The following is a 71,753-nucleotide window of genomic DNA, read 5'->3' as shown; positions in this document are numbered from 1 at the left end:
GCCACTGCAGATAATGTCCGTTCTTGTGCTGCCACCTCTTGAGGAGGCACATGAAGAAGGGTCTCAGAAGATGATCTCAGGGTCTGGGTAGGTTCATATGGAAAGAGGCAGTCCTTCAGGCATTGTGGTCCTGAGCTGTGCATGAAAGTACATGGTGTCGCCACTTGGCCGAAGCTAAGCCGGTCTGGGTTTGGTCAGTCCCTCGATTGGGGGGAAGGCCACTTGAGAACCCAAATCTAGTTCCAGAGTGGAATCCCTTGAGTTCCATAATGAAACCCTTTGAGTTCCCAAACAGAATCACCAGAGTTCCACGATGGGAGAAAGGTGGGATATTCATGAAATTCAAAGATACATTTCTACAAGTTGGTCTGAATGTCTTCTCTGTCTTACCGCAGAATCTCCTGTGCCAAAGCACCACAAACAGATGCCGTTGAGCCTTGCCTTCTCAATCTACCAGGAACCAGATCCTGCAACCTCTCAATAAGCAGAGCTGAACTAGTTTTCAGGCTAGGAGATGTAGCCCACCCTCAGCCTGCAAGTTTAAATTAGACTGTACCACCAACACTGTATGGGAAGGAGTCCAAAGAAAGAGGAGGAGACAGGCAAAGAAGACCTTAAGCCTGCTCCAGGTGGACTGTCCCCTCCTGCCTCCAGGCCATCTTCCATTAACTGCCCTGTAGAAAAAGATGTTGAGAATTCAAGGGAGGCAGGGAAAGCTAACACCAGGTGCCTACACCTGCTCCATTTGGACTGTCCTGACCTCATCATAGGGCCATTTAGCACCACCTGCCCTGAGAGAAGTATTCCAGGAGAAACATAAAGCAAAGAAGGCATCACTCAAGCCCTTGAGAGACTGATGTGTTTGAGTCTAGATGTATCAATGTTTGCCTTCCGCTGGAGTGATGTCATGATGTCTAACTATTACTTTAAAGTAATGATTGAGGTTTCGGAAATTTTAATTAAAAAAATAATGAATGTATTGCTCTTTAATTGCACTCTTTAATTGTACCACCCGGGGACATTAAGTAGTGAAGCATGGTTTTCAAATTGAACAGATAAATAACTAAAGATGGGGGAATGCATGCAAAGAAGACTCCAGAAGCTGCCCCAGTTGGACTGGCAGGGCTACCTGCCATTAACTTCCCTGTGGGAAGGATCCCAGGGGAAAGAGTGTCAGGGGCTGGACTGAGGAGGAATGGTTGGGACCGCCCCCTTCTTCCTGCACATTCCCAAAAAGAGGAGGACAGTATAGATTTAGAACAGTGGTTTGCAGAAGGTCATAGTTCAGAGGCTGCAGAGAGGAGAAGCTGGGAAATACTGAGGGAGCAGCAGGAACAAGAAGCACCGGGGGGGGGGGGAGAGACAGGTAACAGACTCAGTGTCTTTTAAAGCATTCCTGACCCGCCCCCCCCCAGGACCAGGCGTGCCTTGAGAGTAGTAGAACAGAAAGCTCAGAGGCAGAAAGCACTGATCAGCCAGCACAGGGGTGACGTAAAATAGGAGGGACTGAGGGTGTGGGACTTTCCTTGGAGCAATGCCATTATCTACGAGAGACCGCATTCCTTCGTCTCTTTCTGTGAATATTGAAGAAACTACAGTCGTACCTTGGAAGTCGAACAGAATTTCTTCCAGAAGTCCATTTGACTTCCAAAACATTCAGAAACCAAGGTGCGGCTTCTGATTGGCTGCAGGAAGCCCCACTGGATATTTGGCTTCCCAAAAAAAAGTTTAAAAAACGGAATACTCACTTCCAGGTTTCAACCGCTTGGGAGCCAAAATGTACGAGTACCAAGGTGTTTGACAACCAAGGTACAACTGTACTGGGTAAGAACTCTTCTGGTTTTTCTGCTTCTTGGCAACCCCTGGGAGAGAGATAGAATCCCCTGAAGCCTTGACAAAGAGGTTGGTACAGGAGGATGACATCAGGTGCTCCTACCTTCCAACTGGATTGTCCTGCCACCTGCCACCAGCTGCCATATGGGAAGGATCCTGATGACAAGTTAGCTTTGGATACTGCCTAGCATGATTTTATGAATGTATTTTAAAGTTACTTGTAAGCCTCTTTAAAGGAATTTGCACCCTGAAAGGTGGGATTCGATATGATATAATACGATACGATACGATATGATATGATATTGTTGGTGCTGACCTTTAAAGCCCTAAACGGCCTTGGTCCAGTATACCTGAAGGAGCGTCTCCACCGCCATCATTCTGCCCGGACACTGAGGTCCAGCGCCGAGGGCCTTCTGGCGGTTCCCTCACTGCGAGAAGCCAAGTTACAGGGAACCAGGCAGAGGGCCTTCTCGGTAGTGGCACACGCCCTCCCACCAGATGTCAAAGAGAAAAATAACTACCAAACTTTTAGAAGACATCTGAAGGCAGCCCTATTTAGGGACGCTTTTAATGTTTAATAGGTTATTGTATTTTAGTGTTTTGTTGGAAGCCGCCCAGAGTTGCTGGGGAAACCCAGCCAGATTGGCGGGGTATAAATAAATTATTATTATTATTATTATTATTATTATTATTATTATTATTATTAGATATGATAGACAAACAAAATAACACGGAAGCAACTTGCTCCAATGCCAGTTGCCAGGTTTATTTAAAGCCCGCCCCAAACTGGGCTATAATTCGGTGATTCGGGTTCATTTGCAGGCTTCCTTCCAGGTGCCACAATCAGCACATGGTGCCTAATGTGTGTGAGCTGGGGAAACATTAAGACAGCGGCCTTTATGTGCTTGTGAAATGCTGTGATCTAGACAGGACAATGTAAGTGCTATCTGATAACATCGGCACAAACGTTTGAGGAGTTGAGAAACCCATGGCATCCATGGCGGTTCTGGGATTCATAAGACCAGTTCAGATCATCATTGCAAACACAGACAAAGCTGAGTTTTTAGAACCTTTGAAAAACTGGTTGTATGTATCCACCTTTAATCTTCAACTGCTTTGAGTCCTTATTTGTCAGCTGGAGAAGAGAACAGAAATCTGTTTACTCCATGTATTTGCTGCATGACTTCATTCCTCCTGTTCATGTCAACGTTCCCATATCCTGGTCCCGTTGTCATTTTAATCTCGCCTTGGCTCCTGGTTGTGGGGAATTAAAAGGCTTGGATTTTCTGAATGAGTTCTAATATTTTTTTAAAAAAAGAGATTAGAACAGAATGGTTTCCAGGAGTGTTCTCTGATGGATTACAGTAGGAACTGGGTCAGGACCTGCTGAGGATCAGGAAATGTAAGACAGGATCATGGACCATTTGCTGACTTCGACACAAATGTTCAGTGAGTTTGAGGAAATGAGATCAGAATCACAAACGGCACACAGCATGCTCACTTCATAGATTAGCGCATCACACGAAAATAGTTTTTCTTACTTATGTAAGATGAGGAAAAACATAAATACCCAAACAATTTCCAGGGAAGCTGAGAAGATGAAACTGCATATTTATAGTAGGATTAATTTTTGCATTTCAAAACGTGGTGTTTCACCATACAGATCCTCACCAAATTTAGCAAATGAACAGCGCAGTGATTTTAGTGGTGGTGATGGCAAGGGATCGTTCTGGGTTTCCAGAAAATTGAGAATTTTTATTCCGGCTGATTTTCACCTCGTATCGTGCTTCTGGACTGCAGAATCAAAACTTGTGAGAGGCTTGTTTTTAATCTTTCCAAAAGATTTAATCTTTCCCTCTTTTTCAAAGCAGGGAAGCAAGATTACTGGTTACAGGGGAGGGAGGGGAAACCTGGAAATGCCCTCTTATGAACTGCAGCGATCAAGCAATTTGTATCTGCCAGTCATAGGACCAAAGGGGGCTGCTTCATACTGTATTTACTTGAATCTAATGCTCACCTTTTTTTGGCCGAATTACGTTGCAAAAATTAAGGTATGCATTAGATTCGTTGGCACATTTACATTCGCCGGCAAATACTTTTGGGGTTTCAAGGTTCTGAAAAGTGAGGTGCACGTTAGATTTGAAGGTGCATTGGACCTGAGTTAATGCGGTATTTGTTCATCTAGCCTAATACTGTCTGCCCCAACCCTCCAGCCTGGTGCCTAGCAGATGTTTTAAATTATAACTCCCAACATCCCTGACCATTGCCCGTGCTGCATCCAAAGCATCTGAAGGGCACCAGCTTGCAGAAGGTTGGTGTAACTGAAAAGCAGCAGCTCTCCACGTCTCAGGCAGCAATAGAGTCTCAGGCACCTCTGTGGTGTAAGGTGCCCATTCTGGGAGCCCGACAGTAGGTGGCGCTAGAGCTAATGGGGACAAAATTAGAATTTGTTGGCTCTGCCTGCTTCCTGCTGAATTCTACAAGGGCTCACAGTGAGACTAAGGAGGAGGAAGCTGACAGGCTGGACCACCATAGGACTGGTTGTCCACAAAGAGGCAGGTTAAGCTGGCTGAGGACAGTGTTCCCTTCACCCAAATGGGCCAGCTATCTTCTTCTTCTTCTTCTTCTTCTTCTTCTTCTTCTTCTTCTTCTTCTTCTTCTTCTTCTTCTTCTTCTTCTTCTTCTTCTTCTATGGGAGAAGCCAGTAATTGAACCTGGCTTCTTATGCATGCCAATAAGATGATCCGCCCGTGAGCTACAGTTCACCCCATACTGCATATTTCTGACCAGGAGAGCTTGCTTGAACAAAAAAAATGTTTTAGAAGAGTTGTTGTATCTTCCAAGATGTTCGTTTTCCTCTTCAAATGGTTGGAGACTGTAGCTTTTGCAGAGAGTTGCAGGCAGTATTGTAATGCGATACACTTTCTTTGTCCTTGTTGGCCGTGACCTCTGTTCAAACTAGTTTTGCAAGTTTCCCCAGAGTGTGTCAAAATCTCGCCCCCAGGAATGTGGCCGGTGCTGTTTGCAACAGAAGTGTCTACAGTTTGCTGCGACCTCGAGCAGAAACCCCACCGCCACTCTGCATCCTGTAAGCTCCCGCTGTTAGGAGAGGGTTAGATTTCTCTTGCTAAAGGTCTGAACTGAACACTCACAGAGAACTGTTGAAAGTACTCCAAGGGCCACAGGCTGTCCACCAGTGAAAGCCAGTGTGGTGTAGTGGTTAAGAGTGGTAGTCTCGTAATCTGGTGAACCGGGTTTGCGTCTCCGCTCCTCCCCATGCAGTTGCTGGGTGACCTTGGGCTAGTCACACTTCTCTGAAGTCTCTCAGCCCCACTCACCTCACAGAGTGTTTGTTGTGGGGGAGGAAGGGAAAGGAGAATGTTAGCCGCTTTGAGACTCCTTCAGGTAGTGATAAAGCGGGATATCAAATCCAAACTCTTCTTCTTCTTCTTCCACCTGTACTATTTTGAAATAATTGTCAGGATACAGCTGGTGAAACAAGGGTTCACCACCCACCTATAATTTCAGGCCAGATTTCCTGATGCAAATCAGACCAAGTTCAATAGCACACACCGTCTTTTCGCACCAATTCTGTGTCCGGTTGTCTTTTCAACATTCAACTTTTGAATGCTTCTTTAGCATGTCTGAGAGATGAGCTCTTCTCTGTAATCCACCTCCTCCTCCCCCCACTTTCCCCCCTCCTTTGCTCTTTTCTGTTTGAGCATTTTCACCATGATGCATGCACCAGCGGCATGAAAATGTATTTCCTATGCATTGACCCAGTTGCATAGCAAATCAAAGCCTTAATTTACGGGGCGGGAAGAGAGAAAGTGTTCTGACTGATACTCTCTGATCATTTGGTTTTTTGACATTTTGGGTCAGGGGACTAGAGTTTGCTTGCAAAAGACTGACTGAATATATTTGACGTCAGGTAATAAAATCCTAATTTCTGCCAGCAACTCGTTGAAAAGTTTTGATGAAAGAAAGACTTTGGAAGTAGTCACACACAAAACTGTCACACACAAACATCGTGTTAGTCTTTAAAGTGTGACAAATCTCTTAATGTTTGCAGTAACTAATTAACATGGGTACCCTTCTAGCGCGGGTGGCGCTGTGGTCTAAACCACTGAGCCTCTTGGGCTTGCTGATCAAAAGGCCGGTGGTTTGAATCCACATTACGGGGTGAGCGCCCGTCGCTCCTGCCAACCTAGCAGTTTGAAAGCACACCAGTGCAAGTAGTTAAATAGGTACCGCTGTGGTGGGAAGGTAAATGGGGTTTCCATGCGCTCTAGCTTCCATCACGGTATCCCATTGTGGCAGAAGCAGTTCAGTCCTGCTGGCCACATGACCCAGAAAGCTTTCTGTGAACAAGTGCTGGCTCCCTCGGCCTGAAAGCAAGATGAGCGTCACAACCCCATAGTTGCTTTTGACTGGACTTAACCACCCAGGGATCCTTTACCTTTTTACCTTGCCTTCTAGCATATAATGCCTTATTCCAAGTCAGAAAAGCCACAGAGTCAATGGGCCCTTCACCACTTTCTAATTTTGATGTATTTAGGAACTGGTTCCTGCACCAACACTTGCATGGAACAATAAATCTAATTTGGGGTAGTTCTGCTGTTAAATTACATTGGATGATTTACATCAAGATATATATCTATATATATTTTTAAATGAACACTTCAGGGGCCAGAGGGTTATTTTCACCTGCCAGCCAGGAGCTGGTTTCGATGAAGCAATGAAACGAGATACAATCCAGAGATTTTGTCGACAACTCCACAATACATTAACAGCTCCTCTATACAGTCTTCTCAGCTTCACAAGGAAATTAGCATTTTCGGTCTATTAAGTATTTTTTTGGTTACCTCCCAAGTCTATTATAGATCTGTGAAAGGTAAACTGCAGTTTTCATGATTCTTTTATTTTGGGGAGGTCTTTAATGCATCATGTGAATGCAGCCAGTGATGTAAGTGAAATAGGACAGTGTTCTTGAAGCTACCAGCATGAGTTTGACCAAGCTGCAGGAGGCAGTGGAAGACAGAAGTGCCTGGCGTGCTCTGGTCCATGGGGTCATGAAGAGTCGGACACGACTAAATGACTAAACAACAACAACGTGTAGGGATTCCGGAACTGATCCAAGATGGGACGTGGCTCCTGCCATTTTCATAGTTGGGTCAATGCATCTTCTCTTGCCCCTGGAAGGACAGATTGTGAAGCTGAGGCTCCAGTACTTTGGCCACCTCATGAGAAGAGAAGACTCCCTGGAGAAGACCCTGATGTTGGGAAAGATGGAGGGCACAAGGAGAAGGGGACGACAGAGGACAAGATGGTTGGATAGTGTTTTCGAGGTTACCACCATGAGTCTGACCAAACTGCGGGAGGCAGTGGAGGACAGAGGTGCCTGGCGTTCTCTGGTCCATGGGGTCACGAAGAGTCGGACACGACTGAACGACTAAACAACAACAACAACAACATCTTCTCTTGCCACAGCAGCACCAAATGACAAACAGGCACAAGAATCCTGCCCTCTGCTGACTCGGGCAACCTTATCAAGGCATCTCTTAAAAATGGAAAGCGTAATGCTGGTGGTCAACAAAAGAGGTTTAAAGACTGTATCAAGGCAAATCTAAAAAAAAATGTAGCATAAACACTGGCAACTGGGAAACACTGGCCTGCAAGCGCTCCAGTTGGAGAACAGCTTTGACCAAAGGTGTCATGGGTTTTGAAGACACTCGAACTCAGGACGCAAGGGAGAAACATACTAAGAGGAAGGCATGCTTGACAAATCCACACTGTGACCAACTCCTGTCTGGAAACCAATGTCCCCACTGTGGAAGGATGTGTGGATCCAGAATTGGCCTCCACAGTCACTTACGGACTCATTGTTAAAACAGTGTTTATGGAAGACAATCTTACTCGGCTACGAGTGATTGCCAAAGAAGAAGAAGAATCCACTCTTAGAGTCCCCAGCTCACTTCCCCTCTTCTATGTGCATTTGGTAGTATCAGAAGGGTAGCGTACTTTTATATTTGTAAATAGCCATTTCCAGGACTGGACTTGGGGGTCAGCATCATTTGGTACCTGTTGAGGCTGGTGCCCTAGTAGAAGGTACCCACTGCCAATCCCTGGAGTCTCCTGCCCCTGATGCTCCCCTTCTTTTCTGTGGCTGCCTGTTCACTTGTCCCATGAATACCGAACCTTGTGCCCACCAGATGCTATGGGACTCTTACTCCCATCATCCCTGGCCATTGGCCACACTGGGATTTGTAGTCCAACAAAATCTTCAGGATGCTACATTGGCTTTCCCTTACCTACCTTCTCTGAGTGAGGAAGCAGGGAAAAGAGAAGTCCTTTTCACACCCCTTGCCTCTCTGTGTCTTACTCTAGGAGGTGGTCCAGAGTGGCCACAGCTGCAGAGGCCAATGAACACATGGTGGCAACAGAAAAGAAGAGGAAGAGAATGCATTCCTTATGGGTTGGAGTTCTTCCCAAAACCTAGAACTGCTCTGCTGCTTCTACATGCCATTATCCCTCTTGCTCACTCTTCTAGGCCTAAATACCTAGAGTGCTGTTTTTTTGCTCCAGTTCCTCTGAAGTCACCCATTCTGGAAAAAGTCACCTCTCAGTCTCAAGTATTCCTACTTCATGATAGCTTACTTCAGGGATGGGGAACCTGATGCCTCCAACTCCCATCAGCCCTAGCAAGCACAGCCAATGATGGGACTTGTAGTCAAGGAATACCTTGAGGTCCATGGTTTTCCCCACCCCTGGTGCACATCCCTAATTCAGGAGTCGTTCCTCCAACCACCACTCACTCAATCCTTCTGAATGAGACTCAACGAGACTGTCTGGACTTTAAGATCAGCTTCTAATGCCCCGCTCTTTGATCTGTTGATACCAGTTGGCAGCTTGACAGATACCAAGAGACAGGATTTTTTTCTGGGGTGGCTCTGAATTTCCTCCCATGCCTGGCTCCATCACTGTTGCTTTTTGCAAAAGAAACCTTAAGGCCTTTTTTTTTTTTTTGCTGAATCCGCCTTTTGTAAATTGCTGTCTCATGTGATAACAGTTATGCTGCTCATTTTTAAGGGGAGTATAACGCAGGTTTAATTTTATGGTTTTATATTGCATGTTGTTGCTTCTCTAGGGCATTTTGCTTGCGAGGGCAGCAGTTTAGAAATCTTTTATGAAATAAAGTCTCGGTTGCCATCCTGCCTGGAAGCCAGATATGAAAGAGACCTAGTTGCAAAAGCATCCCTTCCAACAGGTGTGGGAGAGCTATTCTCTATATCTAAAATCTGGGATGCAGCTTTTGTCACACCTAACACGTCAGCTAACAGAAGCTGGGGGAGGGGGAACATAGCAACCGAGATGTGACTGCTTTGTCTCTGTGCACTTAAGACAATTACAAACGCTGCTCAAATAGTGTGGATTTTTTAATTGCAGCCTGATGCTCCAACCCAGCTTTTAATTATAAACCTCTGCCCTAGAACCGGTTATTAATTGCAGTGCTCAGTCTAAGAAGATGTGAAGTTGCTGCACTAGTATTGTTGCCTCAAAAGCACAGGCCCTCCCAGCAACTTTTTAGAAACCCAAACTTCTATAGCAGAGTTGGGGAACACGTGGCTCTCATATCTTGTCAGTCTCCAAGCGCTCTTCAGGCCCAGCCAGTGTGTTGGCAAGCAGAGATGATGGGAATTACAGCTCAGCGACATCTAGAGAACCACATTTTACCATACCCTGCCCTATTGAAACAGAAGCATTTATTGAAGGCAACCATTTTACCATACCCTGCCCTATTGAAACAGAAGCATTTATTGAAGGCAGCATTCATATGTCTCAAAATAGGCAGTGAAGTGGTTTTTAAGTGGTTCATTTCAGAAAAGGTTTGCTAGTGTGAAGTCCGGGCTACCGCTTTAGAAGTTCACGGGAGACCCTGAAAACTGTTTTATTCTAAAGTTATGCAGGTATTTCTTCTAAGAAAGAACTCAAGGAAGGGAGTCCCAGGTCAGTCTCCCATTCATGTACCAACCAGAACCAAACCAGCTCAGCTTCAGCAAGGTTCCCACATTGTGTGTTGCCAGACCATCCTTAGGCTCATGGATTCGCTGCAACTGATAGGAGGTTTCCGTGGGCCCAGACAGTAAAAAGGGAATGCCCTTCTTTCACGATGGTCAGCTCCCGTCTGTTTGGGGACCTGGCATTTTTTTTCCTTTATTTTTTCCCCCAAAGTTTTTATTCATTTTATAACACAAATAAAGAACACAAACAGAAAAACAAAGAATACAAACAAATTCTTGTCTTATCCTTATTTTTCTAAACATTGTTAGGTGGGCTTCCCCAAGTCCCACCTATCTGATTTTCATTTTACTTCATCTTTAGCAGTTTACATATATCATAATTTCTAACCATTTTTTTATCACACTTACTTTAACCATAAAAAATCACATTTTATCACTTACAAACAATACTATTTTAAAATACATTACCTTCTACTTCTAACCCTACAGCCTATATCCACTTCCAAAGCTATTCTAAGATTTAATTCTTAACATATTTTTTTTCAAATATTCCTTAAACTTCTTCCAATCTTCTTCTACCATCTCTTCTCTCTGGTCTCGGAGTCTCCCGGTCAGTTCGGCAAGTTCCATCATCTGCCATTCTTTGATAGTTGGTAAATCTTGTTTCTTCCAATTCTTCACTAGCAATGGGACCTGGCATTTTCAGCACACATTGACTCATCCTTTGGGCCTTTATGCTGAACTTGGAAACTATAAAGGTCTGAACTAGACCCAGTGCATGTGAGAAGATGCGCGTTCCTATTCTTCATCGCTAGAATGTGTGGACATCCCATGAATCTGAATGTTGGGAGACTCAGAACACATAGAGTGAAACTTGTTCCTGCAAGACTCTACAATTCTATGATTCTGTGATCTAGTAGACTATTCAAAAAAAAATTAAAAATGTTTTTCAGCTAACACTTGTTAACCCTGAATGGGGCTTATGCCATACCGGGTATTTATGGGATGCAGGTGACGTTATGGTCGAAACCACTGAGCATCTTGAGCTTGCCAATCAGAAGGTTGGTGGTTTGAATCCACGCAATGGGATGAGCTCCAGTTGCCCTGTCCCAGCTTCTGCCAACCTAGCAGTTCGAAAGCACACCAGTTCAAGTAGATAAATAGGTACCACTGTGGCATGAAAGTAAACAGCGTTTCTGTCACAGTGTCCTGATGCGCCAGAAGTGGTTTAGTCATGCTGGCCACATGACCCGGAAAGCTGTCTGTGGACAAACGCGGCTCCCTTGGCCTGAAGCGAGATGAGCGCTGCAACCCCATAGTCACTTTTGACTGGACTTAACTGTCCAGGGGTCCTTCACCTCTACCTTTATGCTTGGCTGGGGCTAGTGGGAGCTGTGTTCAAAACATCTGGAGGGCACCAGGTTGGTGAAGGCTGATATAAAATGTCTCACCAGAGGAAGATTTTAGTTCCAGGTACATGAACCCAAAGCACTGATCTCGGAGCTTAATTCCTAAGCTTATTTTTCCCACCGCCACTTGAAAGGCTCAAGACAATTTCTATAGCAGAGGTGTTTAAACTGTTTACCAAACCACCGAAAGCATTTTGTACTGTTTGCCATACACCAGGTTGATAAATGAACACTTATACCTACAACCCCATGAATGCTCACCTGGGAGTAAGCACCAACAAGCACAATGAGACTTACTGCAGTGTAAAAGTGGGTAAATATGAGCTGCAAGTCAGGCCTCTGAGGAAGTAACCAGATGGATTAAGTTAAACAGGAGGATAGTGAACAACCGTTCAAACAGCAAACACAATAAATAAAGGGAAACAAACACAGCCAATTCTATCCAGCCACTGTTCCACCTTCATGGGCAAATAAGAACCCTCATATTTAAAGTTAAGCATGAAATCTGAGGTCCCAACCAAAGAAGAATGGCAACTTAAGTTGACAGAATATGCACAGCTTGAAGACTTAACATATAGAATAAGAGAACAAGATGTACATACGTTTAGAGAAGATTGGAAAACGTTTCTTGAATATATGGGAAATAACTGTGTACAGCTGAAAACACTGGCAACATTCAGATAAACTGAATTGTGTAAATAGGTTTTGATGGATGTAATAATAGAAAACTGAATGTTTATGTTTATGTAAAATATGTAAGTAAAGGTAAAGGGACCCCTGACCATTAGGTCCAGTTGTGGCCGACTCTGGGGTTGCGGCGCTCATCTCACTTTATTGGCCGAGGGAGCTGGCGTACAGCTTCCAGGTCATGTGGCCAGCATGACTAAGCAGCTTGTGGAGAACCAGAGCAGCGCACGGAAACACCATTTACCTTCCTTTATCTACTTGCACTCTGATGTGCTTTCAAACTGCTAGGTTGGCAGGAGCAGGGACCGAGCAACAGGAGCTCACCCCATCACAGGTATTTGAACCGCTGACCTTCTGATTGGCAAGCCCTAAGCTCTGTGGTTTAACCCACAGTGCCACCCGCGTCACACGTAAAATATGTAGGGCTATGTAAAATGAACAAAGAAAAGTCACTGATGTAAAAATGAGTACAGTGGTACCTCGGGTTAAGAACTTAATTCGTTCTGGAGGTCCGTTCTTAACCTGAAACTGCTCTTAACCTGCGGTACCACTTTAGCTAAGGGGGCCTCCCGCTGTCGCCGCGCCACTGCCATGTGATTTCTGTTCTCATCCTGAAGCAAAGTTATTAACCCGAGGTACTATTTCTGGGTTAGCGGGGTCTGTAACCTGAAGCGTATGTGTCAGGGGCTCAGGAGCAGAAGCACAGGAAAGGGAGGAAATGGAGAGCGAGGGGGAGGAATCCGAAGGAAACGTAAGTGATGACAGTGGTCCGAGGTCTCTGAGTCTTTCCAGCGAATCGGAAGACTCACAGAAAGGGGCTCCCATGGTCAGAGCAAGGGGGGTGCCTAGGGGGACACCCCAGGAAGAAGGGGCCAGAGGGGACTCAGAGAGCAGCAGTTGGAAATCAGGACCAGCTTCCCCACCAGAGCGCAGTAGGGGGGAGGAGTCCCAGGTATCGAGATCAGGCTGCTCACCGCCAGCGGGAGGAGATGAGTCAGGATTGGTCACGCCTCCATCGGAGAGCGAGGAAACGGTCAAGAGGAAGGTTGGAAGCTGGGCGCGCGCGCCAAGTTCAAATGTACAGGCGAACGGCACAGTGGGTAGCCCGGATAGGGAGCCAGGTCCTAAAGCCCGCCGAAAGGAGGGACAGGAGTCAGGGGGGTCAGCGTCAGAGGAGTCCAGGAAGGAGGAGACCCCGGGGGGCAGAAGGACCCAGAGGAGAAAGGAGCGACGGAAGAGGTGGAGTAAGGCGAGAGTCTTAAACTGGTGTACAGGGGGTGGAGACTCAGACGGAGCTTCGCCGATCTAGCTTCTAGACGTAGAGCTGCACGCTGCAGCTTGTAAATGGAAACTGAACTTCAATAAAGACTTTTGTACATTACTACCGGCTAGCGTTGGTCCTCTGTGAGCTGGGACCTGGAGGCAGCTCTGACAGTATGTAACCTGAAGCGTCTGTAACCCGAGGTACCACTGTACTTTAAATTGTAAAACAGAAAATTTAATTAAAAATGTATTTATAAAGTTAAGCATGAAATCCGGCAGCGATTCCATCAGGACTTGGACTTGCCCCCAAACTCAGTAAAATAAGCACAAGGTTCCCAAATGCACCAGGCTGACTTAGCATCTTTTATAGTAAATGAAGTACCTACATATTACCATCTAAAGTCCCACCACCAGCAGAGGAACAGTTTGAAGTCTGTACCCAGAAGGGAACGAGTTATGTTATGATATAGTTTAAAAGTTTGCATAATCAATAATATTTTAAATTTGGCAGGAATGCCTGGAGTGCTGAAGAGTCCCGCTGTCACGTTCCAGGAAGAGGAGGCAGAGACACGAAATAAATATGAAGGGAGGTCATCTTCTAAGCAGAAGAATGGTATTTTGACACCTGGTAAGAGGAGAATTAAGGTTCAGCCTTACAAAATACAGGGCTCATTTGAGTAGACACCTCCCTTGCTCTCCTAGAATGGCAATGGCAACCACCTGAGAGGTGCCAGAACCAGCAAGTTTCAGTTGGAAAAAAGTTGTGCTTCCAAGTCACTTCTGAGGATACAGAGAGTTGTTAGGAGACTCCCATTTCCTCGTGGAGTTACAATTCTCTCTCTCTCTCTCTCTCTCTCTCTCTCTCTCTCTCTCAAATTTATTTACTTGGTTTTTTCAAATTAAAATTTTACAATCACATATCCAACATAAAAACAAGATTCCAAAGAATCTCCTGGACTTCCCTCCTCCCTTTGTGGGTCCTATTGTTAGTCCTTCCCTCCTGCATCTTTCATAATAATCCAAATCTTTTACATCTCCTTTAGGTCCAAAATTCACCATTAAACTACAAGTGATATTCCAATCCCACTAACAATTTTAGCTGTTTAGAATGGTTTTTAAGGAAGATGATAAATTTTCCCCATTCCTTATTAAAATTTTGGTCTTCCTGATTTCTGAGTCTTCCAGTCATTTGTGCCATTTCGGCATAGTCCATCAACTTGATCTGCCATTCTTCTCTGGTCAGGACTTTATATTCTTTCCATCTCTGGGCTAGTAGCAATCATGTAGCCGTAGTCACATTCATAAATAGTCCTTTCTGCTCCCTTGGGAGTTACAATTCTCAGAGTGGTTTAACGATCAATTGCTCTTCATGGGGAACTCTGGGAACCAATTTGAATAAAATATTGCGGTGGGGGCAGGTAAGCCCCACCCTGCATAATCAATCACATGACATGGTGTGCACACACCATTTGAATGTTGTTGTTTAGTCATTTAGTCGTGTCCGACTCTTCGTGACCCCATGGACCAGAGAACGCCAGGCACCTCTGTCCTCCACTGCCTCCCGCAGTTTGGTCAAACTCATGCTGGTAACCTCGAAAACACTATCCAACCATCTTGTCCTCTGTCGCCCCCTTCTCCTTGTGCCCTCCATCTTTCCCAACATCAGGGTCTTTTCCAGGGAGTCTTCTCTTCTCATGAGGTGGCCAAAGTATTGGAGCCTCAGCTTCATGATCTGTCCTTCCAGTGAGCACTCAGGGCTGATTTCCTTCAGAATGGAGAGGTTTGATCTTCTTTCAGTCCATGGGACTCTCAAGAGTCTCCTCCAGCACCATAATTCAAAAGCATCAATTCTTCGGCGATCAGCCTTCTTTATGGTCCAGCTCTCACTTCCATACATCACTACTGGGAAAACCATAGCTTTAACTATACAGACCTTTGTTGGCATTTGAATAGGAATGCCCATTGACTTTGGAGGGGGGCTGGCCCTCTCAAATATTTTCTTGGGGTGGCCAAAGACTCTTCAGCCCCCAGGAGTTGGCTCCTATGACGGGAACTGTAGTCCTACTGTGAGGGGAATTTGCTCTTCCTAATAACTCTCAGCACCTTAACAAACCTCAGATCTCATAATTTCCTGGGGGAAGCCATGACTGTTTAAAGTGTTATCATAGTCAGTGCTTTTTTTCTTTAAAAAAAAGTTTAGGGTTACTCTCAGTTTCCTACTCGTATGCGCTGTGGGTTAAACCACAGAGCCTAGGACTTGCCGATCAGAAGGTCGGCGGTTTGAATCCCCGTGATGGGGTGAGCTCCCGTTGCTCGGTCCCTGCTCCTGCCAACCTAGCAGTTCAAAAGCATGTCAAAGTGCGGGAAGGTAAACGGCGTTTCCATGCGCTGCTCTGGTTCGCCAGAAGCGGCTTTGTCATGCTGGCCACATGACCCGGAAGCTGTACGCCGGCTCCCTCGGCCAATAAAGCGAGATGAGCGCCGCAACCCCAGAGTCGGTCACAACTGGACCTAATGGTCAGGGGTCCCTTTACCTTTATTGAAATACTGCCCCTCAATGAGGCCAAACTTAGATTCACAAAATGTTTAGGGGTGTGCGTACCCCTGCGTACCCCCAGAAAAAAGCACTCATAGTGCTTCAAAAGTATGGGGCATATATGGCGAAAATCTTGTAGCCATTTATTGACTCAGGCTTGGTTTGTCTGACATTGTCCAACACTCTCTCCTTCGTGAATTGAGTCTTTCCCCATTTCTCCCTTTCTGCTGAATACTCACCTCTTTGGCCAAGTTATTTTAGCCTACTGTAAACCCAGCTGTCTTATGAAACCTTTTGCCAGTTTTCCTTCCCACCATTCCCTACCCCCAGCCGCCCAAAATTGGGCCAAGTGTTGAGATGTATGGGGAATATGACATTATTTGCTGTCCAGGACAGTGAGGGAAATGACTGAGGTAACACACAACGCTAACCAGGGCATTACCTTAGTGCAGACATGTTTTCTTCTTTTCCCTCTCTTTTGCAGCTTTCTTTATTGCCCTCATTTGGCTTCCAGTGAAAATTGCGGGCCCATGTCTGAGGAAGAGAGGTTGCCTGCGGCGAGTGTGTACATTTGTGTGCGGGAAAACTACAAGATTTGCTCTGGGACTGAGTGAAAAGAATTGAAGGGAAGATGACAAAGAGTGCTTGGTCTGGGCACCACCTTAGAACTGTCCATTTTGAATACCATTATAATTATTTTGCAGCTGTCATCATTGGCCTCCTTTGGACTTCGGTGACCACTGTGTTTTCACGTCTGAAGAACAGAAGTCCCCAGATGGTTATAACCCTCTCGAAATCTCAAGAGTGACGGGTGAAGCTGACTAGGCCTGTAACACAGAGAGACTGGTGGAGTTTGCTCAGCTTATGATGCGCAGATGCAGAATTTGAATGTGTGGAAACCATCCGCTGCTAATAGGGATGAGGAGAAAATTGCCGCAATTTGCATTTTCACCTGCAATTCCTGAAACAAAATGCAGCTCTCCTCTGAAATTCTTTTATATTTATATATATTCATTTCATTAGTTTTCCAAATCATAACAAATTGATCCAAATTATTAAGATTTAATACAACTTTTTTAAAAAAATGCATAGTTTTCCTGCTCCTGTTACAATCATATGTCCGTTGCTTCCTGATGTTGCCACTTCATTCTTCTTCTTTAATCACCTTCTCATCCTTCTGTTAATTTTAATCCATTTTCAAAGCTGACCTTTCTTGTTCCCTTGCAATCAGCACCTTTGTTGTTTCGCAAACATATAGATATCCATTTCACGCGTGTAGTCCTTCCAGCACTCTGTTCCCAAACCTGAAGTGTAGAGATAATTTATTGCCCCCGTCCTTTGTCCATTCACATTCCACTCCTTTGAAAACATTCCTTCAGTTGTTCAAGGAGTTGCTGGGCTATAAATAACTTCCTGACAAGATGCCTGCTCCGCCATTTATCTCTGCCATTAAAATTCTGAGGATTATTTTCCTCAATCCAGTCCGCAGTTAAAAAACAAAGTCATATATATAAACTCCTGCCAGATGTAATTAGTAGTCCTTCGTCTTGCCAAATTCCTCTCTCCTCCACTCCTGGTCCAGTCTGAAGATGATCTGAATTGCGTCCATTTAACCTTGGTCAAAATTCACACTTCTCCAAATGTTGTGATGCTGTCCCACAATGAAATAAATTGTGTATGAAGATGTGTATGTTGGGGAAAGGTGTACATAAAAATGCAGCTGTGAAAATAAAATATCAAATGCATATAGGGGGAATTGCTTGCCAAAATGCCGATATTAGTCTGAATGCCACACAAAAAGGTGTCTACTGAGAGAAATGTGCTGATGAATTTACACAAGGATATTTTTTCAAGGAAATGCAAACTGGTGAAGAAATGTGACAAACTGAATTTTCGATCAGAAAAACGGCAGACAGAGAGAAACTGAAATTGACAAGGTTCATCCCTCCATAATTCCAAAGGGAGAAACAGAGACTAGATTTACAACATAAATGGACCATTTATGTGCTACCATATTTAGCTGAGTTGCTTTTTACGTAGCACACAATTGCTGGGCAACATGAACATTGTAAGCGAATATTAATGTTGTTTCTGCAGTATGCAATTGATTACAGCTTCGTTTCGAACCATGCTTGCAAATACCTCTAGGCCTAATGTGACAATAATTCAAGAGTCAATCTGAATTAGGCAGAAATTAGACTTGTAATGGATTTCACATGGATGAACACCTTGGAAACCTCTTCACCTCTTCAGATATGCAAAAGAAACCTTAATTATTTGGTAGGTTTAAAAATATGAGGTTCAGGGAAAGGATATGTCGACTCCTGTTTTCAGAAAAAAGGGAAAACCCTATACGCTGCAATAAATCACAGGCTTAGCCCAATGACAAAGCTTTATGAATTAGATGTGGATGGAAAGACAATACCCTGATTTCATTAAGAGCCTGTAATGCATTTTCTAAATCTGATTTGTGCAAAGAGATACCAACAATTTTACCTGTATGGCTATGGCTGAGGTTGGACGGTTTTGCATGCTTAAATTACTTAAATGTGCCCATATAGTTCTGTAACTGTGTTGCAATTTTAATTATTGTCGTGAGCTGCCTCGAGTGTATGGCAACGTGGTATCTAGATGTTTCAAGGAGAAAGAAGGAGACTACGAGAAGGGAGGCATTTTGTCATGTCAGCACTTAGCCGCTTTTTGTGCTATTCATTATTTAGCAGCCATGCTTTTTGGATGCCTGTCAAACATTGCTTTGCAATCCTGGAAAGAATTTGGTTTCAAACCTCAGTGGATCATTTCAGATGATGAAGAAAAGTCTTGGGTTTTATTTTTAGCACTTTGGAGAACATCAAGATTCAGTGGCAGACTAACCTTTCACCAGAGTCCTGGTGGATCAGACTGAAAGGTCCATTTTATTCAGCGTCCCATTCTCTCTCTCTTTTTTAATGATTTTTATTGAAGTTTCAAAACACCAACACCAACCAACAAAAACATCATGTCTTATTACATATATCCTGCTTTATGCTCCATAGCGCCATTGACTTCCGTCCTTCCCTTCCATCAGTTTTCCTATTCCAATCCATAATTCACAGTTTATTTAATTAAAAATTGCACCATGAGATACTTCAATCCTGCCAACATTTTCATATTTGTACAGTTCTCACATATAAACCATAAATTTACTCCATTCTTTTTGGTTCTTTGTCTCCTCCTGATTCCAAATTCTGGGTGTCAATTTAGCCATTTCAGCGTATTCAACCAGCTTTATCTGCCATTCTCTTATCGTCAGCATCTCCTGTAACTTCCACTTTTGGGCTATCAAAACTCTAGCTGCTGTTGTTGCATACAGATATAGTCTTTGGTCTATCTTCTTAATATCTTCTCCCACCAAGACTAGCAAAAATTCTTCCAGCTTTTTGGGGAAACTATACTTAAACATCTTTTTTAACTCATTATAAACCGATTCCCAAAACTCTTTTATTTTATTGCATGACCACCACATATGATAGAAGTCGCCGTCCTTTTCCTTGCATTTCCAACAAGTTTTACTACTTGTCCTATACCTTTTTGCCAGTTTGGTGGGAGTGAAGTACCAACGATAGACCCATTCTCATAGTGGCCAATCAGATGCCTACGAGATGCTCAGAAGAAAGACCTGACTCTTCCCCACTTAAGTTTCTCAGAAAGTGGCATTCAGTGGCATGGACCTCTCATGCTGGATATAATAAATTGCCACCATCAATATAGTCACTGGTGGCTTCATCCTTGAGCATGCACTGTATTTGTGTCAAATTTGGTGTATGCAATATTTTGGGAGTGAGTGGGTCAAGGTAGTTTTATGGGCAACTGCATGATTTGAGTAAAACACAGAAGGTGTGGAGCAAGCAGGTGGGTTAGCATCTGTCTGTCTTGGGAGAGTGCACCTTCAGGGATGAAATCAAACCGTTACAGAGTTAAAGCGCCTGCTGTGGCTGAAAAGACCAACAGGGGAGAGAAATGTTTTGTTGCAGCTGGGGCAGATTAAGGCGTCTGGTTGTGCTGATGCAAGTGTAAGGTAAAGATAAAGGTACCCCTGACCATTAGGTCCAGTCGCGAACAACTCTGTGGTCCATCTCGCTTTACAGGCCAAGGGAGCCGGCATTTGTCCACAGACAGCTTCCAGGTCATGTGGCCAGCATGACTAAGCCGCTTCTGGTGAACCAGAGCAGCGCACAGAAACACCATTTACCTTCCCGCCAGAGTGGCGCCTATTCATCTACTTGCACTTGGATGTGCTTTCGAACTGCTAGGTGGGCAGGATGCAAGTGTACCATGGCGTTATTTTTTCCCCGGGCTTCTCCCAGCTGTCATTCCTCCTCTGGTCGCTACCCTGAATGCAGAACCTGACTGTTTCCAGGCTCTGCGGCCATCTGCAAGGGATTCCCACACTGCAGGGTTATTATTATTTATTAAATTTGCATACCGCCCGATACCCGCAGGCCTCAGGATAAAAACACAAAATAAAAACACAAAACACTTAATCAAAATAAAAACAAGAACAACCCAACAATGCCCCCTCCCCCCCTCAAAAAAATCATTTTAGAAGGTAGGTAAAAGAGCCCTGGGTGGTTACATCCCGTCAAAGGCAACTATGGGGTTGCGGCACTCATCTCGCTTTCAGGCCAAGGCAGCCGGCGTTTGTCCACAGACAGCTTTCCGCGTCATGTGTCCAGCATGACTAAACTGCTTCTGGTGTAATGGGACAACGGGACAGAAGCCAGAGTGCATGGAAACACCGTTTACCTTCCCACCACAACTGCACCTATTTATCTACTTGCACTGGCGTGCTTCTGAACTGCTAGGTTGGCAGGAGCTGGGACAGAGAAACAGGAGCTCACCCCGTCATGGGGATTCGAACCGCTGACCTTCCGACTGGCAAGCGCAAGAGGTTTAGACCACAGTACCACCTGCATCCCTATTTTAAAAGGGCATTGAATTTCAGACAACCAAAGGCCTGGTTAAAGAAGAATGTGTTTTTGACTGGCAACTAAAGGTATATAATGAAAGAGCCAGGCAAACCTCCTTGGGTTGATGTTACCAACCTTTATGTCTCTGTTAACTCAGAGTTGGTCTACCAACAGGCCCGTGCCTGAAGTCTGCTTCTTGTATAGCACACGCTTGGGGATCCTGACACCTTCCATTCTGTGGACATGACCAAGCAAACGTAGATGTCGCTGAGACAGGGGTGCAAACATGCTGGGAATGTGGGCTTTGGAAAACACATCTTTGTTTGTAACACAGTGCGGGTGTCGTTCCTGATAGATGTAAGTTGTTTCTCACCAAAGCGTGAGAGAAGAATGGCACATGAACATTTTGCTTCATATCTCAGGTTCTATAAATGCTAGAGACTGTCTTTTTCTCCTAAATAAAGGTAAAGGGACCCCTGACCATTAGGTCCAGTCATGACCGACTTTGGGGTTGCAGCGCTCATCTCGCTTTATTGGCAGAGGAAGCCTGTGTACAGCTTCCTGGCCATGTGGCCAGCATGACTAAGCCGCTTCTGGCGAACCAGAGCAGCGCACAGAAATGCCGTTTACCTTCCCGCTGGAGTGGTACCAATTTATCTACTTGCACTTTGACGTGCTTTCGGACTTCCGGAGGCGGCGCGAAGGGTAATGGCTGCCCGTTCCTGACTGGGAAGGGGAGCTCCGTCCGAAAACGGGTCGTCCGCTACGGCGAAGCGGAGACCCACACCGGAAAACTGCAGGCGGCAGAAGCCTGCAGCCTTGGGACCCGGCGGGCGCCTGAAGCTGCTTCCGAAACGTTGAAGGGACCCCGTAAGGGGCTCCGGATCGCGGAGGAGGCAGCGGCGCTGAGGGTCGTTCCGCAATCGGCGGAGAGAAGCCGCGAAGCCGTTGCCAGTGAGCGCCGACCTTTCTTCCTGGATTTGGCTTTCAAAACACAACAACCCGTGAGTAATTGAGACTTTTAATCGATTGGAGACCAATTCGAGACCAAAGTGTTGTATTTGGCTGAAAGCGGAGGACGAAAAAGAAAAAGGAAGTCCGTCTTCCGCCGCCATTGAACTTGAACGCAAAGAGCTGGAGGAGTGAAGGCTGTGAGTAACCCTGTTTTTTATGATTGGATCTGGGCATTTATTGAGATGTATTTAAGACAGAAAAGGAGTTTAAGCACTGGACTTACATGCTAGCTTGGACTTTGAAACCCCTTTCTGCTAAAGTTATAATTTAAAAGAGAGAAACCAGGTCTGGAACTGCCTGATAACAGTAACAATCAGTTTGCAGACCCAAGCAGTTGGATACAATAACTGGGAAAATCTGAGAGGTACGAACTTTGCTACTTTTTAACATCAACTGAAGTACCAGCAAGCACTGTTTTGAGACATTGTGACTATATATTACCAACTCTGCTAAAAACTAAATTTGGAAGGTTTTTGGACTTTAACTTTTACTTTTGAGTAATCCTTCCGAGAAGACATTTTAGGCTCCCCCTAGAGGTTTTTGGACTGAACGGCAGTGACTTTATTTTACTTTCTATTTCTTGGCCTGCTGGCTGAGTGCTGCACCTGGCTTGTATCTTTCTCATGGGAACAGTCAGTTTGACCTTGACTATTAGATAAGTTTGGAATGAGTGGCGCAAAGAAAAAGGAGATTAAGGAGACTAAGGAAAAAGAACAAAGACCAAGAACGAGACAAGCAACTTTAGCCTCAACTTTACAGCAACGTAGATCATCTGTGCCTATTTTACTCTCTGAAGAAGAAGCGGCCTCCTTGCCACAGGCAGGGGGAGGAGAGACAGAGGATTTCCAATTGGAGGATATGGCCTCAGGATCAGCTTCTTCTATTTTAGAAAAAATCTATGAAAAATTGGAATCTTTGGACAAGAGAGTGGAATCTTTGGACAAGAAGGCCGACGAGCAAACTGCGAAAATAGATCAGAACACAGAATGCCTAAATAGAATAACTGGGCAGGTGGCACAGAACACTCAATTGATTGCAAAATTGGAGGAGGCTTCAGGGGAAAATAGGAAATTGGTTGAAGATACGAGCCAAAGACTTGGACAGTTGGAAAAAGAAGTAAGACCACTCAACAAACAAGTGGGTGAACATCAGACCTATCTCTCGATGATTGAATTGAAGAATAGGGAGACTAATTTAAGGATTAGATCTGTATCTGAAGTAGAGGAAGACAAACTGGCTGAGTTCCTGACCAAAATAATCTCGGTGCAGTGGAAACTTGAGGAAAAAGACTTTAAAATTATATCAGCTTTCAGGCTGGGAAGATTGATAAGAAAAGACAAACCCAGAGACTGCTTGATAACACTGAGATCAAAGGAGGAAAGGGACAAGATCCTGGGCTTACATTACAAAAATCCACTGGACATTCTGGGTAAAAGAATTGAAATTTATAAGGATATTCCTAGACAGCTGTTGGACCTGAGATCTGAATATTCGGAACTAGCAAAACTACTGAGGAGCAACTCAATCATCTTTAGGTGGGACTTTCCTCAAGGATTATCATTTACTTTTAGAGGAAGGAAGATTAAAATCAGAACATTGGAAGACAGAGATAAATTTTTGAGCCAATACGGAGAAGACCTTCACAAAGGACTTGGATCACTGCCAGAGCCCGGAGCACCAAAGGAACCGGCACCCTTGGATGATAAAGTACCACCCCCTGAAAAATAACCAGATTTTTACAGGATGTCTCTGCAACTTCTGAGCTGGAACATAAATGGCTGTAACATTCCCGAGAAAAGGAAGAAAATTTTCCACATATTAAAAAAGGAACAATTGGACATTATTTGCTTGCAAGAAACACATGTGACTAGGCTCCACAGAAAAATACTTGTAAATAAAAGACTTGGCCAGGAATTTATATCTTCGGATAGAGTAAAGAAGAGAGGAGTAGTGATATATGCAAAGGAGAGCCTTTCACCTAAATTATTATTTAAAGATGAACAAGGCAGAATCTTGGCAGTTGAAATACAGCACCAAGGAGAAAAAATTTTGTTATTAGGAATTTATGCACCAAATGAAGGGAAATCGGAATTTTACAAGAAGTTGCATGAGAGCATGCTGGAATATCTGGACTTTGACAACATCATTATGATGGGAGATATGAACGGAATTGTATCAACCAACATGGATAAGTCGCAAAGTCAAAAAGTTACCAAAGATGGCAGACTACCAAAGACCTTTTTTGAAATGACAGACAATATGGACTGGATTGACATTTGGAGAATGAGGAACCCCTTGGAAAAGGAAGGAACATTCTTCTCTGAAGCCCATCTGACCTGGACAAGAATTGACCAAATATGGATTTCTAGATGTCTGGCACCTAAGGTCAGAAAAGTGGAAATCTGCCCAAAGACCTGCTCCGACCATAACGCTTTGAGAATGGACTTGACACTAATACCATCCGGCTCCTTTCGATGGAAGATGAATGACAATCTATTTAGAGATCAGGAGATTATTAAGAAGGCCCAAAAAGTTTTGAAGGACTATTTTGAAATAAATTTGAACACAACGGTGGAAAAAAGAACAATTTGGGATGCGAGTAAAGCCGTGATGAGAGGGTTCTTAATACAACAGAATGCTATTAAGAAAAGGAAACAAAATGAAAAGAAAGATAAGATCTTGGAAAAAATAAAAGAGTTAGAAAAGAAGCTAAGAGGAAACCCGAAGTCGCAGCCGACTTTGAGAGAAATTAAACTCCACCAGGCACAATATGCTAGACTGATCAATCAGGAAATAGAATGGAAGATTAAGTCAATGAAACAAAAAACGTTTGAATCGGCTAATAAATGTGGAAAACTGCTGGCCTGGCAGTTGAAGAAGAGACAAAAGCTGAACACAGTTACAAATCTGGAAATTGAAGGAAAAAACATCCAGAACCCTGTGGAAATCAGGAAATCCTTTCAGAAATATTTCAAGAAGCTATATACTCAAGGGCCGCAAAATGAGGTTGAGATTGAACAATTTTTGGAAAAGAACAGCCTTAAAAAACTCACACAAGAAAATAGATTACTCCTGAACAGTCAAATAACACGACAAGAAATTGAATATGCCATTCAGAATACGAAGCTGGGCAAATCTCCAGGACCAGATGGTCTTACCTCCAAGTATTATAAGATAATGAGTGACTATTTGATTCAACCCTTAATGGAGGTCAGCAACGAAATTTTGGAGGGAAAGAAGGCGCCGGAATCGTGGAAGGAAGCTTTTATCACGCTGATACCAAAATCAGAAACTGAAAAGACACAACTTAAGAACTATCGCCCCATCTCCCTTTTAAATGTGGATTATAAAATATTTGCTGATGTTTTGGCAGGAAGACTTAAAAAAGTTTTGAATGAAGTAATTCACAAGGACCAGGCTGGCTTTCTCCCAGGTAGACATATGTTTGCAAACACAAGGAACATTATTGACATTTTGGAACTTTTGCAAACAGACATAAACACTAGAGCAGTGCTGATATTCATAGACGCGGAGAAGGCCTTTGACAACATCTCTTGGAAATTTATGAAGGGAAACTTAAAAGAAATGGGAGTGGGGCGGGGTTTCGAAAATGGGATTGATGCGATATATTCAGAACAAAAAGCTAAACTGATAGTTAATAATGTGGTAACGGAAGAATTCAAAATTGAAAAAGGAACACGACAAGGCTGCCCGATTTCCCCTCTGTTATTTATCTCAGTTCTGGAGGTGCTCTTGAATATGATTAGAGGTGACCGGTTGGTGAAAGGGATTCAGGTCGGAGCGAAACAATATAAACTGAAAGCTTTCGCAGATGACCTAGTTTTGACATTGCAGGAGCCAGAATCTAGCACGAAAAGAGTTTTACAACTGATACATGACTTTGGTCAGGTTGCAGGATTTAAGCTAAATAAACAAAAAACAAAGGTGTTAGGAAAAAATATGACAGAAATAGAGTCAGAACGGTTTCAGAGAGAAACAGAATTATCACTGGTGAAAAGGGTAAAATACCTAGGGGTTAATATAACAACCAAAAATCTGAGTCTATTCAAAGATAATTATGAAAAATGTTGGTCTGAAATTAAGAGAGACTTGGAAAGTTGGGCAAAGTTGAAGCTTTCTTTGTTAGGCCGAATTGCTGCAATTAAGATGAATGTGCTGCCAAAGATGTTGTTTTTGTTTCAAACATTGCAAATTGTGGACAAAACGGAGTGTTTTCGGAAGTGGCAGAGAGATATTTCCAAATTTGTCTGGCAGGGCAAAAAGCCCAGAATCAAGTTTAAGATATTAACAGATGCAAAGGAAAGAGGGGGCTTTGCCCTGCCAGACTTAAGGTTGTACTATGAAGCCGCAGCTTTCTGCTGGCTAAAAGATTGGCTACTTCTTGAGGACACTGATGTTTTAGACCTGGAAGGTTATAACAATGCGTTTGGTTGGCATGCATATTTATGGTATGATAAAGTTAAGATCAACAAGGCCTTTAAGAACCATATTGTCAGGAAAGCAGTGTTTAATGTCTGGACAAAATATAAAGACTTATTGGAAAATAAAACACCAAGGTGGCTTTCACCTTTGGAAGCTAAGGCCCGAAAAGGAACCAATATGGAAGCCTACTGGCCAAAATATTGGGAATTGTTAGAAAAAGACGGAGACAATTGGAAATTGCAGAGTATGGAGAAAATGAAGGATAAAGTGCGAGACTGGTTACACTACACTCAGATCAAGGAAGTTTTTAAAAGTGACAAAAAGTTAGGATTCCAGGTGGAGAAATCGAAGTTGGAAACAGAGCTGCTAGAACCTAAGACTAAGGTACTTTCAAGAATGTATAACTTGCTGTTGAAATGGAATACACAAGACGAAATGGTTAAGTCGGCTATGATAAAATGGGCACAGGACATTGGGCATAACATTATGTTTGAGGACTGGGAAAGGTTGTGGACCACTGGGTTGAATTTTACTGCATGTAATGCTTTGAAAGAAAATGTAATGAAAATGATATACAGATGGTACATGACCCCAGTTAAACTTGCCAAAATATACCATTCGTCAGATAACAAATGCTGGAAATGTAAGGAAAATGAAGGAACATTTTACCACCTCTGGTGGACCTGCCCTAGGGTGAAGGCCTTCTGGGAAATGATATATAATGAGCTGAAAAAGGTATTTAAGTATACCTTCACTAAGAAACCAGAGGCCTTCCTCCTGGGCATTGTCGACCAGAAGGTGTTAAAGAAAGACAGAACATTTTTCATGTATGCGACAACAGCAGCAAGGATATTACTTGCCAAGAACTGGAAAACTCAAGATCTACCCACACTGGAAGAATGGCAGATGCAACTGATGGACTATATGCAGCTGGCGGAGATGACCGGCAGAATCCGAGACCTGGGAGAAGAAAGGATGGAAGAGGACTGGAAGAAATTTAAGACTTATTTACAAAAATATTGTGATTTAATGGAATGTTAAGAAAGATGCTTGGTTATAAACAATTGGCCATCACTAAAATAGATCAGGAAATGATGACAAGAGAGATTAAGAGAAACAAAGTTGAAGGACAATTATTTTAACGTATTTTATTGGTATATAAGTTGGAAATAAGATGATAATTTGCTTGACAAAAACTTATTAATGACGTAAATGGGAGCGGGAGGCGTGAGGAAGTTCAAAGATGACAGGAAACTTTGTTAAAGCAAAAAATACTGTTTATTATTAATGTACTTTTTTCTTTTTTCTTTAAAAATCTTAATAAATATTTTATAAAAAAAAAAAAAGACGTGCTTTCGAACTGCTAGGTTGGCAGGAGCAGGGACCGAGCAACGGGAGCTCACCCTGTCGTGGGGATTCAAACTGCCGACCTTCTGATCAGGAAGTCCTAGGCTCTGTGGTTTAACCCACAGTGCCACCCGCATCCCTTTCTCCTAAATATTTAACCCCAAAATAAACAAGCATACTCTTTGCTTTCAAACCACTTGCACGACAGGCTATTGCAGAGTCAAGCAAAAGTACAGCATACAGCTATCCGGAGCAGGTCCTTGAGCAAGGTTGATGATGGTGGTTGCTGCGATACCTTGCATGAAAATGGGTATAAATCAGGGTATTTAGATCTGAAATGTTGAAGGCTGGGCCTATAATTATGATTACATATTCATGCCTCTTTGATAAATGACACAGAGAAGGACTTTCTCTCTCTGCTGCTGTAAGGAGGGGAAAGAGAACTGGCTGCAATTGCCCATGTTTTGTTAGCCCCCAAATGGAAAACAAGCGAAGCCCCAACTAAAGAAGAGTGGCAACTTAAACTGATGGAATATGCGCAGCTTGCGGATCGAACTTATAGAATAAGAGAACAAGGGGAACATTTGTTTAAAGATTGGAAAATGTTCATTGAATATATGGGGGAAATTGTGTACACTTGAAGATGTTGGCAGCATTAAGATAAATTCAAACAAGATTTGATGGAAGTAATAATGGGAATACTCAATGGTTTAGTTTATATAAAATATGCAGGGATTTATGCTACGCAAAATGAACTTTGGAAAGAGAAGGGAAATCACTGATATTTGAAGGTTGTTTAAAGGAATATTCTAAATTCTGAAACAGAAAAATTGTGTGTGTGTGTGTGTGTGTGTGTGTGTACCTTCTTTGTAGCATGATTTGAAAGGGAAGAGGGCTACCTTGCCATATACATAAATGCCATTTGCATCATAGTGCAAGGTACGATGTATCTTTCGGCAGAATGTGACCACCACACATACCCATTTCTATTTTGTTAGTCTGAAATTCAGGGTACACATGGTTTATTTGGTCATTAACTATAACCCAAAGAAACTGATCTACGTTTTGAAAATGTCCGTGTCTCAGGCGCCATCTTGTGGACATACTATACTGTGTTTCTTTTTTTAAAAAAAGGAAAGTGATGCTTCTGGGTCTGTCGTGGTAAAGATAACAAAGAGACTTGCGGCAATTATTGTGGTGGCAATCGGCCTCCTTGAACTAGCATCCACTTCTCGGGAATGATGAAATGGCATCTGTTGTTGGCAGTTGTGTACATGCATAAAAGGGGGGTTGTGGAGTCTATACATTGTGAGCAAATGCTTTGTATGGTGTCTGTGACAGCAGACAAAGGAAAGTGACTTCTTGTATCTGACAATGTGGGTTCTAGTCCATGCAAACTTATGCCTCAATGGTCTTTTTGTTCTTAAAAAAAATATACCCTGATAACAAAGCCAAAGGCTGTCTATTATAATTACTACTACTATTAAAAAAAGAGGGACGCGGGTGGCGCTGTGGGTTAAACCACAGAGCCTAGGACTTGCCGATCAGAAGATCGGCGGTTCAAATCCCCTTGACGGGGTGAGCTCCCGTTGCTTGGTCCCTGTTCCTGCCAACCTAGCAGTTCAAAAAGCATGTCAAAGTGCAAGTAGATAAATAGGTACTGCTCTGGCGGGAAGGTAAACGGCGTTTCCGTGCACTGCTCTGGTTTGCCAGAAAGCGGTTTAGTCATGCTGGCCACATGACCCAGAAGCTGAACGCCGGCTCCCTCAGCCAATAAAGCGAGATGAGAGCCACAGCCCCAGAGTTGGCCACGACTGGACCTAATGGTCAGGAGTCCCTTTACCTTTACCTTTAAAGGACCCCTGCATGGTTAAGTCTAGTCAAAGGTGACTATGGGGTGCGGCGCTCATCTCGCTTCAGGCCAAGGGAGCAGACGTTTGTCCACAGACAGCTTTCCGGGTCATATGGCCAGCATAACTAAACTGCTTCTGGTGCAACAAAACACCATGACGGAAACCAGAACGCACAGACACACCATTTACCTTCCTGCTGCAGCAGTACCTATTTATCTACTTGCATTGGCGTGCTTTTGAACTGCTACGTTGTCAGGATTTGAGACACAGCAACAGGAGCTCACTCCGTCATGGGGATTCGAACCACCGACCTTCCGATCAGCAAGCCCAAGAGGCTCAGTGGTTTAGACTACAGCGCCACCAGCGCGCCACCAGTATTAATGTACAAGGCACTAATATTAGCTTTTTCTTTCAAGGTAGGAAAGACCTCTATTCTTCCTGCCTACACCATGAAGAGAAAAGTATACCCAGTATATCAGGGAAGTCAATACACTTTATGTAGCTTGTTTGCCAGTTGGCCTAATTTCCTAAGCCACTAATGACACCTTTCCCAATTTCAAATATTATAACAATTGGCTTAACATTCATATAACACCAGAGAAGGGTAATTTAGTCATTTGGAGTTATTCTAGATTAAGGGCCTGCTGTTCGGATTTGGTATAGAAGGGGGAACCTTTTTTTGATAATAAGATTTCCCACCACTCCAGCTCACAAAGGATTTGATTGACAAAGCAAAGGGTTCTGAGGATTCTCAAAATAGCTACAATGCTTTCATGGTGCATAAATTGTTCAACGTCTTCATTCAGTGGGAACACTATTGGTTTCAGCAGGGGTTAAGGTTAACAAAGCACATTGCAATGATATGAATGATATGACTGCTGGTGTGGATGTGTACTAATTGGGATACATGTATGTATGCATGTACCAGGGACTGCCACCCCTGCTTGATTTGCTTGCCAAGCCTGCCCGCCTACCAATCCCTTTGCCAAACCACTCTCTGAAGCTACCTCTCCTTAAAACACTGCCCCAGTGAAATTGAATGGGGAGTGCTTCAGAGAGTTCTTTGGAGCACCTTCCACTCTCCTTGAAACAGCTCAACTACACTGCTTGTTTACTTGCTTGCCTGCCTGCTGGACTGTTCTCATGGCCCTCTGCTGGCCGTTGCATGAATTGCAGCACGATGACAGTCTTATAATTTTATTATATAGGTAAGATATGTGTAAGGGACACGGGTGGCGCTGTGGGTTAAGCCACAGAGCCTAGGACTTGCCAATCAGAAGGTTGGCGGTTTGAATCCCTGCGACGGGGTGAGCTCCCGTCACTCGGTCCCTGCTCCTGCCAACCTAGCAATTCGAAAGCATGTGAAAGTGCAAGTAGATAAATAGGTACCGCTCCGGCGGGAAGGTAAACGGCGTTTCCATGCACTGCTCTGGTTCGCCAGAAGTGGCTTAGTCATGTTGGCCACATGACCCGGAAGCTGTACGCTGGCTCCCTCGGCCAATAAAGCGAGATGAGCGCCGCAACCCCAGAGTTGGCCACGACTGGACCTAATGGTCAGGGGTCCCTTTACCTTTAAGATATGTGTATGTGTGTACGCTTACTCCTTTGAATCACTTCCCCTTTCACTACAAACCACAGCTTGCCACATGAGAGCAAAGCTGCCTCTCCTCCAGTCCTATTTCTAAGTCACACTCTCAGTAGAACCTTTGAAAACAATGGGCATGGCTAGCTTCAGTTTTGTCAATTGTAATGAGCCTGCTCTGAATAGGATGTAGTTGAATACAACCCACAACAACCTGGCCCTGAGACTGGATGTCACAGTCTTGAGATCACTAACCCAAGCTGTGACACAGTGGCAGCAACCTTAACACACGGTTAACTATACAGGTGGTTTTCACTAGGCAATTGGACATGGTTGGGACAATGCCGTTATACTTTTCTGGGGGTTGAAAGGAGAAGGCCACTGATGAGGAATTTCAGTCTATCCTGGGATACTCAGTAAATAACAAGACCTGGTTCCTGAAAATCCATTGCCAGTCAAGGTAGGCACTATTGAGCTAGATGGACCTTTAGTCTTCTCTGGATAAAATATGATCGCTTGATGACAATGCCAGGCGTTAGTTTTGCATGATATTTTAATCAACACAGACATTTGCATAGATCAAATGCCACAATCTTAATGGAGACTTGATTCATGATCCTTCTGCTTCGGCAGCCGGATGAGGGAAGCCGTCTCCCAAGCCCATCAAAAAACAAATGGTCTGCAAATGATTAAACCGGTAATAGCAGGAATATAAGAGGCAATCCCTGCAGGTTGCCTGAATTGAAAGAGAGTTGCTTCAGCTACCGACAAACTCCCAAAGGCGCCAAAACAAAGCAGGGCACGTGATCCAAAATCTATGCAGGAAACAAAAATGCAAGGTTGTCATAGCAACTGCAACACATCACCTGAAATTTAAAGATAGGAGTTTAACGAAAAACCCAAAACAAGCCCTGTGAGCAGAATATTTCAGTGCTGCAAAAGAAGCAACTTCCTCCCCCCCCCCAGTGTTACTATGGTATCTACCCATGACACAAAATTTGGGTGTGGGTGGGATTTTCCTCTATGTACCCCCTCTTTTTTTCTAATGCAGCTGTTCTTACCCTAGCCCCCAAAACAGATGGAGTCTTGAAATTAACTAGATGAGTCAAGAAATAGTTTTCAATCTGGTAAATGCTATGTGTGTGCTTGAGTGGCAGGGAGAGGAAGACTGGACACATAACACTGTTTTGAATTAACTATGTCACTTGATGTAGCAGGTGTAAAAGTGAGCCCTTGTTTTCACATCCAGCTTATGCTGGAAATGTGGAAAAGTGGAAGGAACACTGTTCCACACCTGGTGGAGCTGCGAAAAATCCAAGGCCTACTGGGGTATATGATTCATGAAGAACTCAAAAAAATGTTTAAAACATCTATACAAAAGAAACCAGAGGTATATTTATTAGGCTTATTGGGGAAAGATATACCACAGAAAAAGAAAGGAATTTTCTTATATGCCACAGCAGCTGTCAGGATAACTTTTGCCAGCAAATGGAAGAGTGAGGCAATACCGTTAAAAGACGATTGGCTGTGTAAACTAAGCAAGTTCATAGAAATGGCAAAGCTGACTGCCTATATCAGAATGCAGACAAACCAACAACTTAGACTAGAATGGCAATGCTTTGAAGAATATATGGACAAATGTTGTTCCAAAGTGGGATGTGGGTGGCACTGTGAGTTAAACCACAGAGCCTAGGACTTGCCAATCAGAAGGTCAGCAGTTCGAATCCCCGCGACGGGGTGAGCTCCCGTTGCTCGGTCCCAGCTCCTGCCAACCTAGCAGTTCGAAAGCACGTCAAAGTGCAAGTAGATAAATAGGTACTGCTCCAGTGGGAAAGTAAATGGTGTTTCCGTGCACTGCTCTGGTTCGCCAGAAGCGGCTTAGTCATGCTGGCCACATGACCCGGAAGCTGTACGCCGGCTCCCTCAGCCAGTAAAGCGAGATGAGTGCCGCAACCCCAGAGTTGTCCGCGACTGGACCTAATGGTCAGGGGTCCCTCTACTTTTATCTTTATTGATCCAAAAGAATACGTATGTTGATATGTTTAGATTTAAGGAGTAAAGCGGAAAGAATGACATTCTCTAGGAATGTTATAAAGAGATAAAAAATCAAAATCTAAAGAGTGAGGGATCATATAGAATTTTAAAAATAAGGAAGTTGTGGTGTGGTAGAGGGAAGTCGAGGGGTGTGGTGGTGGGAGGGGAATGAGGGGAGAGGATTTTTGTTTGTGTAAATAACAGTGTATTTTTGTGTGCTTTTGTTTTGGTAGAATGTACTTTTTCTTTTTCTCTTTTTGTATTAATAAAACTCAATAAAAATAATAAGAAAAGAAAAGAAAAGAAAAGAAGGATACTGGACAATTCCAGCAGAAACAGGCGTGGAAAATTCTGATGTTTGCTTATTCGTCCCATGCCTGGACTGAAAATCAATGCAGCGAAAGCAATAAGAATTCACTGCTGTTGTTGCTTTCAGTCCACAAATTAATCATAATTGATTATTTTACACACACACCGCCACACACAACTGCTACCATTTTGTATGGTGTTTCTTTCCCACTGAAATGAATGGGGTAGAAAGATGTACGGCAAAAGGTATAGGGCCCTTGTACCAAGCCACTTTCTATAAACAAATATTTACTGAGCGTTTTCCACCCAAAGATTCCAGGGTGGTGCATGAAATTAAGAACATAATTTGGCACTCCTGCCAGGGTGTTTGCACTGCACCACCTTCCCTGCTGCCTCACCCCTTCTGCTAAGCAACAGTTGTAATGGGGTCAGGAACAAAAGTGATTTAGAAATGGTTATGTGGGTGGAATCAGTTCCGTGTGACACCTGTGGGAAAAGGAAGCCAAGAAGTGCTTACTGGTTTCCATTTTGTATATAGCTTGGCAGCAGCACACCGCTAAGTAAAGTTGGTTCCTTCTAATCCAGTCTTTGTGGATCATTTGCAAACACTACAACAATGACTTAGCTCAGTGGCTCTGACACATCCAGCAAATTGCTTCTGCTTTTAACCTTTCTTTAAAAAAACCCCTTTCATACATACTCATGAAGAAAAACCAAATTTGAGCAGGGATTCCTGTCTCCAACAGCAAATTTTTGTTTTCCCCATGCCCTTTTCTATGGACTCAGGTACCACGGGCAAACCAGGGATCCTCTGGTCTGTGACATTGAAGCTCAGGACAGATAAAATCCAAATATTAACCTGGTGACATAGGCGGGGGGAAAAGAGCTAAAATAATACCAAACTATCCCTATCTCGCTTAACTAAACCTCTTTAACAAGCCATTAACTTTATTGTTTTCTTAAATCATTCATGAATAATATGATCAGATTAGAGGCTAGGGCTGAGTTCTTGCTGCCAATTCTCTGTTCCCAGGTACTGTTATTGATATGAAAGGTCTGCTAGGCACCTGTGAGCAATTTAATTAAGCTTTCATGAGCAAGACAAAGCACTAAAAACTATCCTTTAATGCTTACCTGCTGCAAGTATATTGAGAGAGGTCCTTCAGTAGCTGGCCAGTAATTAAGAATCATAGTGATGCCTATTTCCCCCCCCCCCTTTCCTTTTCCCATGGCTGATTCCGTATGTACTTTCAGGGAAATGCCCTCTGGAGTTTCTCTGGGACTTGCAGTTCCAGCCACTAGTGAGAAAACATGCTTCCCTCGGCCCTTGGATGCTCTCACAGCCTTCCTCTGCTCTCCCTACAAGGTAGATTTTTGGACCTTGAGGCAGGGAAAGGAAGACATAGTGTCAGGTTCAGAAGGCACTTTGCAAACCCTGTCAAGTTTTTTGTGTGCTTGCAAGTGTGGGAATGTTCAGGGATGCAGGAGAGGATATATTGTTTGATTATAGCCTTTCCAACTTGCGTTAACAAGTTCACAATTTAGCAGAGTAACATTCCCCTTTTTAAACTTGCAATGGATGCATTTGCTCAGACTCGCTAAAGCCTCTGTAATAACTGTTCTGGAATTCCCCCTTATTCCTTCAAAGATAAGACACGACGCAGTCTTCTATAAAAGTATAAAAAGGTTTACTCACACATCATTCTGTTCACAATAGGATCCCAGAAGGCAGACTTAGCTTAGAAAAGTAACATACACCTAGAAACTATCTCATAAAGAGACAGTCCCTTTGTCCTCTCTTTGGCTAAGCAGATGTTGCTCCTTCAATGCATGTAGTCAAAAAGAGAGATGGCTGCCCTGCCCTGTGCTTTTTTCGATACCTGCACAGGTGAGGCCACGCCCACCACTAGTCACATGCAGAGGAAGTCTGTCCCAGCCCAGAAGGAAACAGGAAGTTTACCTGCTGGCTGGACAAACGTTCCTCCCCATGTGTAAACATGTTCACTCTAGGAATGTTGTACTTGACTGCTCTTGTGTTTCACATCCCACAGCAAGTGCTTGCACCAAATGTCCAGAAGTGGTGTGAGCCTTTATGAAAAGAAACCCCTCTCTCTCTCTCTCTCTCTCTCTCTCTCTCTCTCTCTCTCTCTCTCTCTCTCTCTCTCTCATAAATGTTATTAAGATTTATAAATAGAAAGACAAAGTTTAATATCAAACATTATTTTTTGTCCCAAATGGAAACATTCTTCTAAATACAATAAGAACATAGAAAAGAGAGAGAGAAAGAAAAGCAGAGAAAATAGAAAGAGAGAGGGGTGGATTAAAGAAGAAGAAATAGACAAAAGATTAAAAGAAAGAGGAAAAAATAAAGTTCAGAAATTAAATAACTTCCACTTCTTCGTCTGACGCTGTATATAAACAGTATTCAATCACTCGGCCACTTTCTATAAACAAACATTTACTGAGTGTTTTCCATCCAAATGTCATTATTTCATTTTCTTCTTCACGCAAAAAGTCTACGAGAGGTTTCCAATCTTCAATAAATGCTAGCAATGTGTCAGGGAACTGCCATCAGAGCTAGAGGTGGAGGGAAGGCTCCAGAGGGATGCCGGAGAGGGTCCCAGTAGGGAGAGAGGCAGCCCATCTGCTGGGGAAGGAAATCAGCGTAACACCAGTGGCAGATGGGGGAATCGGAGAGGAGGCTCCAGGACTCTTCACTGGAGACCAGTGGGGAGAGCACGGGTCCTCCGCTGCCCACACCCTCCCTGCGCAGAAGACTTCCGCGCAGGGAGAGTAGGAGGAGACTGGGCGTCAAAGAACTTCTTTGCTGGAAGAAGTTCAAGAAATGCCCACTGATGGATTCTGCCAGCGACTGAGACAGCGACGAAGTGAAGGGCTGTCCAGACAGAAAGGGTTCAACCAGGTAACCTAGCTAGAAGTGGCGGCAACTTGCACACGAGCAACCCCTAGAACCATTACACAATGATTTTTCTCTGATTAAACATGTCAGTTTTGCCGTCTCAGCTAAGCCCGTTAATTTTAACAGCCATTCTTCCGTTGTTGGCGGTGAGACGAGTCCTTCCATCTTTGTGCATATGAAAGTCTCACTGCCGTAATCATTTATTGGACTGGAAAGCTTTCAAAGGCTCCCCATCAAGCAGTTTAATCACAGGTGAGACAATGTAACACTCCTAAGATTCAACTGCAGAGTCAAATCATTTGAGACAGGCCCATATGGAATAATTTTAACTGAGATTTTATCAGAACCATAAGCCTCGAAGGAGTTTTTCAAAGCTAGAGACTTAAGAAGACAACATTTTCTTTTGAAAAGCAGGGAGAAATAAGAGTTTAGCATCCTGAGGCCCAGTGCACGGGAAGTCACCCCAAATTGTTTAATTTGGTTTTTAAATAATTGTAATTTGGCATTGTGATAATGTGACCTATATTGGATTTATATTACAACTAATAAAAATTATTATACCAAGAAGACAACATTTTTTGTTCCATCTGTTATCCATCGCATGCGGCACTGTTTCCTTTCTGCTGCAGTTTGTCTTCCACCAAAAGCAATGTCATTCATCTCACTGTCCACTAGGGTGAAATTATAAAACTTACGCAATTATGTCAGTTACGTCGTCATTACATTATTTCACCCCATGCATTTCAGTGCAAAGGGAAAGCAGTGCATATGAGGGGGAATGATCAGAGTTCGTGAATACAGTTCAGCCAGGTTATCAATCATGGGCCTCGGTAGAAGATCATTCCTTATTAGATGGGGGAAGTTCATAGGAGAGCAAGGAGACCTTCAGACAGCATGGTCCATGACCATTTAGATACTTTTAGGACACCTGTTTATCAGAAACCTACATTGTGAAATTTTAGGTCCCAGCCTGAATTGTTCCAAGAAGCAAACTGGTAAACATTACAGATCATAAAACAATAGCCACAAGATCAGGGTTGCCATATGTCTGGGAAATCCCAGACATGTCCTCTTTTGGAGGCCTACATGCCAACCCAAATGTCTGGGTTTGAGGGCTCTGGCAGCTCATGCCCAGTTGTGGCAGACATAGGGGTGGGGAGTGTGCAATTGAAATATGGGAACCCTACACAAGATACTGAGGACCAGATTAATACATTCTGTATGAATGGTGTTTCTGAATAGTCTTCAAAAGCAGTCCCATGCATTGCAGTAATCTAATGCTCACTGGGCATGAGGATGCTTCAACAAGGTAAAAAAAAAAAGAGTAAAGGATCCCTGAATGGTTGAGTCCAGTCAAAGGTGACTATGGGATTGCAGTGCTCATCTCGCTTTCAGGCCAAGGGAACCAGTGTTTGTCCACAGACAGCTTTCTGAATCATGTGGCCAGCATGACTAAACAACTTCTGGCGCAATGAAACACCATGACGGAAACCAGAACAAACGGAAACGCTGTTTACCTTCCCGCCGCAGCGGTACCTATTTATCTACTTGCACTGGTGTGCTTTCAAACTGCTAGGTTGGCAGGAGCTGGGACACAGCAACAGAAGCTCACCCTGCCGTGCGGATTCGAACTGCTGACCTTCTGATCGGCAAGCCCAAGAGGCTCAGTGGTCTAGACCACAGTGCCAACAGCATCCCCAACAAGACTTGTAGCAGACATGCCATTTCTCCTGCTCATTCAGCCAAGATGTTTCTTTGCATTTCCTGATCTATTCCTTGCTGGTTTCACAAGATGCACAGCAAGAACTCAAGAATGGCAGGAATACAGTTGCGCCAGACTCAATTTTCACTCTCAGTTGTCTTCCTATTTAGTACACATCATTTTAAACCAGTGGGGTGGAGGGCAGAGAGAACTCCTTTTGGTTTGCTGCTTATGCACGATGGTGTATGGATGAATAATTCACTAGCCTCGAACATAAGAAAGATGAGCTGGACTACTCACATGAGAGGCTATTGTTTTGCATCTGTCCTAAAAGCTTAAGTAAGGGCCTGCAATGCATTATTGGCACACAAGAAAGACAAACATGTCACATCAGCAGATGAGTTGCACTGAGGTCTGGTGCATTTCCATCACTGTTGAACTGATCAGCCAATACAGAATTGATACCAATGGTCCACATTAACTAACATTGCTCTATCTTTGTCATTCTTAAAATATTGAACCTGAATGTTCCCAACGCACATCTTGGGAGGTGGGGGAGAAGAAATACCATGGTAGGGTTGCCATACTTTGAAGAGCAAAAAAGAGGACCCTCTGACAACCATTCAAAGCAAATAAATGCAATTTGTCTCACATTTTACCCCTGAAAAAGAGGATGTTGTCCTGGAGAAACAGGACACATGACAACTCTGATATGGGCCCTCAGGTAATATTGATGACAGTGTGCAACAATCTGTTGATATCACAAGATGCCTACATTGGTCTATTTAATTTATTTCGGTAACTTGCTTGTGCTGACAGTCAGTTTTCAACTAGATCAAAGAGGTAAATTAAAGCAATCTTTTAACTTAACAAATCACTACAATACGATGACTAATAGGAGGAGGGGCAGAAGCAAAGGACTCCCTTTCAAACACTTGCTGAAAATGATGTGTCTTAATTAGCTGCCTAAAGCAATGGAGAGGTAAGTTCAGACACACTTCAGCAACTTCAGCAACCTAAGGGCCAGGGGCTGGATGCGGCCCAATCACCTTCTCAATCCGGCCCGCGGCCAGCATGTTTTTACATGAGTAGAATGTGTCCTTTTATTTAAAATGCATCTCTGGGTTATTTGTGGGGTATAGGTATTCGTTCATTTCCCCCACCTCAAAATATAGTCTGGCCCACCACATGGTCTGAGCAATGGTGGACTGGCCCATGGCTGGAAAAGGTTGCTGACCCCTGGTGTAGAGCATATGCTACTGTGGGCCCCAGGGTTCAAGCCCAATAGGGCTGGAGGTAGGGCTGGAAAAAGACACCTTTGAAACTAGTGTCTGGAACCAATGGATTCAAACTACAAGAAGGAGGATTCTGACTCAACATGGGGTGGGGAGATCTGATGGTAAGAGCTGTTTGACAGTGGAACCGACTCCCTTGGAAGGTAGTGGGCTTGCCTGCCTTGCAGGTTTTTAAGCAGAGGCTGGATAGCCATCTGTCAGGGATGTTTTAGCTGAGATTCCTAAGGGACACGGGTGGCACTATGGTCCAAACCACTAAGCATCTTGGGCTTGCTGATCGGAAGGTCGGCGGTTCGAATCTGCGCAATGGGGTGAGCTCCCGTTTCTCTGTCCCAGCTCTTGCCAACCTAGCAGTTTGAAAGCACACCAGTGCAAGTAGATAAATAGGTACTGCGGGAAGGTAAATGATGTTTCCGTGTTCCGTTGTGCAAGAAGCGGTTTAGTCATGCTGGCCACATGACCCGAAAAAGCTGTCTGTGGAGAAACGCCAGCTCCCTTGGCCTGAAAGTGAGATGAACACCACAACCCCATAGCTAACATTAACTGTCCAGGGGTCCTTTACCTTTTTTATTTTTTACTTTTAGTTGAGATTCCTGCATTGCAGGCGGTCAGACTTGCTGGCTCTTGGGGTCCCTTGCAAGGCTCTGGTTCTAGACGTGTTGGCAAACTGGAGGCCTTCGGGCTCTTCTCCGTTGCATCTCCCCTTCCACGTGATTTGGGGAGTGGGATGTGCTTGGCTCCTGCGCTCCGCTTTGCGCAGCGAGCCGGCTTGCCATTGTTACGCGCGCGCTGGCGCGCTTCCTCTCCCTGGTTCCGTTGCTATAGGAGCTCCCGTCTAACAATCCCCTCCTCCCGCTGGCTGCTCCGGGGACACGCTCGTTCTCGCGGACGCTGCCACCCGCCCAAGGAACCATTCCTGCTCTCTTGCCATCAGCCCGAGGAGGAAGCGGGGAAGAGTCATGCCCATCTACGAGGCGTCTGGGCGGCTGCTTTCGTCTGGTCTCCTCCAGCTCTCCTGGAGCGTCAGCAAAGCTTGCAGGTAAGCTGCTGGAGTCGCGGCAGGTTAAAAGGAGGAAGAAAAAGGAGGAGCGGGCGAAATCCAGGCAGATCTGGCCAGTAGTGGTCATTGTTTCTGCGGGGTGATGTAATCCCTTAGTGCTTCTGTCTAGAAAAAGGAATCTCGGGGAGCCCTGCGTTGGGAATGGGGTTGCAGCCCAAAGAGCCCAGCGCCTTTAAAAGGACCGAACAGATTGATTGACAAGCAAAGGCTATTGCGGACTTCATCACATGCGCGTAGAACTCTTCATGCGCTCGGTGGTAGGCTGCTCTCATTCAGACTCTGTTGTTTGTCTTTTAAGGGATCACTGAGTTGTCTCGGAGTTGCTTTGCTGATGAATTGTAAATGCTTATATGTCATACCTGCAGATAGAACTGCAGCAAGTGAACTTTATTGCCAGCTATCCTCAAGTCATAAAGGAGCTCTTGGGGAAAATTTATAGTTTACCTTAAAAACCATTGTAAACAGTTAAAGTCGTCGGTAGGATCTGAATAACACTTGTAGTTTAATGGTGAATTTTGGATATAATGGAGATGTAAAAGATTTGGATTATTATAAAAGATGCAGGGGGAAATGGTTAATAATAGGACCCACAAAGGGAAGGAGGGGAGTCCAGGAGATTCTTTGACATCTTGTTTTTATGTTATATGTTGTATGTTTGTGATTATAAAATTTTAATTTGAAAAACCAAATAGTTTCATATAAAAATTATTAAATAAAGGCTCTCTTGGGGAAATAATAATAATAATTCCAATTTTGCAATTCTATGACTGTTATTGATGAGGGCAGATTCATATATTCTTGTATATAGATCTGAATCTTGTGTCTTGACTATATGTCGGTGAGCATGGGAATGAATTAATGAGCTAGAAACATATTGGGTTTAATTTTATTATTATTATTACTATTACTATTATTATTATTTTAAACCATTCTCCATCAATTAATGAGAAAAGGAACTATGAAAATTGGCAAAGGGGAGAGAAAATGCAGGTGAAATTATCATCAAGCAGCACTGGATTTGGGGTGGTGAAGTCTGTTCCCCTGCACAGGGCACCAAGCCAAGGGGGCACAAAATATTATTATTATTATTATTATTATTATTATTATTATTATTAAGAAGATCCATGCAAAAGCAACTGTATCAAAATGAATTATTGTGAAAATAAGAAAATTTGAGGGCAGGGGGCACTAAATTATGACCTAGCTCAGGGCTTCATATCACCAAAGCCTGGCCCAGGTGCGTGGGAGAAGTTTGGTTGCGCCCACCTTACATTCAGAGTGGCTGAGGGTGTTTGTAAGTGTCCTTTCTTCAAACCATCTGCCGGCAGCCTTCCCAGGTGCTCTGACCTTCCTGAAAACTCAGTGACGTCTCTGACCAGGCTTTCCTGTAAATCACAAAAAGCTGGGGTGTGTTTGTGTGTAAATGAACTGCCTAATATGTACCTGACAGCTGTTTGTTGCTTTTTTTTAAAAAAAATGAGGCCTTTTACTTTTAATGACATGTAAAGGCAAACATATAGACTTACTTTAAAAGCAAAAGTGGGCACACCAGTTTCAGATGCTGGGTAGGCAGTCCCTCCAGATGCACTTCATTTAAAGTTATGGGGGGAATTCCACGAGGTTGTTCCTTTCCCATGGGGCATATTATTATTATTATTATTATTATTATTATTATTATTATTATTATTATTATTATTATTATTATTGTTAGGAAATGTGTGCAGCTGGATAAGCTGCAGAATGCTGGGGAAATGTTTAATGGAAATTGGGGACAATATGCACATAATAATCACTGCACCATGATAGGTAATCTCAACTTCACACCCACCCAAACGTAGGGGAATTCTGAAGCACCTTGTGAATGAGACAGCAAAATGGAAGGGGAAGGAAACTTTTGAGAAATTGGAGGCAAGTTTCCAGCACAGAGCCCCCAGGTCTGAACAGAAGGTGATAACCTGGTGTGTCACAAAAGCTCTGCCTGTAGGTTTGGCCTCCAGGCATTCAACCCTTAGTGCTTCCATGCCACCCTAGATAACATAAGAAGAGCCTGCTGGATCAGACGAAAGGCCCATCTAGTGCTGCATCCTGTTCTAACAGTGGCCAATCAGATGCCTCTGAGATGCCTACAAGAAGGACCCAACTTTAGTCTGCCATTATCCAGCCCCCATCCACCTACCTTCTTACTTACAGGGGTTATTCCTGGCTGTTCCTCCTCCTTAGGCTCAGCTTTGTCCTTGTAGAAGTCTGCAGAGAGGAGGATGGGGACAAATCTAGCCTTTGTTGACTCGGTCTGATGTTAGCTCTGCTTCTGCTTATAACTTGCCTCCTTTCCTACCAGCCTCAATGGGCACCAGCCATCAAGAGCCTTGTCCTCCATGTCTAATCCTCTTTTAAATCCATCCAGGTTGGATGTCACATGCGTGTGTGAACTTGCTTTGTTTGTCGTGCTTTGGGTTTGTTGTCTTGCACCTCTGACCCTCAGGTTTCACAAGGAGGCTTCTGGCAATGTGTGCAAACATCACAGCACCCGTATTTGCCAAGAGGTTGAGGGTTTATTCTTGAGGCTCAGTTGACGCACTCCTAGAAACTAGAATTTTAAAACAGATTCAAGTGAAAGCTAATGTGCCCGTCCATCTTTGACTTATGGCATTGTTGCTATGTTGCACTGTTGCATCATCAGGAGTATTAATGAGTTGCAAACAGCAATGGCAAACAGCAGTAGCAAAGGACAACTGACTGCAAACAGAAGTGTGGTGGCCGGTGGTGACTGGCACCCTTTGGGTTGAGTGGAAGGTAGGGACATCAACAGTCCGCAGAGCCACAGCCAATGACAGACAGAGGAAACTTTTGTCTCCATCCTCCTGCCTGTTTGGAGTTCTACAAGGGCAACATTAAGACTAAGGAGAAGGTTATTTATGTAAGCCACTACTGCGGCCAGTCTTTTGTTAGCCCAAGGATGGAAAATGAGTGAGGTCCCAACCAAAGAAGAATGGCAACTAAAGCTGACAGAATATGTGCAGCTTGCAGACTTAACATATAGAATAAGAGAGCAAGAAGAACGTACGTTTAGAGAAGACTGGAAAACGTTTATTGAACATATGGGGGGATATTGGGTAGACTTGAAAATGTTGGCAGCATTAAGATAAATTCAGCAATGTAAACAAGATTTGACAGATGTAATAAGGGAAAACTGAATGGCAGTGACGGAGCTTCATGCTCCGGCACCGGGGGGCGGAGAACAGGTGGGGGCATAGCTCCCCCCGTGCCCGTCTTCCTCCGCCAGTGCTGAATGGTATAGTTTTTGTAAAATATGCAGGGATTTATGATATGCAAAATGAACCATGGAAAGAGAAGAAGGGAAGTCATTGATATTTTAAGGATGTTCAAATGAGTTTTTTAAATTGTAAAACAGAAAAATTAATAGTGTGTGTGTGTGTGTGTGTGTGTAGACTACGGAGGAGGAAGCTGACAGGCAATGCCACCTGCTGTAAGAAGATAGGCTGGTGGGAACTGGCTGAAGGGAAACTGAAGTTGGTGGGGGCAATGTCCCATTCATTTTAATGGACCAACTTCCACTGGCTGCGGTAGTGTGACATGTTTTACTGTGGCATGAGCCACAGGCAGAGTGCCTTCTCAGTGGTGGTGCCCGCCCTATGGAACGCCCTCGCATCAAATGTCAAGGAAATACAGTGGTACCTCAGGTTAAGTACTTACTGTAATTCGTTCTGGAGGTCCATTCTTAACCTGAAGCACCACTTTAGCTAATGAGGCCTCCAGCTGCCGTCGCGCCGCCACCGTGCGATTTCTGTTCTCATCCTGAAGTAAAGTTCTTAACCCGAGGTACTATTTCTGGGTTAGCGGAGTCTGTTACCTGAAGCATATGTAACCTGAAGCGTATGTAACCCGAGGTACCACTGTAAACAGCCACCTGATTTTTAGAAGACATCTGAAGGCAGCCCTGTTTAGGGAAGTTTCTAATGTTTGATGTTTTATTCTGTTTTTAATCTGTTGGGAGCTGCCCAGAGTGGCTGGGGAAACCCAGTGGGATGGGTGGGGTATAAAAAATATATTATTTATTGTTATTTATTATTATGCACAGTCGCATCTTTTAACAGATATGCTTAACCGCCACAGCACAAATGGGGTACATCGTAGAATTCCATTACAAAGGAGACTCATTTTTCTCCCGTTTCCTCCTTCTATCCAGAGAACCACCTCTATGAGAATATCCTTCTTTCGGTTGATTGAGAATGTTGGCTGACAAAAGGCTCGAAAACCTACAGATCTATAAAGTTCTCCAGTGCGTTCGCCAGAAGGACAAGAAGCAGATTGAGAAGCTCACCAAACTCGGCTACCCGGAACTCATCAACTTCACCGAGCCAGTCGATGGGGAGGCTGCTCTTCACTTGGCCTGTGTTGCCAACGACATTGACATGTGCAACTTTCTCTTGGAGCTTGGAGCTCATCCGGATGTCCAGGATCGGATGGGCCGCACCCCTGTGATGAAAGCCGCTGAGCTGGGCCATGACTTGGCCTTGGATGTATTAGTCCAGGCCGAGGCAGACATGACCATCGTTGATGTGGAAGGAAAAGGTAAAGAGAATCAGGTGTTGGCAAGGGAGGTGGGGATTTCTCTTGTAGCTCAAGAAGTCCAATCCACATTGGGTCACATTTCAAAGTGCTGGCTTTCACCTTTAAAACTCTAAACCATGGGTAGGCAAACTAAGGCCCGGGGGCCAGATCCGGTCCAATCACCTTCTAAATGAGGCCCGCGGATGGTCCAGGAAACAGCGTGTTTTTACATGAGTAGAATGTGTCCTTTTATTTAAAATGCATCTCTGGGTTATTTGTGGGGCATAGGAATTCATTATTATTATTTTTTCAAAATGTAGCCCAGCCCCCCACAAGGTCTGAGGGACAGTGGACCGGCCCCCTGCAGAAAAAGTTTGCTGACCCCTGCTCTAAACAGCTTGGGGCCAGGTTACTTGAAGGATGATCTCTTCCCATGCATTCTTGCCCAGACCCTGAGATCTTCATCTGAGTTCCTTTCCCAGGTTCCCTTGGCTTAGCTAATGAAGTGAGTCAGGTGTTTGCTAGAAAAAGAAACTTGCATTACTTTCTCAAAAAAACCAGAGTCCTTTCTGTTGGGGATAATTCAGACTGAAATCCCCAGGTGTCAGAAAAAGTTATTTATGTATGCAAATCCCCAGGTGTCAGAAAAAGTTATTTATGTATGCAACAGAAAAAGTTATTTATGTATGCCCCGTGTTTTCTTAGCCGCAAAATGGAAAATGAGCGAGGTTCCAACCAAAGAAGATTGACAACTTAGGTTCACACAATATGTACAACTTGCAGACTTAACATATAGAATAAGAGAACAAGAAGCACATATGTTTAGAGAAGATTGGAAAATGTTTATTGAATATATGGGAAATAACTGTGTGCAGCTAAAAACACTGGCAGCATTAAGATAAATTCAAAAGTGTCAATAAGTTTTGATGGATGTAAATTAATATATGGATGTAATACTATAAAAATATAGTTTTTTTCTAAAATATGCAGGGATATAAGATATGTAAAATGAACCATGGAAAGAGAAGATGGGGAGTCATTGAAATCTGATGTAAAGTGTTTATTTGAAATTGTAAAAGAGAAAATTTTATTAAAATCATTTTTTTTAAAAAAAAAAAAAAGGAAAAGAGCCTTATCAGTAGTGACACCCATCCACCACCGGTTGATAGAATTAACCATCCTGATATCTACAGATGAAGGGCAGTCTATAAATTCAATCAATAAATAATAAAATAACTAGAATGTCATTCCCAAAGATGCTCTCCTGGCACCCACATTATGGTCTTTAGATACTTGCTGAAGATCATTTTGATTTCCCTGGCCTTCATAGTAATTATCATGGGTACAAATATCCAGTGCTTTTTTTCTTTTAAAAAAATGTTTAGGGGTGCTCTCATTTTCCTACTCATATTGAAATACTGCCCATCAATGAGCCCAAACTTAGGTTCACAAAATGTTTCGGGGTATTCGTACCCCTGCGTCCTCCCCCCCCCCGAAAAAAAGCACCGCAAATATCTGGTGCATTGGTTCTTTGCTCCATTCCTCCCCCCCTTTGCTAGTTTCGTATTGATTCCTCATTGTTTCAACTGATGTGCTTATGCTGGTTTTAGTAATGTACAGTGGTACCTCGCAAGACGAATGCCTCGTAAGACGAAAAACTCGTAAGACGAAAGAGTTTTTCGTTTTTTGAGTTGCTTCACAAGACGATTTTCCCTATGGGCTTGCTCTGCAAGACGAAAACGTCTTGCAAGTTTGTTTCCTTTTTTGAGCCTTTTTTGAGGTTATTGAAGACTTTGGTGATTTTTGAAGCGTTTCCAAAACTTCTTTTGCAGCCATTTGGTAAGTTAAACTTTTAAATCTTTTTGGGGGGTTTTGGATTTTGGGTTGGAATCCGTGCTCCGCAAGACGAAAAATTCGCAAGACGAAAAATTCGCAAGACGAAAAATTCGCAAGATGAAAAATTCGAAAGACGAAAAATTCACAAGATGAAAAAATTCGCAGAATGAATTAATTTTGTCTTGCGAGGTACCACTGTATATTTGGGTGTTGTGATTTTAACTAATCGGTTTGAGTGTTTATTTTGGTTTGGATTGTATTGGTATATTTTAATGCCTCTGCCAACCTCCCTGAGCACTTAGTTATGTGGGCATTATACAAAGGCAATAAGCAGATTATTTTACTACTTGGCATTTAGTGGTTGGTCTCTCTTTTCAGGATCACGGCTCTTTCCCTTTTAAGCCACTCTGCAACTATTCTCCACACAGGTGTTCTGTTTTACTGCATTCTGCCCACCAAACGGCACTTCCGCTGTGTTCAGATGGTCCTGGAATATGGGGCGGATGTTAACAACTGCACTTTTGAGGGGAAGCCAGTTTTCGTACAAGCCTGTGAGCAGGCGCATGAGATCAGAGACATGTGCATGACATTTTTGGAGAGAGGAGCAGACCCTAATGCAACAAACCCAGTAAGAATGTTCTTAGCCATTCTAAGAGTGGGGAGTGGAATGCCGACAGGCGTAAGCATAATAATAATTAGGGCTGCAATGGCTAATTGGTTAAATTAATCAACCATAAAAATGTTTTAAGAATATTTATTATCCTGAGCAACCAGGCAGCAGATCATATATATCACATACGGTGGTCCCTCGGTTCTCGAATGTCTCTGTTGTTGAACATTTCAGAACCCAGACACCGAAAATCCAGAAATAAATGCTTCCATTTTCAAATGTACCTCGGAAGTCGTTCGACTTTTTCAATTTTTTGATTGAAAAATTGTCGTTCGATTTTTTCAATTTTTCAATTTTCTCAATTGCATTTGCAACCAGCCCTTTGTGCCTCAGTTTCCGAACGTATCGGAACTCAGGCAGTCTTCCAGAATGGATAACGTTTGAGAACCAAGGTACCGCTGTAGTTTGAAAAACTGAAGATGGTATAATAATAATAATAATAATAATAATAATAATAATAATAATTTGTTATTTATACCCCACCCATCTGGCAGTGTTTCCCCAGTCACTCTGGGCGGCTTCCAATCAAGTGTTAAAAACAATACAGCATGGTAAGGAAGCGCATAAAAATAAAATCACACTAAAATACTGGTGAATTTCCAGGAAGCCTTTTTATGTATGGATATTAAGAAATTGCAAATTGATGTGGACATTTGGAGATGATTGGGAAAATGAGAAAAGGGGAGAAATGGAAATTGTCAGATTCATCTATCGCTCCTCCCAGCGTTATCAAGACACATTAATACACATGTAAATTCAAGATAGGGAGCAGGCCACAGAAATATCTCATCTTTTCTGCTAGGATCATGATCTTTTTCAGAGAAGCCTGCTTTGTACCTGAAGAACAATGGCTCCCATTGTACACACAGTCCCCTTTTTCTCAGGTAGAAGAGAGGGCAGCAGGGAACTACTTAGCAGCCCTAACACCTGTTCATGGCTTCCATTCTTTATAGAATAAGACATTTCCTCTGCCCCCCCCCCACTTTTTGCAATATAGTAAATGAGCAAATATATGTTAATTCTCCCCCCCCTCTCTCTCTCCTGCCCCTCTCTTCCTCCCTTTCTTTGATCTGCAGGCGACCGGCCGCACAGCCCTGATGGAAGCAGCCAGAGAAGGTGTTTTGGATGTGGTCCGCGGTATTCTTGAGAGAGGTGGAAATGTTAATGTTTTTGACAATGAAAGACACCATGCCGCACATTTTGCTGCCAAAGGAGGGTTTTTTGAGGTATTCTTTGTTGGTGGTGTCAGAAACAAAGGTACCCAGCCCAAGGAACTCTCTCAGTTAATTACTAATAATCAGGCTTGGCTAACAGAGGGGATCCCAGAAAATCCAATTTCGCTTTTTCGCAAAGCACACTTTTCAGAGTATTTAGCTTGACCAGAATAGAAAGAAACATGGAGATACTATAGTGGTGTGCTATGGTGAGAGGGATGTGAGTGGCACTGTGGTCTAAACCGCTGAGCCTCTTGGGCTTGCTGATTGGAAGGTCGGCGGTTCGAATCCGCAAGACGGGGTGAGCTCCCGTTGCTCTGTCCCAGCTCCTGCCAACCTAGCAGTTCGAAAGCACACCAGTGCAAGTAGATAAATAGGTACCGCTTCGGCGGGAAGGTAAAAGGCGTTTCCGTGCACTCTGGTTTCCGTCACGGTGTTCCGTTGTGCCAGAAGCGGTTTAGTCATGACCCAGAAAGCTGTCTGCGGACAAACGCCAGCTTCCTTGGCCTGAAAGCCAGATGAGCACCACAACCCCATAGTCACCTTTGACTGGACTTAACTGTCCAGGGGTCCTTTACCTTTACCTTTTTTGTGTGCTGTGATAACTTGGGGTTTTCCCTACTCCCTTGCACAGCCTGAGGGTCATTGTCCTGAAGGCAGAGCCAGTGCTGTCCAGCACCACTCAGCCTCTGCCTCCTTCAGGGAGGGAGAAACTTGAAGATCTGGAGAGCAGTGAGGAGGCGTGAGGATGGTTTTGAAAGTGGCAGATAGCTAGTTAAAGAGACAGAACAACGATCCCTTTGGGTAATAAAGGTAAAGTGAACCCTGACCATTAGGTCCAGTCGTGACCGACTCTGGGGTTGCGGCGCTCATCTCACTATTGGCCGAGGGAGCCGGCATACAGGTCATGTGGGCAGCATGATTAAGCCGCTTCTGGCAAACCAGAGCAGCACACGGAAATGCCGTTTACCTTCCCACTGGAGTGGTACCTATTTATCTACTTGCACTTTGACATGCTTTTGAACTGCTAGGTTGGCAGGGGCAGGGACTGAGCAACGGGAGCTCACCCCGTCGCGGGGATTCGAACCGCCAATCTTCTGTTCGGCAAGTCCTAGGCTCTGTGGTTTAACCCACAGTGCCACCTGCGTGTCCCTTTGGGTAACACTACATTTTATGTTCAATATGTCTTTGTGTGGTTTTTTAAAAATAGCAGCTGCAAAGGGCCCAGTCTAGATTGGGAGTGGGTTTGTGCCATACCATAAAAAAATGGAGCCCACCATCAAATTTACTATTTGCCCAAGAGTTGAAGCTACATAATAGCAACTTCTGTCTCAAGGCAATTGCCAATTTCAGCTGGGAGAAGGGATTTATGTTGGAAGTCACTGTAGCAATGATGGGAGGAGGATTAAACTCCCCTCTGCCTGTGCCTCAATTCTGTTGTGGATCACGGCTCCCCACGCAGGGCTCCTACTGGATAGCAGTGGGCTTTGGCCATCTTTGGTAGCACGGCGCTCTGAGCGAGGCCAAAATTTAGCACTTCCAAAGGAATCTTCTCAGTGATGGATCTTCTCAATTTGGAACCCTCTCAGCTTGGCGCCCCATGCGGGGAAGCCAACTTCGCTGCTCTAAAATGGGCACTGTTTTGAAACACCCACACAAATGCAAATTTCACGTGATATGGAGTTTGGCCCTTGTCCGAAGGAGAAAAAGGCTTGTTTTAAAGCACAGGTGGGCGACCTTCAGCTCTCCAGACCATAGTTGTCAACTTTTCCCTTTTCTTGCGAGGAATCCTATTCGGAATAAGGGAATTTCCCTTTTAAAAAAGGGAAACGTTGACAGTTATGCTCCAGACGTTGCTGGACTCCAGCTCCCATCAGCCCCAGTGAGCATGGTGCAGTGGTCAGGAAATATGGGTTTTGTAGTCTCGCAAATTTTGAAAGGCTGCAGGTGCTCCAGCCCTTGCCTTAAGTGGAGGTATTTCTGTGCAGGAATTTTGCCCTCTCACCATTACAAGTATTAATTAGGCCATGGGTAGGCAAACTAAGGCCCGGGGCCCACATCCAGCCCAATCGCCTTCTAAATCCAGCCCATGGACGGTCCAGGAATCAGTGTCTTTTTGCATTAGTAGAACGTGTCCTTTCATTTAAAATGCATCTCTGGGTTATTTGTGGGGCATAGGAATTCGTTCATTTCCCCCCAAAAAATATAGTCCAGCCCCCACAAGGTCTGAGGGACAGTGGACCAGCCCCCTGCTGAAAAAGTTTGCTGACCCCTGAATTAGGCCTTTCTCTGGTGTCCCAGTTTATATAGTTACAGTTTTTCAGACTGTTTAAATGGCATCCATTTGCTGCAATTTTGCTGAGAAGAAAACAGGTACAGTACATTTGGTTAAAGTATGTCTGTCTTGGTTTAATGGTGTTGACTTTGCTTCCCAGATCCTGAAGCTTATTTCTGCCTACAATGGAGATGTGGGTTTGATAGCCATGAATGGAAACACGCCGCTGCATTACGCTGCTGCTGGGGGTTATGCAGAGTGCTGCAGATTTATAGGTCAAAGAGGTAAAGGATGGTTGTCTGAGAATGAAGCGCTCCCCCCAACCCCGGGATAAACTCAGGGGTTCAGTCACCTGATTCAGTGAACAAGAATCTACTGCACTCAAGCAAGAACAGAGGAATCTTGTTTCGGTGCCTGTAATATACTGCATCAGGGTGGTCCAACCCACAGCTGTGGCCCTCGATGCCTTGTTTGGCGGCCTTCAGCAACATTCAGGAAAATGACATCTTAAAGCCTTAAGAAATTTTTGTGTGAAATCTTGTTGTTAGAAAAAGCACCCACGTCGGTTGGCGTATGAAATTGGTTTACTGGTTGCATGTATTGAATCTGTTAAATACACAATATGTATTTAATCAAATAGATGAACTGTGTATATTAAGTAGTATCAAATATATTGCAATGCTTTAATTTATGATATGGACATTTAATGTGTGGGGTGGCCTGTGGATTGTTCGCACATCCACAGAGGTGAGCAGGTTGTGTGCTGGTGTGTGGTGCTTGTGTCCAAGCAAGGGAGTGTGTGAAAGAATGTGGGGTGGCCACACCCACCTTTGGCCACACCCACCAACTGCATGTGACCCCCCCAAGGGTTGATCAAGGATGGGTGTGGCCCTCCGGCCAGAAAGGGTTAGTCACCTCTATTCCGTAAGAATCTTGAGAGCCATAAAATGAATGAGTCAACCACAGTTTTGATGATTCCCCAGATGTTGAGACTTTCTTTTGCCTCATTTTCTAAGATTTTAGAGCTGTCTTCATTGGAACTTACACTTTTGCCTTTTAGGCACTGACCCTACATGGAGGAACTTAGAGAAAAAGACCCCAAGGCAGGTGGCTAAAGACGGTGGATTCAAAGCAGCAAGTAAGGAGATTCGTAAGATTGAGCGGCGCTATGCCAAATATTCCAAGCCCAAACCTGGGGTAAAGAACCCCAACCCACCCTGGGCTGTTAGGCTACACGACTGGACCGTAGAACACCAGGCAAGTCTTCGCGAAGCATTTGAGATCGCAGATCGAGGGGACGGGGCTGTGAACAAGGAGGATTTTGTGTCCATCATCGAAGAGAGGTGTCCGTTTGTGGAGGCTGAACAATTAATGACAATTGCACAGGCTCACGAGAAAACGCGAGCAGGAGGGATTAAGTTTGAGGAGTTTCTTAAGGGCAACCGGTTCTTGCAGAAAGCCTTCCTCCTTACATCTTATGGTCCCAAGAAGAAGAAACCCAAGAAAGCGAGAGGCAGGAAAGCCAAGTTTGTTGCCCCTATGCCAATCTGCGTCATTCCGGACAGTGCGTACCCACGGCGGGCAGATGGCGGGCCGCCCGAGTACATGATCGAAACCTATAAGAACGTGACGGACTGCAACCGATTCAATCGGGACCACCCTCCCGAGCACCCCATTCAAGATGATTCCTGGTGGTACATTGACGACCCTTTGAAGACTTTCGCCCACATCAACTACCTCGCTAAAGATGGAGACCTTTCATCCATGAAGAAAGCCTTTGAGGCAGGGGTATCAGTGGACATACGAGACCATTTCTACAAAACTCCTTTGATGGCCGCTTGCGCAAGTGGGAACATCGAAGTGGTGAAGTTTCTCCTGGAAAGAGGGTGGGTTTACTTCCTCTGGTGGCTTACTGGGCTGGTGGGCATAGGAGGCAACCCTGTAGACACAAGTAATGTGGGATTTATGTGGGAATGTTGAGGAAGGTAGGAGAGGATGTATTGATGAAACATTATCCTTCCTCACTCATGCCAGTGAGCAAGCAGGAGAGCACATTCCCTTGCAGATAGTTGGAAGCAAGTTGATGGATTTGTTAGAATCATGTAACTTATGCAATCCAGTCTGGATTGTTTCTGGTAAGTTCCCCCTTTTATTTCCCTCTTAAAATAATAATAGCACAAGACAGTCTTGTGGAGAAAGTAGGAGAGTGAAGAGCTCAAAGACAGAGGGCACGTAGCAGCACCTGTAAGAGAGATGAATGAGGAAGTGGGAGAGACAGGGGGTGGAGATTCACTCGGGACAATGCCTTCATCCAAGAGGCTGGGTTATTTGTAATATTGAAATGAAAAGGGAGGGTAATAAACTTTTCCTTGTCTTGATACTTTCCTGGGCAACCAGGCAGGAGCCGCTGACACCATCTTGACAGTGAATAATAATAATAATAATAATAATAATAATAATAATAATAATAATAATTAATAATAATTTATTTATACCCTGCCCATCTGGCTGAGTTTCCCCAGCCACTCTGGGCAGCTTCCAATCAAGTGTTAAAAACAATACAGCATTAAGTATTAAAAACTTCCCTAAACAGGGCTGCCTTCAAATGTCTTTTAAAGATAAAATAGCTGCTTATTTCCTTCACATCTGAAGGGAGGGCGCTCCACAGGGCGGGTGCCACCACCAAGAAGTAGTGGGTAGCTTTGGACAGGCCACCAAGTCTTACCCTATCCGACTTCACAAGATGGTTGTGAAGGAAGCAACAGAAGGCTGCACCCAAAGGGATGGGCTAGAACAGTAGTCAACTTTTTCATATCCTTCCTTTAACCCAAAGATACACTTGGAGACCCATTTCTTTGTGTGTTCCTTGTGGTAGAGGTGCTGTTGTCTCCCACCTTAGTTCAGGCTGCAGGCCAGTAGTAGTGTGTCCTCACCCATGAGTTGAAGATAAATGGCTATGTCCAACACAAGTGACCATTGTTATATGACAGCCTAGGCAAGTTGTCATGGAAGATTGTATGTTTGACTGGAGGAGCCACGTTTCCAACCATGGTGGGAGCAATGGACCAGGACTGAGGAGATCCACAGCCAGATCCTTCTTCAGCCATGGAACTCATCTGGTGACCTTAGGTCAGTCACCATCTCTAAGCCTAACTAACCTAACTCTCAGATTTGTTGCAAAAGTGAAATGGGGTGGGGGAGAATGCAATGCATGATAGCCTTAGCCCCTTGGAGGAAAGGCAGTATATGACTGTGTACATATACCTTGAGGGACGTGGGTGGCGCTGTGGGTTAAACAACAGAGCCTAAGGGTTGCTGATCAGGAGGTCGGTGGTTTGAATCTCCACGATGGGGTGAGCTCCCGTTGCTCACTCCCTGCTCCTGCCAACCTAGCAGTTTGAAAGCACATCAAAGGGCAAGTAGATAAATAGGTACCACTCCAGTGGGAAGGTAAACGGTGTTTCCATGTGCTGCTCTGGTTCGCCAGAAGTGGCTTAGTCATGCTGGCCACATGACCCGGAAGCTGTACGCCAGCTCCCTCGGCCAATAGAGCGAGATGAGCGCTGCAACCCCAGAGTCTGCCACTACTGGACCTAATGGTCAAGGGCCCCTTTACCTTTACATATACTTTGAAGCACATTTAAAGCACGTGACTTCTCCAAAGAATCCTGGGAAAGGTAGTTTGTTATGGGGTGCTTGGAATTGTAGCTCTGGGGGGAGTAAATTACAGTTTCCAAGGTTCTTCCAGGGAACTCATGTACTTTAAATGTACCGTCCGTATGTGGATGCTTTGACCTTGTTGGCAAACTGCTTAGAGATTGGCTTAAAGAAAGGTGTTGCATCAACTGTTGTCAGGCAGCGGAGGAACCAACCCCCATGGCTGGTTGCCAGGAATGGACAAGACAAGGGAAAATCCTTATCATCTGCTTTTATTCAATATTCACAGAGAGAGGCTTAGAAATGTGGCCTCTCGGAATAATGGTGTTGCTCCGAGTAAATCTCTGCTTCTCTCCCACTTCCTCAATCATCATCCCTTCTACGGTTGGCGCTGAGGGCCCTTTGCTCTCCTATTTTTAAGACTCGCTGGGTTCTGGGAGATGGGTCTGGAATGCTTTCTTGTGATAATGTATCAGCCAACTGTCAGCTGTGACCTCCCTCAAACCCCTGTTGTAATTCTGAATGGTCTTCTTCTTTGAAGGGTCAGGCTGGGGAGGTGGGCTTCACCATTCCTCCTCTACCCAGTCCCAGACAATTGTGTACCATCATTGTGGTGATGAATAATGGCAGTTGGTCAGGGCCGGATTTAGGTTTGATGAGCCCCTAAGCTCCTGAAGGTAATGGGGCCCTTTATATGTCCAGCTGTCCTTTGACAGGAACAAACTGTGTCTGCTTTTTGTGTTGAATATACTGTATTTTTCGCTCTATAAGACACACTAGACCACAAGACGCACCTAGTTTTTGGAGGAGGAAAACAAGAAAAAAAAATATTCTGAATCTCAGAAGCCAGAACAGCAAGAGGGATTGCTTCGCAGTGAAAGCAGCAATCCCTCTTGCTGTTCTGGCTTCTGGGATAGCTGCGCAGCCTGCATTCGCTCCATAAGACGCACACACATTTCCCCTTACTTTTTAGGAGGGAAAAGGTGAGTCTTATACAGCAAAAAATATGGTATGCTATATGGTAATTTATGGACTCATTACTTACATCATAGGAGCCTACAGACCACAAAACACTTTTGCTGTATATAGGTTTTGTTTTATTTGGTTTTTATCTTATATTTTGGAAATGTACATCCAGGTATGTTTTTTTCCTTTAAATTTTTTTTGGAGGGGGCCCAAGAGAGTGGGGCCCTAAGCTATAGCTTGTTAGCTTACATGTCAATCAGGCACTGGAGTAGTTGTAACAGAAACCGGCATTGGTGTGTGCAAATTATTGGAGATTCATTCTCATTGTCTGCCGTCATGGGATTGTTGTCTATCACATGGCGGTGTATGTTTTCATTCCACAGAATGGGAAGTGACGTAGACAGTATGTTTGTGTTACTGTGTTCCATGAAGTGGGACGATTGTCCTTTGTTCTTTTTCTCTTTGCTAGAGAGAGAGGGAGCCATGTTGCAGTGCTCCGTGTGTGTTTATATATAAATAAAGTAGATTAGCCAAAATGCTGAGTTGCTGAGGTCTGTTACACAAGCTGCACAAACTCTATGGATCCCTAAGTGTGCTGATGTCTGTTGGCATCGGTCTCTATGATGTTCAGGAAAAAGAAAGCTTTTGAAGCTCCCGAACGATCGACCAGGAGGGAGAGAACATGCCAGTCGGGCATGTGTCTCTGCCAGGGTCCTACACGAGAGTAGGATGGATCCTAACACAAATCAGGTCCCTTCTCATTGGAATTCACTGAAATGAAATTCCTCAAATGTCCCTATGTGACAAAACAGCATATTTCTAATATAGAGAACAATTGTTCTTTGCCTGCAGGGCTAATGTGAACGCAACAGACAATTTCATGTGGACTGCTCTCCACCATGCATGCCATGCAGGCCAGCAGGATATTGCTGAACTGCTCATCAATTCTGGAGCAACAGTAGATGCTATTTCAATCAACTATGGAACCCCATTGATGAGAGGCCTTGAGAGCTGCCGACTGGACACGGTTCATCATTTGGTCAACGCCGGTGCTAAGCCTCAGCTGACAAACAGAAAAGGTAAAACCTTTGTGTTACTGCTAATTGACGGCCAATGCAACCTTTAAATTAGCTATGGTGTTTCAGCAGTAACTTCTGACCTAGACAGGCATTTGAATCATTGCCCCTTTACATTTTCTTTTTCTATTTTTTTTAAAAAATAACTCTTTCCAGCTTATGTTGTTGTTTTTGTTTAGTCATTTAGTCGTGTCCAACTCTTCATGACCCCATGGACCAGAATACACCAGGCACTACTGTCTTCCACTGCCTCCCGCATTTTGGTCAAACTCATGTTCGTAGCTTCGAGAACACTGTCCAACCATCTCGTCCTCTGTCGTCCCCTTCTCCTTCTGCCCTCAGTCTTTCCCAACATCAGGGTCTTTTCCAGGGAGTCTTCTCTTCTCATGAGGTGGCCAAAGTATTGGAGCCTCAGCTTCAAGTTCTGTCCTTCCAGTGAGCACTCAGGGCTGATTTCCTTCAGAATGGATAGGTTTGATCTTCTTGCAGTCCATGGGGCTCCCTGTCTGTGGAATGCTCTCCCTAGGGAAGTTCGTCTGGCACCCTCATTATGCACCTTTACACACCAGGCAAAAACATTTCTTTTTAACCTGGCCTTTGGTTGATCTGATTATACCCTACGCCCTTGTGTGGGGTGGGGGCTATTGGGTTGTTGTTTTTATTTCTATTATGTATTTTGTGGTTTTATGTCTTGATTTTATTCTGTAAACTCAGGCCTCCTCGACCTCAGCCCTCCAGATGTTTTTGGCCTACAACTCCCATGATCCCTAGTTAGCAGGACCAGTGGTCAAGGATGATGGGAATTGTAGTCTCAAAACATCTGAAGGGCCGAGGTTGAGGAAGCCTGTGTAAACTGCTCTGAGACCCCTGGGTATAGGGTGGTATATAATGTCAATAAATAAATAAATAAATAAATAAGAAAGAGGTAGGCGCCAATGGATTCAAAATCCAACCATTTTACAATACTTCACCACTGAACTTTATGCACCCAGGTTAGTTGTATCTCAATAGCATCTTTACCACCCAAATCTACCCCTGTATTCTTGGTGACATGGAATCACTCTGGCATCAGGCAGAAGAACGCCACTGCCCTCACATACTGAGCCACCTTCTTTTTTCAAACAGGACAAAACGCTCTGGAAGTTGCAAAGGCTTATGCTGACACCCGGCTGGTCCACTACATTCAAGACACGCTGGACCGCATGCCGAAGCCACCGGACAGCAAAGGGGACAAGCAGAAAGGGAAAAAGGGGGCCAAGCCAAAGGCACCGGCCAAAGCAGCCTCAGCAGCCTCAGGAGCCCCAACCACTCCAGCAACACCTGCCACTCCCAAGGCAAAGATGCCAGATCCTGCGTCGAAAGAGTCTGTGAAAGACGAGGTAAGGCGATGCCATGGTTCTGCACAAGAGATTTCTTCAATGGTGGGTTCTCCAGATGTTGCTGGTGATGGGAGCAGAAGACCTCAACAGCTTGCATGGTAGCCAGAAGCATCGTAGCCAGACACTGGAGAGATTTGTCTGGAGTAAGCATGGATGGACCAGTGGTATCAAATAGTGTGGGAAACAGCCTTATTAGAAAAACTAACCCATAAACTGAAGCTGACACAGGGACAAATAGAAGAAGATGCCTTCGGCCTGGTATAGCTCCCCTTTATCACATACACAGTCCAACAAGACGACACGAATCCGCCAACAACATACAAATCAATCTGACTAACCTGATCAAAAAATGCACACACACACCCCACTCACACACAAAAACAAATCTCACTACAGCCAGTCAAAGAGAACCACCCACACCCTAGACCACCCCCAAGCTTTCTCACCACCAAGGAAACACAACTAGCGAATAGTAAGAGAACCCACGCAAGTGACGCTGACACAAAACCCCACACGTACACTATGTAGAAGCATAGAAGCATTGCCACCTGACCCCCACCCCACCCCACGCCTCCCGCTCATCCCCCCTTTTCTTCCTAACCTAACATTGTATGTAACACTAATGTCTCACAACAAATGAAACTGATCTGTAGAAAGCACAACTTGAAAAAAGAGACAATGCACATAATTTTGTAAACTAAGAAATCTTTACTACAGGGGTAGGCAACTTAAGGCCCAGGGGCCGGATCCGGCCCAGTTGCCTTCTCAATCCGGCCCACAGACGGTCTGGGAATCAGCGTGTTTTTACATGAGTAGAATGTGTGCTTTTATTTAAAATGCATCTCTGGGTTATTTGTGGGGCCTGGTATTTTTACATGTCAAAGAGATGTCAAAGAGAACAACAACTACCAGACTTTTAGAAGACATCTGAAGGCAGCCCTGTTTAGGGAAGCTTTTAATGTTTAATGTATTATGGTATTTTAATATTCTTTTGGAAGCCGCCCACAGTGGCTTGGGAAGCCCAGCCGGATGGGTTGAGTATAAATAATATATTATTATTATTATTATTATTATTATTATTATTATTATTATTATTATTATTATTATTATTATCAGTGCTCACATTGCAATGGGGGAGCAGCCTCCATGACCCCCATACCTACTGCGACAGCCCCCTGCTTTTGGATTTTGACACATAATGAGAAACTTGGGTTGCAAAAAGGCCTCTTCCGGCTAATTGTGTTAGACATTTATGACACACACAAACACTTGTGCAACTGATGATGTTCTGTGTTTAAGGTTCTACCATCGTCGGAAACAATCGCTGAGAAATCTCTCTTCGAGGAGAAGAAAGAATCCCTCAAGGATAATGTCGTCCATCTGAATTCACTGATAACCAGAGGAGCCACAAGGAAAGTTAATATCACTTTCACACCACAGAGGGTAAGTATGTCTGTACAAAAAGACCAGCTCCCTCTGCTGATCTTGACACCCGAGTGGGTCTCTGGGGAAGAATGTGGTAGAATGGCTTATTTCTTAGTGTTCCACTCATCTGAGAGGGGAGGAAATGATCACAAAGAGATTCTGTTCTTGAATATTTCCCCTATTGGGAGTTGTAGGTGACAGGATTGTATATGATGCTTCAACTCTGCTGGAGTACTTCCGCTGCATAATTCTGAATCCTTTACAGCTAGATGTTGCTAACTTTATTCCAGAGCCCAGCAGTACTGGGGAGGGGTTCAGTTTGTGGGGGAAAAAAAATCCAATGCTTTTTTTCTGGGGGGACGCAGGGGTACACATACTCCTAAACATTTTGTGTATCTAAGTTTGGCCTCATTGAGGGGCAGTATTTCAATATGAATAGGAAAATGAGAGTACCCATAAACATTTTTTTAGGGGTGGGGAAACCACTGAAAATATCCTTCTGGAGAAGAAAGCTGCCTGGAAAATATAAAACTTGGGAATAAGCGAGATAGTAACTGGAGGTTGCCAATCTTTCTAGGTACCATAAACACACTATGACCAAGAACACACCAGAAACCTATTCCATCGGCTACAAAAGAAGGCTTCTTTCAATCCTAAATTCAGCATGGTGGGGACATGGGAGGGGATGATTATAAAATATATCAACCATGATTTTTCCTTCTGTTAAGAAATGTACATAAGGATAGCCCATTTGCTGAATCTTAATTATGGGATCCTTTTCTCTTTCAAGATTTGGAGTCCAGAAGCGACGACCCAAGACCTTCTAAGGAAGAGAGAGATGCGTCGGCAGCGTTTTAGTTATGAGGTGGACTTCGAAGACTTTATGATGCCCTTTAAGAGGAACTTTATGGAAAAAGCCCGTTTGTTGCAACAGGGTGCTGTCTTGCATTAATCACTGTGCAATTCTTGCAAGGATGTCTAGGACGGAAAGGATCCAGTACTGAAAAGGGCAAGAATCATGTTATCCTGAACTGCAATGGAAATTTTGCTTTGTTCTTTGCTTATGTAATTTAAGTACAGGGCATGCTTGAAGTATTCAACCAGGAGAACCACTCTGTCTTGCATTTGGGAATGGATTTGTTTTCATTTATTTATTTTGGAAGATTAATGTACATTTCAGGAAAGTGGGAGTCCAGCTACCCTACTGGCATTGCAGTTGACTTTTTATTACCCTCTCCCAGTCATCCAGATCTGAAACCATCTCCTTGCTTAAAAAATAGACTCTATCCTGCTACAGAAACTTGAAACCAATTATTTCCAGGTGCTATAAATATCCATTGTACTGAGCAGTGTTGGTGATACTTCTTAAATCTAGGACAGCTGTAGAATTTGTGCAGGTCCGCAGAATTTTCCCATGAGAAGAATGTCCTGGTGGTAACAGGAGTGTGTAGGTTTTAAAAAAAGTTTAAAAAAATACATGGAATTTTCCACAAGGCTCACCATCACCACCTAGTGTCAATTGTATATTGCACTTAAGACACACACAAAACGTTTTATTTGCAGCTATACAGCTGAGTCCCTAGTTTTGATCCATGTCCACTCAACTCTAAAAAATGAAGTTGAGAAAAATTTCTGTTTATCAAGGAAAGGAAAGAACAAATAGCCAGGAACAAACAAACCATGATTTACCCCAGTATGTATGTATATATGTACGTATGTGCACCCAATGTTCTTTGGAAGAGCCTTAATATGTTTGCATTATTTAGCTAGTTATCCAATAGTCTGTAGTGAATAACCACTATTTTTTGCTGCTATTCCCTCCTCCAAAACCAGGAATGCAAAGACAGCAGCTACAGCGCTCCAATGTTTCCTCAGCCAGGACAATACAGGGACAACAACAAACTGGGGTTGTTTCACTGGCCAGTGTGGTGTAGTGGTTAAGAGCGGTGGACTCGTAATCTGGGGAACCGGGTTCGCGTCTCCGCTCCTCCACATGCAGCTGCTGGGTGATCTTGGGCTAGTCACACTTCTTTGAAGTCTCTCAGCCCCACTCACCTCACAGAGTGTTTGTTGTGGAGGAGGAAGGGAAAGGAGAATGTTAGCCACTTTGAGACTCCTTTGGGTAGTGATAAAGCAGGATATCAAATCCAACCTCTTCCTCTTGTTTCACCTGTGTCCTGCCTCCCTCTGTCTTACTTTGTAGCATTTTTACTCACCACAGGCATACAGAAAAGTGGGTAAATCGACTTTTGTCTACCTGATGTTCTCCAGATGTTTTCGACTAGAGATCCCACGAGAGCCATGCTGGCTGGGGCTAAGTTGTAGTCCAAAACATCTGGAGGGTACCAGTTTGATGAAGGCTGGGCTAAATCCGAAGATGTTTGCCAATAGCCCAATGCTCCTGAAAAGCTTATAGTCACATTTTAACGGAGCAGGGAATCTGGGACATCATTGATTCCCCAGCCAAGTCTGGCCAGGTGAGCGAAGGGATGTTCTCAGAATGGAAGAAACTGCAGTGACGCTGTTAACCTCAGTAGTGAAATATAAAAGTTGCCTGTGTGCTTGTGTGAAAGCCCACATTCTTTGGGCTGAGAGAACACTCAGACAGGGAGAAGTCCAGCAGATCCCAGCTTCCAGGTTGCCGTCTGACTTCATTCCCAGATGGTGGGAAAGTATCTGCAAGAGTAATGATTAATGCTGCGTTGTAGAAATTCAGGACATTAATGAGAACAGTTGGATTCCTCTATGAATCACTGGTCTAAAATTGACAGATGGCCTATTAGCCTTTCTCATACCAGCAATTTGGATCCCATCTAGGCCTCTTTAACTAACATACACAGCACAAATTCCAAAAATCCCAGGCTACATTTTTATAAACTTTTGTGGCAGTTAAATGGAAGCAGGGAATTAAATAACTCGAGAACCACAAATACTTCTTGTAGCTTCATCTGATGGCTCATAACACCACTTTTTTTTGAGTAATATAATATTATCAGTGGAAGGATAATTTAATGAAGAATGTAATGCAACAAGGTTTGTTCAATTATCTGTATTCTGTCAAAAGTTATAGCCAAATAACCAGAAAAAAGGAAGCACAACTTGCTTAGGTGGATCTGCAGTAGCTTTCCTTCATTTGAATGTAGCCAATGAGTATAAGTGTTTAGAGAGCCAATCAGGTGTTATGAGCCATCAAACTCGGAAATGCACTTTTTCCAAAAGGATTCCACACTTTTGGCCACTGGTGTATCAGATACACACATATTTAGATTAAATAATAATAATAAGAAATAGCAAGCTATTTGAAGGAAGAGTGTAAGCTAGTTGAAGAAATGTCATGCGGTGTTTTTGCTCTGTCCAGAAAGAATGTAATAATATAAAAACAAAACACAAAACTAATTCCTTTGGAACTCTCATGAAAAGCCCATTTGCTGCCACAAAGGGGGTGTAGGTTTTATCTTCACTGTCGCTTGTGGGGGGAGTTGGTCCATGAGGGGAAATGGGGCACTGTCCCAAAAAGCTCAGTCTACCCTTGGCCAGCCCATACCTGCCTGCCTTCTTCATGACCTCTGGCCCGGGAGGTGGCCCTTGCTCTCAACACCCTCCTCCACAATCTCAGGGTTGCCCTTCAGGAACTCAGCGAGGATAAAGCAAAATGAGAACTCGTTGGCTCTGCCTGCCATTGGCTCTGGCGCCACCTTCTGTTGGCCTCCCAGCCTTCGGCCCTATCAGTCCCAATGGGCAGCAGCCACCATGGGTTGCTTGCCACGAAAAGGATATTGCATGAGTTGTGCTGCTACTGGTTTAGAATGAGATGGGCCATGCACATGAAGTTCCATGGCCGTTCATGGCAGTAGGGCTTTATGCTTTTCAAAAGTGTTTTTGTTTGTATGTTACAGTGGTGCCCCGCAAGACAAATGCCTCGCAAGACGGAAAACCTGCTAGACGAAAGGGTTTTCCGTTTTGGAGGTGCTTCGCAAAACAAATTTCCTATGGGCTTGCTTCGCAAGACGAAAATGTCTTGTGAGTTCCTGCGGGCTTTTTTTTTTCCTTTCCCCCCTTTTTCCCAAGCCGCTAAGCCGCTTATCAGCTGATCCACTAAGCCGCTAAGCCGCTTAACAGCTGATCCACTAAGCCGCTAAGCCGCTTATCAGCTGATCCGCTAAGAAGCTAAGCCGCTTAACAGCTGATCCGCTAAGCCACTAAGCCGCTTATCAGCTGATGCTGATGCGCTAAGCCCGCTAAGCCGCTAATAGCGCTAATCCGCTAAGCCGCTAATGGGCTTGCTTCACAAGATGAAAAAACCGCAAGACGAAGAGACTCGCGCAACGGATTCTTTTCGTCTTGCGAGGCACCACTGTATCTGGTCTTCTTCGGTGTACCAGTGAGGATTGCTTCAGCTTCCAAATCTATGCAAACGTCAAGGCACCCTTATTGTGCTCTCTGTACAGCATTCATGCTCCTTGTACCATGACCATGTGCATCTTCATTACAGTGGTACCTCGGATTACATATGCTTCAGGTTACAGACTCCGCTAACCCAGAAATAGTGCTTCAGGTTAACAACTTTTGCTTCAGGATGAGAATAGAAATCGTGCTCCGATGGCGCATCAGCAGCAGGAGGCCCCATTAGCTAAAGTGGTGCTTCAGGTTAAGAACAGTTTCAGGTTAAGAACAGACCTCCGGAACAAATTAAGTACTTAACCCGAGGTATTGTCCAATATCTGTAGAATCTCCACCATATGCTGTCTTTGATTGTCCCTTGGAATGTATATTACTGATTGAAATATAAAGTTCTGTTCTTGACTTCAGCAGGGTATGAATAATAATAAAAATAAAGGTAATGGACCCCTGGACGGTTAAGTCCAGTCAAAGGCAACTATGGGGTTGCGGTGCTCTTCTCGCTTTCAGGCTGAGGGAGCTGGCGTTTGTCCACAGACAGCTTTCCGGGTCATGTGCCCAGCATGACTAAACCACTTCTGGTGCAACAGAACAGCATGACGGAAACCAGAGCACATGGAAATGCCGTTTTCCTTCCCGCCGCAGCGGTACCTATTTATCTACTTGCAGAGGTGTGCTTTGGAACTGCTAGGTTGGCAGGAGGTGGGACAGAGCAACGGGAGCTCATCCCGTCATGGGAATTTGAATCGCCAACCTTCTGATCAGCAAGCCCAAGAGGCTCAGTGGTTTAGACCACAGCGCCATCTGCGTCCCCTTTATGAAGTTTCAATATGCTGGTCACATCATGCTAGGGAGCAACTGGCTGCAAATTAGCTACCAGGCTTCAAGGTGCTGATTTTGGGATATAAAGCCCTAGACAGCTTGGGACCAGGATGCTAGAAAGATTGTCCCATACATTATGTACCAGACTGATCACTGTGTTCTGCAAATAAGGGTCAGATGAGAGCCAGTGTGGTGTAGTGGTTAAGAGCAGTAGACTCATAATCTGGGGAACCGGGTTCGTGTCTCCGCTCCTCCACATGCAGCTGCTGGGTGACCTTGGGCTAGTCACACTTCTCTGAAGTCTCTCAGCCCCACTCACCTCACAGAGTGTTTGTTGTGAGGGAGGAAGGGAAAGGAGAATTTTAGCCGCTTTGAGACTCCTTCCGGTAGTGATAAAGCAGGATATCAAATCCAAACTCCTCCTCCTCCTCCTTTTCTTCTTCTTCTATCTTTCAGGTGGCTTGTTCTACACAGTGTTGGAATTAGCCCTTTGGTGTTGTGGCACATGCCTTTTGTAATACACTCCCCTCGAATATTGAAAAGGCTCCATCTATGTCGTTTTTTTCTGATGCCTGCTGAAGACTTTCCTCCTCCACCAAGCTTTCTAAGCTGAACGCTTTCTCAGTCTGCATCTGTACTGGGATTGTTTTAAATCTATTCTTGTTTTATCACTTGTTTGCCACCCTCGGCTCCTTTGAGAGGAAGGACTTGATAGGAATTTAATGCGCAAATAAAGCCATGAGGGAAATAACACAACAAAAGCTATGTGCTTTCTGGGGAATTCACATTCCAAAATAATATCGTTCATCTGAGGAAACAAAAAAAACAAATCCATGAGAATCACTGAAGAAACAAAAATGGCGACTGATTACAGTGCTTATTATGCAGCTTCAAAAATGTTGTGGGGAAATCTATTTCATTTGTGATAAATTATAAGAAATGTTGCCTGTGCAGTGGAAGAAGCAAGATCACATTTTGATTGATTAGCCAAAACAGATTTTCTAATTGGGAAATGAGCTGGATGATGGAACAGGTTGTCCAGGGAAATGATATCCTCTTCTACACTGCTGCTGTGAGGAATGGGATTAATCCAGGCATCCCCAACTTGCGGCCTCCAGATGCTTTGGCCTACAACTCCCATGATCCCTAGCTAACAGGACCAGTGGTCAGGGATGATGGGAATTGTAGTCCAAAATATCTGGAGGGCTGAAGGTTGGGGATACTTGGATTAATCTAAGGATTCCCAGCATTCTTGGAGACTAAGTTGAATTGGACAATCCTTAAAACCCCTGCCAAATATTTGAGTGCAAAGTGTTAACAAAGTCTTTTAAATAATGCCATCTGAGTCCAGAGAAAAGAATCCTAATATAAATTAACTGAAGCAACCGAACATAAACAGTATAATTTGAGGTGGAAGGAAGAGAGAGGTTTCTGTCTTTCTTATTTCAGTCTTTGTACAGCAAACAAGGGAAACATCCATCCAAACATGCAGAGGAAAAACTCACTCTGAGCTCCTCAGCCAATCAGAGCATGTTCTACCATCGACTCTGACTGGTTGCTAAGCAGCAACACCACACATACCCCCTTGGGTAGTTGACTAAGACTGAGGACAAAGTTAACCCTTTGGTTACAAACTGAATCATCTCTGTTGTAGCACTTCCAATACAGATGAAGAATGCAGCACAGAAATTAGAAATGTGTGCTTGAAACACAACCAGATTTGCTTTAGTTGAATGTTTCAATCACTCTGGCCTTTGGGATATGTTGAAACCAAAATCAGAAATGAGCTTCCTGAACCAAAAGAGCATCTTTTAAAAAATTGCTGTGGTTCTCCAAAGCTAAGTGGTAACTCCTTATTTTGATGTGCCTTTTCCGTCTTGGAAACAAGAAATTCATTGTCATCCATATCAATCTGTGAATTTAGATCCTGCCCTCTCTGGGATGGGAGAGGGAACTGTTGCAAAGGGAGTGGGAGGAAAAAACCCAAGTGTTATGTACTGAATTTCTCACCCTGGGCCAGCAGGGGGATACTGTAGATAGTTATGCAAATGAAGGATCGAAAGTGACGTTCATTGATTGGATAGTTTTAGATTGTTGTTACAGTAACAAGGTACTGGAGCTCTATATAAGCTAACCCTAACCCTAACCCTAACCCTTCAGTTCAGTTCTGGCATCTGAATAAAGAAGAGCTGTTTGAAGAACCGCTGTGTCGTCTGATATGTTCGCCCACAACCTAACACCAAGTATACACAGATTGCCTGTCTTCAGTTTCTTTGGTACTCACCCACTATGATGGCTGAAGCCTTGGACGGACAAGAACACCCACTTGATAGATACAGCGCAGTGGGTCTGTAGATCATGTCAACCATAGCAGTTGCTGAAAGCAGCTTGCAAAATTGTCAGCCTTCAGTGCGGAAGTGGTGGTGAAGATAGTAAAAAATACAAGTGGATCAGGCCATTCAATTCCATGTCTTACTCTGACCAGACCAATGGTACAAATCAGTTAAGTTTGAGCCCCATTGTGTTCCTTCAAATGCCCAAATGATTTCAGTTACTGGGGAAGGTTCAGAATGACAGAAGTACAGAAAATAATCATGCTTCTCGTTTGCATAATGCTGATTCCAAAATACGACAAATGATAGCACTTCATCAGAGAACCAGTCTGCCTGTCTGCTGCTCTGGTGAGCCATATCCAGCAATCTGCCTGCACTTGCAAATTACAGTGCTTTTAATAACAGTGCCCAATATTATACATGCATAATCTGAGCTGCACCAGTGAGGCTCCTAGGTAATAACTTAACATTCCTCAGAGAATGCCCCAAGCATTTAAAACATTCCCACCACATGGCACAAGATCTGAATTGCCTATAACCAAAACCCTCAGCATAAAATTTCAGGCGAGGCTTCCAAATGTGAAAATAGTTTGCGTGGCTAACATTGCATTTCCAAAAAATGAAGTACAGTGGTACCTTGGTTCTCAAGTGCCTTGGTACTCAAACAACTTGGAACCCAAACATTGCAAACCCGGAAGTAAGTGCTCCAGTTTGTGAACTTCTTTTGGAAGTCAAATGTGCTCCATTTTGAGTGTTATGCTTCCGATTTGAAGAATAATTTTATTCTGGAAGATAAGAAATCAAAATAACAAACTTTTTGTAAATGAAGGGAAATGGTTTATTGAATATTTACAGATAAATTGTAAACAGATTAAAAACATTGGCAAGATTATTGTAATAACCTGCAGTTTCATAAGAGTATATATCGAAAGAAGATGAATAAATGAGCAAATAAGGGTCATTTGGATATGCAGAAGATAGTAAAAAATAAATTAAAGCAGCTGCAGAAAGATGGGGAAGGAAGTCAAGTTCTGAAATGTCAAAATGACTGTAAAATGAATGAAATTTATAAAATTAGTGAAATGTATAAACTAGAAAAGTATAAATAAAATTTATAATTACAACTGTTTAAAAAAACCTAGTCCAGAATAAACACTGCTTTTTCACCATGGTGATTTCAAATTAAATTCCCAATTCTATACAGTTCTACTCAGAATTAAAAAGGTAAAGGTAAAGGTACCCCTGCCCGTACGGGCCAGTCTTGACAGACTCTGGGGTTGTGCGCCCATCTCACTTAAGAGGCCAGGGGCCAGCGCTGTCTGGAGACACTTCCGGGTCACGTGGCCAGTGTGACAAGCTGCATCTGGCGAGCCAGAGCCGCACATGAAAACGCCGTTTACCTTCCCGCTGGTAAGTGGTCCCTATTTATCTACTTGCACCCGGAGGTGCTTTCGAACTGCTAGGTTGGCAGGCACTGGGACCGAGCAGCGGGAGCGCACCCCGCCGCAGGGATTCGAACCGCCGACCTTCAAACGGCAAGTCCTAGGCACTGAGGCTTTAACCCACAGCGCCACCTGCGTCCCTCTACTCAGAATTAAGCTCAGCTAAATTTGATGGGTTGTTGTTGTTGTTATGCCACACACATCTGACTGGACTACCCTAGCAGTTCCCAACCAAAATACTGTACAGGCAACAACCACCACTACCACTTCAAAGAAAATTTTAATGTGTGACATTTTAATGTATTTTTAATCTTTGTTGGAAGCCACCCAGAGTGGCTGGGGGAACCCAGCCAGATGGGTGGGGTATAAATAAATTATTATTATTATTATTATTATTATTATTATTATTATTATTATTATTATTATTATCATCATCATTCCCGAAACTTACTCTCAAATAAATCGCCCTGCTGCTAACAGACACCTTTTTATTCTAGAAGAAAGGCATGGCTTATCTTCCACCTGAAAGTGGAATTTGAAACACAGACTTTGCTGCTCACTTCCTTATTTGCCAGGCAGTTTGCAATTTCAGGAATTGAAATCTGGTTCATTTTGCACCCAATATTTTGGTGGTTTTTGCCTTTGCTTAAAAAGAAAAAAGTTCACCTTTGGATGTTTATCCTCAAAGGTGAAAAGTGTTATGTAAATGCTTGCTGTTATTCCAAAGGTTTCTTCAATACTCTCTGGTGGCCTTAATTATCTGCTTTTCCAGAGTCGGGCTGGCAGCATGCAAGTTACTCAAGCCCATTATGTAAGCATTGATTGAACCATTTCCTCCCTTGTGATTTTCTCTCTTTTACTTACAGCTTTCTTCCTGTGGTCAGTTACTCTAGTGGTGTTTTTTCCCAAGGAGCTGAATATTGCAGCAGCGTACAGTGGTGCCCCGCAAGACGAATGCCTCGCAAGACATGCTACACGAAAGGGTTTTCCGTTTTGGAGGTGCTTCGCAAAATGAATTTCCTATGGGCTTGCTTTGCAAGATGAAAATGTCTTGCGAGTTCCTGTGGGGTTTTTTTCCTCCCCCCCCCCTTTACCCAAGCCACTAAGCCACTTAACAGCTGATCCGCTAAGCCGCTTATCAGCAGATCCGCCAAGCCGCTTAACAGCTGATCCGCTAAGCTGCTTAACAGCTGATCCCCTAAGCCCGCTAAGCCGCTAATAGCGCTAATCCGCTAAGCCGCTAAAGGGCTTGCTTCGCAAGACGAAAAAACCGCAAGACGAAGAGACTCGCGGAACGGATTCTTTTTGTCTTGCGAGGCACCACTGTAGTTCATAAAGGATGGTGGGGGAAGGCAAGTTACCCCCGTTCCCTGGCAGACAAATACCTCACCCCCTTGAAGGAACAAAATAAAAAAAAATAGAGACCAACTAAGTCAGTTACTGGTATGAGCTTTCATGTGCATACACACTTCTTCAGATACAGTGGTACCTCAGGTTACATACGCTTCAGGTTACAGACTCCGCTAAACCATAAATAGTACCTCGGGTTAAGAACTTTGCTTCAGGATGAGAACAGAAATCGTGCGGTGGATGCGCGGCAGCAGCGGGAGGCCCCATTAGCGAAAGTGGTGCTTCAGGTTAAGAACAGTTTCAGGTTAAGAATGGACCTCCGGAACGAATGAAGTACTTAACCCAAGGTACCACTGTACACTGAAACAGAAGTCACCAGACCCTTATATATAGTGAGAGGGTGAAGAGGGGGGTGATTGGCTGATAGGTGTGGTAAACCTGTTGGTGACTGTTAACGACTTCAATTGGTCTTACAGGAAAAAGCAAGAGGTGAGATGGCTAAAAATAGCTTTATCATATATAATGAGATAAGAAACCAATGTGTCTATTCAGACTAGGTCTCTCCATGGTTTTAAGTTTGGTAAATGTAAAGGTACAGGGACCTCTGACCATTAGGTCCAGTCGTGGCCGACTCTGGGGTTGCGGTGCTCATCTCGCTTTATTGGCCGAGGGAGCCAGCATACAGCTTCCGGATCATGTGGCCAGCATGACTAAGCCACTTCTGGAGAACCAGAGCAGCGCACAGAAATGCTGTTTACCTTCCCGCTGGAGCGGTACCTATTTATCTACTTGCACTTTGATGTGCTTTCGAACTGCTAGGTTGGCAGGAGCAGGAACCGAACAAGGGGAGCTCACCCCATCGCAGGGATTTGAACCACCAACCTTCTGATCGGCAAGTCCTAGGCTCTGTGGTTTAACCCACAGTGCCACCCGCGCTAGTAGTAGTAGTAGTAGTAGTAGTAGTGCAGTGGTACCTTGGGTTAAGTACTCAATTCGTTCCGGAGGTCCGTTCTTAACCTGAAACTGTTCTTAACCTGAAGCACCACTTTAGCTCATGCGGCCTCCTGTTGCCGTTGCGCCGCAGGAGCACTCCTGAAGCAAAGTTCTTAACCCAAGGTACTGTTTCTGGGTTAACGGAGTCTGTAATCTGAAGCGTCTGTAACCTGAAGCGTATGTAACCCGAGGTACCACTGTAATAAGTTGCAATTCAGCAACTTCTCTTTCCAGTTTATTCTTTTGTAATAAGACAGCTACTTGTAGATCTTGTATAGAATGTCCTAGGAGATCGAGGTGTTCTCCTACTGGTTTCTCTGTCATGTGATTCCAGATGTCAGATTTATGTCCATTTATCCTTTGGCATAGGGTTTGCAGCAAAGTTGGCATCTGGGTTTTTGAAGGAAATACGCTATCTGCTTGTGAATTATAAGTGACTCATGTACACAAAAATAAAAAAATCTGGCTGCAGCGGTAAACATGGCTACTTGAAAATTAACTTCATCAAAAGCAACAGGACTTGTTTCAGGTAAAATATGTTTAGCATGGGAAGTGTAATACAGTGGTACCTCTGGTTACGTACTTAATTCGTTCCGGAGGTCCGTTCTTAACCTGAAACTGTTCTTAACCTGAAGCACCAATTTAGCTCATGGGGCCTCCTGCTGCCGCCACACCGCTGGAGCACAATTTCTGTTCTCATCCTGAAGCAAAGTTCTTAACCCGAGGTACTATTTATGGGTTAGCGGAGTCTGTAACCTGAAGCGTATGTAACCTGAAGCATATGTAATCCGAGGTACCACTGTATGAAATACATCCATAGTTTTCTTTTGGAAATTATTCACGGGATAAAGCTCTCCACACTCAGAAATGCACTTTGCCCTTCTCTATTCCCCTATGAATTTGTTCTTTCTTTCTGGTGTCACCACTAGAAAGGTCAAAGAATTCCATGGAAAATTATAGAGGAAGCAATAATTGCAGCAGTTTGCATGTTTGTGGTTAGGAATCAGACAAGTGAATAAGATCTGTATTCATTCATGGTTCTGTGAACCTCCCTGAGACCTCCAGGTATAGGGCAATATATAAATTCC

General features: G+C 43.9%; 2 protein-coding genes across 5 annotated transcripts in view; both read left to right on the top strand.

Annotated features, from left to right (window-relative positions):
• Positions 1-18,694, top strand: part of LOC309367217 (uncharacterized protein) — a 20,251-nt gene extending 1,557 nt beyond the window's left edge. The window contains exons 2-3 of one of the 2 annotated variants that reach the window (XM_081906609.1): positions 13,725-13,841; positions 16,454-18,694. In XM_081906609.1, coding sequence (XP_081762735.1) covers positions 13,725-13,841; positions 16,454-16,557 — 221 coding nt within the window. In that variant the 3' untranslated portion in view covers positions 16,558-18,694. Of the gene's footprint in view, positions 1-13,724; positions 13,842-16,233; positions 16,424-16,453 lie in introns of those variants that run through there. The other variant, XM_081906608.1, reaches the window with a different exon arrangement.
• Positions 18,695-40,027: 21,333 nt separating this feature from the next.
• Positions 40,028-60,673, top strand: ANKEF1 (ankyrin repeat and EF-hand domain containing 1). 3 transcript variants are annotated; one of them, XM_081906168.1, is made up of 10 exons: positions 40,028-40,236; positions 44,465-44,850; positions 47,094-47,293; positions 48,412-48,561; positions 50,985-51,108; positions 51,885-52,710; positions 56,300-56,526; positions 57,649-57,902; positions 59,202-59,345; positions 60,118-60,673. In XM_081906168.1, exons 2-10 carry the CDS (start codon positions 44,508-44,510, stop codon positions 60,277-60,279), a joined length of 2,430 nt encoding a protein of 809 aa, XP_081762294.1. In that variant the 5' UTR covers positions 40,028-40,236; positions 44,465-44,507; the 3' UTR covers positions 60,280-60,673. The 3 variants fall into 3 exon arrangements, with proteins under 3 accessions (XP_081762294.1, XP_081762295.1, XP_081762296.1); XM_081906169.1 differs by lacking the exon at positions 40,028-40,236 and adding an exon at positions 42,996-43,174; XM_081906170.1 differs by lacking the exons at positions 40,028-40,236; positions 47,094-47,293 and having other exon boundaries at positions 44,704-44,850.
• The last annotated feature ends 11,080 nt before the right edge of the window (positions 60,674-71,753 follow it).

Source organism: Podarcis melisellensis (genome assembly GCF_964234715.1).
Source record: "Podarcis melisellensis genome assembly, chromosome: 3".
Taxonomy (NCBI): domain Eukaryota; kingdom Metazoa; phylum Chordata; class Lepidosauria; order Squamata; family Lacertidae; genus Podarcis; species Podarcis melisellensis.
This window is presented reverse-complemented; position numbering and strand designations above follow the sequence as displayed.

Bases quoted from the DNA above. Each gene is read 5' to 3' on its own strand.
- ANKEF1 (XM_081906168.1), top strand. From the start codon at position 44,508: ATGTTGGCTGACAAAAGGCTCGAAAACCTACAGATCTATAAAGTTCTC. The intron at 44,851-47,093 runs GTAAAGAGAATC...TTCTCCACACAG, and splicing joins CGTTGATGTGGAAGGAAAAG to GTGTTCTGTTTTACTGCATT. The intron at 52,711-56,299 runs GTGGGTTTACTT...CTTTGCCTGCAG, and splicing joins AAGTTTCTCCTGGAAAGAGG to GGCTAATGTGAACGCAACAG.